Source organism: Musca domestica, unplaced genomic scaffold, assembly GCF_030504385.1.
Source record: "Musca domestica strain aabys unplaced genomic scaffold, Musca_domestica.polishedcontigs.V.1.1 26, whole genome shotgun sequence".
NCBI classification, from domain to species: domain Eukaryota; kingdom Metazoa; phylum Arthropoda; class Insecta; order Diptera; family Muscidae; genus Musca; species Musca domestica.
This window is the reverse complement of record NW_026712283.1, coordinates 9,945,855-10,017,943: the sequence shown is the minus strand read 5'-3', so window position 1 is coordinate 10,017,943 and position 72,089 is coordinate 9,945,855. Positions and strand designations below refer to the sequence as shown.

General features: G+C 35.3%; 2 protein-coding genes across 2 annotated transcripts; both read left to right on the top strand.

Moving 5' to 3' along the window:
• Positions 1–26,307: 26,307 nt before the first annotated feature.
• Positions 26,308–27,511, top strand: LOC101898889 (uncharacterized). Its single transcript, XM_005185717.4, has one exon. It carries the CDS (start codon positions 26,488–26,490, stop codon positions 26,905–26,907), a length of 420 nt encoding a protein of 139 aa, XP_005185774.1. The 5' UTR covers positions 26,308–26,487; the 3' UTR covers positions 26,908–27,511.
• Positions 27,512–33,343: 5,832 nt separating this feature from the next.
• LOC101899424 (synaptotagmin-5) lies at positions 33,344–70,881 on the top strand. The gene is made up of 7 exons (XM_059123948.1): positions 33,344–33,933; positions 64,223–64,881; positions 64,943–65,056; positions 65,121–65,241; positions 69,588–69,778; positions 69,849–70,152; positions 70,216–70,881. Exons 2-7 carry the CDS (start codon positions 64,291–64,293, stop codon positions 70,365–70,367), a joined length of 1,473 nt encoding a protein of 490 aa, XP_058979931.1. The 5' UTR covers positions 33,344–33,933; positions 64,223–64,290; the 3' UTR covers positions 70,368–70,881.
• The last annotated feature ends 1,208 nt before the right edge of the window (positions 70,882–72,089 follow it).

Sequence of the window (72,089 nt, the reverse complement as noted above, 5' to 3'; positions counted from 1 at the left end):
ATAACTTTTTAAAATGTTCATGAGTCAGTTCATGAGGTATATAATATCGAAGGATTTTCAAATATTCCATCAGTACGAATACTCATATTAGGTTCAAAATGTTTCAATACTTAGCCCGATTGTTAGTGAGGTATCAGGAGGGGGGACAGAACTTGGATTACCATCACTTTATATATGGTTTATATATATTTTTTAAGTTTAATATTAATAGAAAGCCAAGTAACAAAGCAGATTAGTTCGGCCGGGTCGGACTTACAACAATCTTTACCATTTTGAAATAACTTGAAAATGTAAAAAAAAATCCGTCGAAAAATATCGCTTTATACGAAGACCTGGTTTTAGTACAATTACGAATTTTAAATGCCGCTAAAATTATCAAAATACCGAATATCGGGTGGTATCGTTGCATGGGGGATATACGATATCGTGGACATATATACAAAACTCTATTCCAGAGGGTATAATACTCAGAAGGAACTTTTTGTGTAGATTTCCAGACAATTTCATTAAAAAGTATGCCTAAAATTTTTAAAATATCGAATATCGGAAGGTACCGTTATATGGTGGATATACGATATAGATAATTCTCTTTCAGGGGTAAAGTACTCACAAAGAACTCCTGTTACATTTCAGGATTGAGATGAATTCATCCAATTGAGATGAAAATTTCGAAATAGTATTTGTTTGGGCCAGGGACGAACTTTATTGAAAATTTAGATATAGCTCCCAATATATCTTTATCCGATTTCAGGTTTTTTTGTACACCAAATGGCCAATATCAGTCCAAATTATCTGAATTTGGTCACATCCGACCGAATTCAGTCTAGAAATGAGTACATCAAATTTGGAGAAAATAGGTTCAGATATAGCTATGGTTCCCATATATATGTTTAATGCGATTTGGTGTTCAAGTCCCTCACATTCGTAATATGCTCTCCACAACAGTGATATATAATACCGGACATAATATACAAACCAGAAATACCTCTGTCAAATTGTATCGTATCAGATTTTATACGATATAGAGTTCATTGTGCATCAATAAGATAATGTCAGTAAAAATGAACTGAATCTAGGCAATTCCGATGGAATTCATACTTGAAAAAAGTACTTCGAATTTGGTGAAAATCGGTTCAGATATAGCTATAGCTCCCAATTATATGTTTCATCCGATTTGGGGTTTTAAGTCCCTCACAAGCGTAATATGCACTCCACAACAATGATCTTTGGTACCACATATCAGAAATAAGTGTTTAAAATTTTGTTAAGATCGCTTCAGATTTGGATATATCTCCCATATAAATGTTTATCCGATTCCAGGTTTTTTTTGTGCACCAAATGGCTAATATCAGACCAAATGAAGTGAATAGCTTTCATATACATGTTTCATCCGATTGGATGTTAAAATCCCTCACATGCGTAATATCCACTCCACAACAGTGAAATTTGAAATCTGCCAAATGGAGATGGGTCCAGATTTTCATATAGCTTCGATAAACATCTTCATTCAATTTTATGGTTATTGCTCACCATATCAGCCCAAATTGTATAAATTTTTTCATATTCCACCGAATTTTTTCCATTCGCTGAAACTCGGTCCGCTATATATATTGCTTCAATAACTATTTTTTAATATATTTTTTATCGAAATCATGAGGTACAAAACCTCCGTCAAAGTTGCTGAAAAATGACTCAGTGTTGGATATAGTTCCCAAATTGTGACTACCCCAAAGCTATGATACGCATTCAAATTAGGTTTATAGTTGGTATGATCTACTTCACATACACTTTTTTGTTAAGGGAGTTCTACTAAATACGCATAGTGGTGTAGGGTATCATATAGTCGGCCCCGCCCGACTTTAGACTTTTCCTTACTGGTTCATATTCGAATTGTGATAACTTAGGGTATTAGAACACATCTTCAACGGCTCAGAGTAAACCCAGGCTTTCAGTTAGTAAACCTATCTGGCAAAAATATTCTACATCTGCAGATTTCGACAAAATTGAAATTTTCATGTCTTGGGCACAAACTCCTCCTCCTTCCACTTGTTCTTGCATCTCTTCTCCTTTCACCTCCTCTCAGATTTCTAATAGTGATGAATGCTGGCATTGCATTCCTACTTCGATATTTGTCTGGCTTCGATATCACTCCATATCCGATAGACGGCCTCAAATGAAATGTGTAACTATGTCAATTGCATAAATGGAATGACAACATAAAGACACGCTTATTGGTGCGGCATAAAAATCTTGTAATAAATGTGCATGCATGTAATCTACACATTTACGCATACAGGGTGAGATTAAAAAACTGCAGCAAAGTTAAACGCCATAATTTTTACAGTTTTTTTTTTTAATTTCATTGAATGAAAGCAAAAAATGTCGAAAATAGCATCAAATTTTAGAATAAGTTTAGATTTGTTCGAATTGGTCACCTTTGGCACGAATTATGGCCTTCAAATGGCCAATGAAATCGTCACACACTGCCCGAATGTTGCCCATTCCCGGCGAAACGCTTGCTTGAGGTGATCGACACTTTGGTATTTTTAAGTGCCAACCTTGCTTTCCAAAATACTCCAGACACAATAGTCCAATGGATTGGTATCCGAAGATTTTGGTGGCCATTGTGCGCTGGAAATGAAGCGAGGAACCTCATTTTGTAAGCATTCTTGGGTGGCGCATGCTGAGTCCTGTTAGAATGTCCAAGGTCTGCGGCCAAAATGTTTGCGTGCCCAAGGCTTTAATACACCCTCCAGAATATTTTCGCGATAATATTCGGCATTCATTCTGATGCCACGGTCGATTAATACAAGCGGAATGCGACCATCGCCTGTTATGGCGGTCCACACCATCACCATGGCCGACGCTTGAGTTCTGGTGGCCAACCGAAGGTGCACATTTTCAACTGACCTCTTCGGCAAGTAAACACGATCATTTTGTTTGTTTACAAACTGCTGGACAACGAATATTTTCTCGTCGGATAAAACCAAATTTGGGAGTTCTTTTAGCTCTTTTAAATCTATTTTCTTTCTGTTGCGGTGTAAGTTCTTGCACTTTTTGGAATTTCAATGGCTTTACCTCGAACTCATTTTACAATATTTGCCGAATGGAAAATTGCGATATGTTCAGCTCGTCCACTGCGACGGGTTTCGATATTTACTTTTCGAACCATTTCTGCTGATGTTGCTGTTTTCTTCCGTCCACTTCCTTGATGTCGGGCTACGCTACCAGTATCACGGTAACGAGCGATGGTGTACGAGACACAAAAGATTTATTCACATTTAAATGCTGGAGTGCTCTGACGATAGCCACATGTGGTTCTCCAGCCGAATATAAAGAAATATCACTATCAGGCTAGAATTCCATCACGAATAACTTTTTTTCTGGAAAATTCTCACCAAAATGCTTTTGTACGCTTGTAAAGAATGTAATGATCTGTCACTGGAATAATTTTAACAGCTGTCGGACGAGTGGCTTAGAAATGACAACAGTCTGAAGATGGTTGCAGTTTTTTCATCTCGCCCTGTATATGCGATATGAAATTCTTGCCAAAGATCTGGGATTTTCTTATGTAAAATGATCGCCAATGTAAGTCACTGTGTCATAAAAAAAAAAAACATTGGAAACCTTCAATAATGTAAATGTAGCATATCAAAGTGGACCTAATGCACACCTCAATGTTCGTTCTGTGATATTAGATTGTGTTAAAAAATTTGTCGAAAATAAAATCTCAATTTTATGGTATTCTTCGCAGTCATTGGCGATCAATAACTACAAATTGTCAAATAAAGTGCAGCGGTATTCAATGAATTCATTGAGGAAGCCAAGTAGGTGACATACCGGTTTCCCCACACATATCTCACACAGAGAGCATGTCACCGAAACCAAAAGTGATACCATTCCGTCTGATCGGCTCGGTTCAGTTCAGCTCCACTTACGTTGTGAAGTGTAAACCGGCAAAATGAAACCGACATAGATGAGATAATTAAGCCGATCGCATTACCAACAAACAAAACAACAGTTAGGGCTAAACCGCATAATTGCAAAAAACAGAAAAACGAAAACAAAATCGCATAAAGGGAAATGTAATAGACAGAACGAAGATGTTATATTTTTTTGTAAACAAAAACAAAGAAATGGGAAAATAACACGAAATTTCATGAGCCTGACGTTGGTTTTGAGGAGCGGGGACGGGGCGAAAATAGGAAAAGAATAAAACGAAATACAAATCTAAAATAATAGGGAAATGTATTGTATGCGAATTAGTAGCACTGGCAATACGTAATTAAATAGTATTATTAAAATTAATGACACTATGATAGCTAGAAGGAAGCTGAATATTGTAAGTATTCTACCTAAATATGTGGATATGTTTGCAAATTACCCGGAAAATCTATATTTTAATAAAAGAGTAAAGTAATTGGCGGACTGACTGGATGACTTAACGATTCATTGACGCCCAGACGAAACGGTTGAATCATGAATCTTGAAATTTTGGTTAAGGATCCCTATTGGTCGGAAGGTTGGGTGTTTTGAAATTTGTACTAGAACGGTACCAAAAGTATTAAAAGGTACAATGTATGGTATGGGGAGGAAGCAGTAGAGCTAAAATTGAAAAGGGGATCACTGATGGTGTGTAGGAAAAATGGACCAAAGGGTTTTTGGAATTTCGCACTATAAGTGTACGAAAAAGTACAAAAATGTACTACAATTGGTACCATTTCGTATTCGTGTGAATGGTTAGAGGTAAGAACTTGAATATTGAAATGGCAATCAGGGTTGAGGTGTAGAGTCGATGTAGAAGTATGTACTCATGTATACAAAAAGTACTAAATGGTACTCAATTTGGTACAATTTGAAACTGAAGTAACGAATGGAGCTGGAATCCTAAAATTCTAAAAAAAACTGGCAAAGAGTAGGATTTGGAGGAGGTAGTTTTCGAATTTTGTATTTATGTGTACGAAAAGTACTAAATTGGGTACAATTTGAAATTGAGCGAACCAACTGCTAAAGGGTATTGTATTAGGTTATGTAGGATCTTTTGGTAATACGTACTTATGTGTAATAAAATGTACTAAGTTTGGTACTAATTGGATGAATACGTAGAACGGGAATCCTGAAATTTGAAATAAGGACTACTGTAAGAATTTGGGGTTTTGGGAATGCAGGAAACTTTGGAAATTCGTATTTATGTGTATTATATTGTTACATTTTCTATTTTTATCTGCGGCCAAAACGTTTGCATGCCCAAGGCTTTAATACCCCCTCCAGAATATTTTCGCGATAATATTCGGCTTTTATTCTGATGCCACGGTCGATTAATACGTGCGGAGGGCCACCATCGGCTGTTATGGCGGCCCATACCATCACCATGGCCGGCGCTTCAGATCTGGTGGCCAACCGAGGGTGCACATTTTCAGCTGACCTCTTTGGCAAGTAAACACGATAATTTTGTTTGTTTACAAACTGCTGGACAACGAATGTTTTCTCATCGGAGACGGAGAAAACAAATTCGGCAGTTCACCACTTTCGGCCAAGCAAAGCACCTCTTTAGCTCTATTGAGTCTATTTTCTTTCTGTTGCGGTGTAAGTTTTTGAACTTTTTGGAATTTCAATGGCTTTACTTCGAGCTCATTTTTCAATATTTGCCGAATGAAATATTGCGATAAGTTCAGCTCACGAACCATTTTTCGGCCACTGCGACGCGGGTTTCGATCAAGTCGCTTCATTACTTTTCGAACCATTTCTGCTGTTGTTGCTGTTTTCTTCCGTCCACTTCCTTGACGTCGGGCTACGCTACCAGCATCACGGTAACGTGCGATGATACGAGACACAAACAAATTATTCACATTTAAATGCTGGAGTGCTCTGACGATAACCACTTGTGTTTTTCCAACCAAATATAAAGAAATCACATTATCACGCTTGAATTCCATCACGAATAACTTTTTTTTTGGAAAATTCTCACCAAAATGCTTTTGTACGCTTGTAAATAATATAATGAGCTGTTACTGGAATAATTTTAAAAACTTTCGGACGTGTGGCTTAGGCTGAAGTTGGTTGCAGTTTTTCTTCTCACCCTGTAATTGTACGAAAAGTACTAAATTTGGTATTAGGTAAAGGGGTGGAGTCAGAATACCTAAATTTGATATGGTGATCACTCTTTTTGTCAGTGGTTGAGAGAGTGTATTATACGGATTTTTGTGACTTAGTTATAATATCGGATGAAACATATGCTTGGCTATATCGGAACCAAAATGAAACGCACTTGATTCTAAGCTAAATTTGGTTGTCATTGCCAAAATCTATCTAATTTGGGCTAAGTTATCGAATCTATATCTCAATGTAAACCAATTTCGATAACATTTGGAAGATGTACTTTTGAACGGTATCTGATATCCGGTATAAAATATAATTTTTGTGGTGTGCATATTACGAAATTGAGGGACTTAAACACCAAATCGGATGAAACATATACATGGGAGCTATATCTGAAGCGATTTTCACCAGATTTGGCGTACTGGCTTCTAGACTGAATCTGGTCGGATGTACCCAAATTCATCCTATAAAATTGAAATCGGCATAGCTGTATATCCAAAATTGGACTGGACCGATTTCTATAGGGTTCCTTGAAAGGAACTTCGTTTGAAAATTATAAATAAACCCCCCTAAAAATACATTAATCAACAGTACCTTTATGTGGGGGCAATTTTCAATACCAAAAATTTTGAGAATCTAAAATATATTTTAATAAAATTTTACAAATTTACTTTATTCCGTTCACCGACGTACAAATATGGCAATGTCGACAATGTCTCAAAACCCTTGAAAACAGCAGCAGTTTTATTTGTTTACAAAAAATCATTTTAATTGTACAAAATATATTGACAATAAATTCGGTTGAGTCATTAAATAAAATTGGCAAAGATCTTCTGATTTATTCGATTAATGAACTACCACAAACGTCGTCAAAATATTCTCTGACGTAGATCGTAAATAACAATGGAAGCGATGACAGCTTTACAAAAACAAACAATTCAAAGATAATCGTAGAAAAGGTGGTGGTGCGACTTGGTCTTGTTGTCGAATTTAATCAGGACACAAATGTATGTACACGTATGTACATACATACATTTTTGACGCTACTCTGTCTGATATGAAAAGCGACGCATTATCACGCAATAACACCACTTTCTTTGGAAGTTCCCAGACCATGAACTTTAATTTGTTCCATACATAAATTAATACTTTAACTAACCTATTTCCTAAGAAATCCAAAAAATGGATTCTCTATTAGATTTTTAAGATCGACACCTCCGATTGGATGTTATTTTTTTTATTATTTTTCCTCGCAAAAATTTATTCAAATCGCAATAACAACAATTTGACCCAAACAAGACGTCAATTAATCAAGGCCAATAATGCATGACGAGATAATAAATATTTGATTTTTGAATTGGCATCACCCTTGAACTAGAAAAAAAGAATAGAAATATAAAACTCAAATTTATTACTCGTACGATGTTTAGCGGGGGTATGGACCATTTCAGAGCTTAAAAAGGAAAATAAAAAATTACAGAGTACATAAGAAAAAAATAAGTAAAATCGCATTTGGGAAAAGCCTGAAATCTGCCGCGCATTTAAGGTAATTATTTCAGATAATCGGACAATACTAATTAAAATTCTTAAACAGCTTTTTCTGGCTTGCACTGAACTGGTTACTTCTTTCACTTTGTATGAAATTTGTGACAATTTTTAGAAAATGTTAAAAAGGGCATGATGCTCCAGATACTCCAAGTTCATACTCCATATAATACAGATAAAAATATTGGCATGGGCAAAATTAATGACCCTTTGTGGGTAAGGTACCATAAGGGGTTTGCATATATACAGGGTGAGATGAAAAAACTGCAACCAACTTCAGACTGTTGTCATTTCTAAGCCACTCGTCCGACAGCTGTTAAAATTATTCCAGTGACAGATCATTACATTCTTTACAAGCGTACAAAAGCATTTTGGTGAGAATTTTCCAGAAAAAAGTTATTCGTGATGGAATTCAAGCGTGATAGTGGGATTTCTTTATAGTTGGCTGGAAAACCACAAGTGGCTATCGTCATAGCACTTCAACATTTGAATGTGAAAAAATTTTTGGTGTCTCGTACCATCGCTCGTTACCGTGATACTGGTAGCGTAGCCCGACGTCAAGGAAGTGGACGAAAGAAAACAGCAATCAGCAGAAAAGTCATCGAAAAGTAAAGAAGCGGCTGGATGCAAGCCCGCGTCGCAGTTCCCGAAAAATGGCTCCTGGGCTGAACATATCGCAATATTCCATTCGTCAAATATTGAAAAATGAACTCGGGCTAAAGCCATTGAAATTCCAAAAAGTGCAAGAACTTACACCGCAACAGAAAGAAAGTGGACTCAAAAGAGCTAAAGAGTTGCTTCGCTTGGCCGAAAGTGGTAAACTGCCGAATTTGTTTTTCTCTGTCTATCCGATGAAAAAACATTCGTTGTCCGGCAGTTTATAAACAAACAAAATAATCGTGTTTACTTGCCAAATAGGTCAGCTGAAAATGTGCCCCTTCGCTTGGCCACCAGAGTTAAGCGCCGCTCATGGTGATGGTGTGGGCAGCCATAACAGCCGATGGTCGCTCTCCGCTCGTATTAATCGACCAGAAAAAATCAGAAAAAATGCCGAATATTATCGCGAAAATATTCTGGAGGGTTTCGTGAGTTTGAGTACGTGGATACCTGCCTCTTTGGCTTAACCCCACGGTGCTCTAAACACTGGGTGAATACTATGCGTCTACCAACGCCCCCACATAAGTGAGTACCAATTGTTCACACGTATTTGAATGTGATCACCCCCTTGGTTAGGGGCGGAGCCTATCTAAACTCCTGCCTTTCTATGGGTCAGGCACCCGGTTGAAAATGCAACTCCAGATTCGAGTTAAACTCTACCCGCGATTTGGGTACAAACCACAGCCACCGCGAAGCTCCCACAAGGGGGCCAACACCAACTGCCAGGCTAGGTCCAAGGACCTAGGGGCACCTGGCACCCGCGGTACCAGAATATAGCCTCCGGTCAGGCTTCGTAACCGAAGTTACTACCAGTTGGATTCCAAACAATCCTGGACTGGTGACCAACGCCATCACAAACCAGCAATGTTAAAAAAACAAAACACATCAACAGTGGACACACAGACAACGACTCAGTCTCCCTCACGGGTGACTTGCGACCAATAGATGGCCATCACCTTCACAAACAGAGACAAAAGACACAACAATAAACAAGACCCTCCTCACGAAGGATCCCACGACATGACACAGTGGAAAAGACACCAACCAACAACGAAGACACTAACAGCAAGCCACAAAAACCAACAACCACCAAGGAAGACCAGCAATTTAGAGACTGGACAGGCGCAGCAATTCTGAAACAAATCAGGGCACAATCACGAGGTGGTTAGCTCTCGGTTACCAGAGCAGCAGTCCTTCTTCTATTGAAGACTTCTTTGGAGAACAAGTCCAAAGCTTGAAAAGTACCCTCGTCATCCAAACACTTACTAAAGTCCCATCGGTCGTCAACAAGAACAATCCCCATTCTATTAATGTCGCGTATGTCATCATACAATGGACACTGCGTCAGCACATGCGCGGAGTTCTCACGACCCCTGCCACATGCACATTCAGCAGTGTCAGACAGGCCCCTAGCGTGCAGAAAAGCATTTAGGGAACCATGTCCAGTTAATATGAATCCAAGACTAAGGCCAAAACCAAAGCTTGGACGATTCATAACGAACGTCACATCTGGGATAAATCCATGTGTGACTCTCCCGTTCTGGCTCTCGTTCCATCTATTTTGCCACCTGGTGATCATACGCTCAAGAAGAAGAGCCTTATTTCTCGCCATATCTCTAGACACCTCCAACTCTGACACCCAGTCCTGCTCCGAGAGAGGTAAACCTCTCTTGATCTTAAATGCAATGCCCCGCCGTGTCACCTCAGATCTAGGGGAGGAACACCTAACAAGACCTGGAGCGCGTCCGTCGATACCGTCCTACAAACAGGCATACAACCAAGCAAAATTCTGGAGGGTGTATTAAAGCTTTGGGCATGCAAACATTTTGGCCGCAGACCTTGGACATTCAAAAAGGACTCAGCACCATCGCACTCAACACGCGCCATCTAAGAATGGTTACAAAATGAGGTTCTTCGCTTCATTTCCAGCGCACAATGGCTACCAAAATCTCCGCATACCAATCCGTTGGACTATTGTGTCTGGAGTATTTTGGAAAGCAAGGTTGGCACTAAAAAATACCACAGCAAGCGCGTCGCCGGGAATGTGCCAAAATACCGCAGAGCAGCATTCGGGCAGCATGTGACGGTTTCATTGGCCGTTTGAAGGCCAAAATTCGTGCCAAAGGTGATCAATTCGAACAAATCTAAACTTATTCTAAAATTTGACGATATTTCCGACATTTTTTGCAGTTTTTTTATATCGCACCCTGCATACCATCTTCACAACAGATCTTGTGTTAGCAAAAATGTTTATGTGTGTGAAATTTGAAGAGAGCTGGATGGATTTGTCAGTTTTCTTTGAGCGTTCTGCTTTTCAAAATTTTGAACCCTATGTTGGAGAGGTGCCAAAAGAAATGCTCCGATCTATACTATATTTAAAACAGATCTAATGTTGATGGAAATATGTATCAAGATGTATCAAGTCTGTATAGAATCGGATGTTAATTTCGCATTTTATGATCTTCATGGATATTCAAAATGTTGACCCTTTGTGGGTGAGGTTCCAGAAGGAGAAGACCGACATATCCCATATTCACAGCAGATCTTTTTGACGCTTTGTGTGAACGCACAAGAAAGAATTGTCCGTTCTCTTCCATCTTCATAGCAGATCTTGTGTTGATGCAAGCAAATATTGAGATGTGTCAAGATACTCAAAACATTGATTCCTTGTGGGTAAGGTTCCAGAAGGAGTAGACCGATATACTCCATCTTCACAAAAGATCTGGTGTTAGTATAAATGATCTGATGTGTGAAATCTAAAGAGAACCGGATGTTTATTTCTGATTTAATAATCGTTTTGGTCATTCAAGATTTTGACCCTTTGTGGGGGACGCACGAGAAAGCATCGTCCGTTCTCTACTATCTTTGTAGGAGATCTTTTGTTGATGCAAACAAATATTGAGATGTGTCAAGTCTTAATGGAATCGGATGTTAATTTCGCGGTTTATGAGCTCCATGGATATTCAAAACATTGACTCTTTGTGGGGGAGATACCAGAAGGAATAGTCCGATATATAGCATCTTAACACCAGACCTTGGGTTAATAAAATTATTGTGATGTGTGAAATTTTAAGACAATCGGACTGTTACATTACATTTTATAAATGTTGTAATTATTAAAGATTTTGAACCTTTGTGGGGGAGGTACTTGATGGAGTGATGACCTAGCACTGACGCAAATATTAGGATTTGCGAAGTTGAAGAAAAATCTGATTATAGTTTCTCTTTCTGTGCGTATATTTTCTGCAATATATTTTTGGAAATTTCGACCTTTTTAGGGGAGGTACCAGAAGGAGTGGACCGATGTATTCCATTTTAACACCAGACCTTGGGTTAATAAAATTATTGGTATGTATGAAATTTGAAGACAATCGCACTGTTGCGTCACATTTTATAAGAGTTGTAATTATTCAAAATTTTGAATCTTTGTGGGGGAGGTACTTGATAGAGTGGAACGATATTGTCCATTTTCGCACCTGACCTAGCACTCATGCAAATTATAGGATATGCAAAGTTGGAGCAGAATCGGATTATCCTTTCACTTTCTGTGCAAAAAAATATTTTTTTGTCCATCTCCGAACTCAATCTAAGTTTGACAAAAATATTACGATGTACCAAGTTTGGACAAAATCGGATACTCCCTTCGCACCAGCCAGCCAGACAGACAGACGGACGGACATAGCTAGATCGACTCAAAATGTTCTGAAACGGATTTGGTCCAAAGGGTCTAAAACTGTTTTTCGACTTGGCACGTTTTGACCGTATCAAATGATATATACCCTCTGTAGCCATATGGTTGAGGGTATAAAAAAAGAAGAAAATAAAAAAATCGCATTTGGCAAAAGCCAGAAATCTGCAGCACCTTTAAGGTAATTGTTTCAGATAATCGGATAATACTAATAAAAATTTGTAAATAGCACTTTTGTGTGAAAAACCTTAAACCTAAAAAAATATTTCGACTTGTCGTGGTCGATAATGTAGCGATATGCCCATATACCATTCCCATACACCTCAATGAGTCGGGTAATTCCCAAACCAAATATTTTTTCGCAAATACTCAATGAAAAACTATTAATAATGATGAAATCCCTTGGCGAACTAACACTATACTTTTTACTGTTATTTTCTTTTTTTGTAAATTTATTTTGTTTTTTTTGTTTCGTATTATTAATTGTTTATTTTTTTTATTGTTTATTATTATTTTTATTTTTTTACTCAGCAAAAAGTAATCATAAGGGCTCCCGTGAAGTGTAGCGTAAATGAAATGACTAGCACATAGAAAACAATTGCAATTAATTGTAATTGTTATTGTTGTTTTTTTTACTAATATAATTATTAAACAAATGATTGTTTTATGATTAGAGCGTTGACAAAAGTGAAAGTGTTTACAAAAAAACATCACACGATTTGCTTCAGTTCATATATTACACAAACAATTTTCAAACGCGAATTTAATAAAATAATCTCTAGGGACAACAAGTATTCTCTTTCCGCCGCCCCCCTCGTTGTTTTGAGTTTTTTTTTTAAAAAAATTCACATTCTAGAAACATATGAGATGAGATTTAATTTCTATGTGAACTATGATAAGAGTTTATTATACCCTACAACACTATGTGTTGGGGGTATTATAAGTTTGATTGGGCCAAAAATTATGTAACACCACGAAATATTAATTTCCCAGATAGGAAAGTATATATGGATCTTCCTATCTCGCCGAGCTTAGTCGATCTAACTATGTATGTCCGTCCGTCCGTCTGTCCGTCTGTCCATGTTAATTTGTAATCACTCTACAGGTCGCAATTATGGCCCCATCTTCACGAAATTTAGAATGGAGGTGGGACTAGGGTCAGAATAGAACCCTATTTCTTTTGGAGATGATCGCCAAATGTTTAGGCGTTGAAATGGACCAAATACTGAAAAAATGTCGGATTTTGCAGTAGCTATACATTTACATATAGCAATTATAGACCAATCGACGCAGAATTTCGTATGTAGCTAGAGTTTAGGGCGGGGAAGAAGCCTACCAATTTGGGTGGTCATCGGATAATATTTAGCGGGTAAAATAGACCATATCTTTTTTGTTGAAAAAATTCAAAATTTTTCATTAAAGCGCTAATATTTTAAACCCCGGCGAAATCTCAAAGCCATGACAAGGTTACTTCTGATCTTTACATTGATGTTAAGATCCAAAAAATCGAATATATAGCAACATATGTGCGATATATATGTCTATCAAAGAAGATATGCTTGAAAGATCTCATGTATGTCGAGAACGGCTGAACTGATTTCGACAGTTCACATTAATTCAGAATGGCCTCTTGGCAGGAAAGAAACAACGTCTAAAAAAATCGCATAAAAATATCTCTCTTAAGATGAAAATATTGATTTTCTAACATTTTCTCATATTTTTTCAATTTTGTCATATTTTTGGCATATTTTCATTTTGAATTAAACATTTGGTAATATTTCTACAGCTAACAAAACTAAGTAGTTAGGATATCAGGATATCATATACAGATCGCATTCATGGCCCGATCCTTACGAAATTCTGCATGGGGATAAGATGAGGGTCAGAATAGAAGCCTACTCTTTTTGGAGATGATCGCCATATATTTAGGGGTTGAAATGGACCAAAAAACTGCAAAATTGTCAGCAGGTCGTAATTATCGCCCGATCCTCACGCACATTTGAATGGGGGTTACCGTACATTGCAAAAGCCAAGCAGTTTTGGATGGTCATCCAAAAATATTCAATGTGCGAAATAGTTTGCCAACTTTTGTAGACAAAATACGAAAATGTCCATTACAGTGACTTTTTGGAGAATTCACAAAAATACAGGAAAGACGCATTTCTGACTATTTCGTTTACGGTGATTTCGTTGAAGAATATAGTCAAATGGCTGTATCTCATATAGATGCGTTTCAGTCAAAAACCAATAATAAATGTTAATATTTTGCCACTTCTGAGAGATTATAAGTCTTTGGGAAATATTGATTCCAGATCAAGGAAGACAATTTAATTACCAATATATTAGAAATGAGCAAATTAGTTTAAGTTGCTATTATTCGAAAATTAGAGAACGAAACCTGATGGTTTTCTTTTATTATTTGTCACAATATCTTGTGGAATTCTTTCGAGTATCTCGCCCATATAAGCTGTATCTTTTATTATAGTGTTGTAGGGTATTCAACGGTCGGCCCCGCTCGACTGTAGCCTTTGCTTACTTGTTTTTAACTAAAATTCACATTCTAGAAATATATGAGGTGAGATTTAATTTCTATGTGAATTATGATAAGAGTTTATTTTTACTTTCAAAATAATTACTTAAAATTCTCAAAATATTTATGGCGAAAAATATGTATTGTCTTGGATTATGTCAGAAATTAAACGATTTGGCTTTTATGCGCGCAATAAAACCTGAGGACTAACTCAGCAATAAATTTGTAGAAAATTTCTTATTGCAGTAAAATGGATGTGGGTATTATAAGTTTGATTGGGCCAAAAACTATGTAACACCACGAAATATTGGTTTCCCACATAGGAAAGTATATATGGATCTTCCTATCTCGCCGAGCTGAGTCGATCTAGCTATGTATGTCCGTCCGTCCGTCCGTCCGTCTGTCCATGTTAATTTGTAATCACTCTACAGGTCGCAATTATGGCCCGATCTTCACGAAATTTAGAATGGAGGTGAGGTTAGGGTCAGAATAGAACCCTAATTCTTTTGGAGATGATCGCATAATATTTAGGAGTTGAAATGGACCAAAAACTGAAAAATTCCTGATTTTGCAGTTGATCTACAGGTTACAAATATAGACCAATCAAATCGGAAGTTAACATGGGGCTAGGGCTTAGGGCTGGGCAGAAGCCTTCCAATTTTGGTGGTCATCGGGTAATATTTAGTGGGTGAAATAGGCCACAACATTTGTGTTAAATGAAAGTCATATTTTTCATTAAACCGCGAATATTTTTAAACCCGGCGAAATCACAAATAGACGAACAGGTCAATTCTGTCCGTTACGTAGATGTCGATAGTTAATATATCGGATATATGTAGGAAAATATATACAAAGGAAGGGGATGTTAGTTAGAATGCTTATATCTCAAGATGCCCTGAATGACATCAAAGTATAAAATCTAAAAAAATTGCAGAAAAACATGCCAATAATGATGTTAATATATATTTTGTAGTATTTTGTGACATTTTTTTATTTTTTCATAATTTTTATCGCATGCTATTTTTTCAATTTGACTTATAATATTGAAGTGTATATTTTGTAATATTTTTTTACTTTACAACACAGGTTGGTGTTATTATATACAGATTGCAATTATTATCCGATCCTCACGAAATTTTTCACAAGGGTAGGGTTGGGCTCAGAAGGGCTAGGCCTATTGTTTCCAAAGATGTCCGCAATATATTAGGGGGTTGAAAAGGACCAACAACTAAAAATTTTCCGAATTTGCAGCCGTTATAAAGGTCACAAATAAAAACCAAAGGACACTAAATCTAGCATAAAGTTAGAGTTAGGACAGCGGGTACAATGAACCACTAATTTTGTGTGAAAAATACCAACATTACTTACAGACGATATCCGAAATACACAAAAGCTGAACTTTCTGGCTTTTTTATGCTGATTTCTTTGGCGAATATAGCCAAATATCGTAGACAAAAAATATTTAGGGGTTCAAATTAACCAAAAATAGAAATGATTTTCCGATCACACAATTGAAGCCAATCGACACGCCTGTGAAGAGGACAGGGAAAAATTCTAGCATTTTGGATGACCATTGGATTATTTTTATCTGTAAAATGGACTACATCAACTAACAGCCCGACGGAGTACATAAAAGTTGGGCAAATGTCCCTAGTCAAAATCCTAATTTCAAAAGCGAAATCTTCCAATATAGATTTGGACATAAGGGGGCTTCTAACACATTGTAGTGTTGTAGGGTATAACAAAGTCGGCCCCGCACGTCTATAGCCTTTTCTTACTTGTTTTTTTTTATTATTATTAGTCCTTGAATCACTGGATATAGCACTGAAATCGCCAGTTTAATAAATATAATATTCCATCAAGAACATAATAAATAATATCTGTAATAGAAACAAGTAAGCAAAGGCAATAGTCGTGCGGGACCGACCATTTGATAACCTACAACACTACAATATATTGGAAAACCTCCTTAGGTCCAAACCCATTTTAGTTGTTTTTTTTTTTTTTTTAAATAATGCTATACAGTCCCGCACAAATGTAACCGTTGGGTATTTGAGTTATATTTACATCTCTCTGTTGGTATTCAAAACAATTTCACATAAATGCTAAACTTCTGCCCTGTCCTTAACTCTGTCCTCATGCAAAATCAAAATTTTAATTTGTTGGTCCATTTGAACCCCTAAATATACATCTTCAAAATAATAGGTCTGTTAATTGCAATACGAATATAATACCCTCAACATATAGTGTTGTTGGGTGTAAAAAACACTACAAAATGTACAAATCAAAATTATAAGTCAAATATGAAAAAATCGCATGCGATAAAAAATATGATGACAAATCCGTTTCCGTCTGGCCGGCTGGTACGCACAATAACTCTCGAAGGGAGGATCCGATTTGATCCAAAGTTGGTACATCGTAATATTATTTTTTAAAACTTGGATCGAGTTCGGAGATGGGCAATATCGATCCACTCCTTTTGGTACCTTCCACACAAAATATCAAAATTTTCAAAGAAAATGATTTATTGCACAGAAAGAGAAAGGATAATCCGATTTTACTCGAACTTTGCGAATCCTAATATTTGCATCAGTGCTAGTCCGTTTCAGGACATTTGGAGTCGATCTAGCGATATCCGTCCGTATGTAAGTCTGTCTGTCTGGCTAGTTGATGCGCACGATAATTTTCGAAGGGAGTACCTGATTTGGTCCCACCTTTGTACATCGTAATATTATTCTCAAACTTAGATCGATTTCGGAGATGGGCAATATCGGTCCACTCCTTCTGGTACCTCCCACACAAAATATCAAAATTTTCAAAGAAAATAATTTATTGCACAGAAAGAGAAAGGATTATCCGATTTTGCTCGAACTTTGCGAATCCTAACATTTGCATCTGTGCTAGGTTAGGTGCGAAAATGGACATTATCGGTCCACTCCATCAGGATCTCCCCCACAAAAGGTCAACATTTTGAATAATTACAACTCTTATAAAATGTAATGTAAGAGCCCGATTATCTTGAAATTTCCCACATCCCAATATTTTTATTAGCCCAAGGTCTGGTGCGAAAGTGGAATATATCGGTCCACTCATTCTGGTATCTCCCCCACAAAAGGTCGAAATTTTCAAAAAAAAAAAAAAAATAAATAAATAAATAAATAAATAAATAATTAAAATATTTTTTCTGCACAGAAAGAGAACCAATGATTCGATTTTGTTTCAACTTTGCAAATCCCAATATCTGCGTCAATTCTAGGTCAGGTGCAGAAATGGTAAATATCGGTTCACTCCATCAAGTGCCCCACCCACAAATTTATTTTTCTCGTCCAATTTTGTGCGAACTTTGCAAATCCTAATATTTTTATCAGTGCTATATTTTTGCTAGGTCAGGTGCGAAAATGGGCAATATCGGTTCAATCCATGAAATTCCTTTTCCACAAAGGTTCAACATTTTGAAAAACTATAATTCTAAATAAAATGTGACATAAGACTTCGATTGTCCTCAAATTTCACACATCACATCGCATGATTTGGTGTGAAGATGGAAAATATCGGTCCACTCTGTGGTACTTCCCCACAAATGGTCAAATTTTTGAATGCTCATAAAAAGTGAATTTAACATTTGCTCCCATTCAAATTTGGCACATCTATATATTTCTATAAACACCAGATATGTTATAAAGATGGTAGAGATCGGATAATTGTTTCTGGTCCCTCCCTCACAAAGGGTCAAAATTTTGAATATCCATGAAGCCCTTAAATCGCGAAAATAACATCTGATTCCATTCATACTTCATATCAATATTTTCATCAAGACAAGATCTGTTATAAGGATGGTAGAGATCGGACCATTTTTTCTTGTACCACTCCCACAAAGGGTGAAAGTTTTGAGTAACCAAAAAGATCATAAAATCTGAAATAAGATTCTAAGATTCTAAAATTCTAAGTCGATTTAGCCATGTCCGTCTGTCTGTCTGTTGTAATCACGCTATCTTTCGAACGAATTGAGATAAAAGGTTAAAAATTTGCACACGTATTTACTTTTCCAGTAGGCAGGTAAGGTTCGTAAATGGGCCATGTAGGTCTACGTTTTCATATAGCCCCCATATAACGGTACCTCCCGATATTCGGAATTTTGATGATTTTAGCGACATTATTAACCGGAATTGCTTCAAATTTGGTATTTGAAGTTCGAAATGGATACTACAGCCTATGGCAGAAAATTATCTGTGCAGGTCCACGTCTTCGTATAGCCCCCATATAACGGTACCTCCGGATATTCGGTTTTTTTATGATTTTAGCGACATTATTCACCGGAATTGTTTCAAATTTGATATTTGAAGTTCGAAATGGATACTACAGCCTAAGACAGCAAATTGTCTATGCAGATCCACGTCTTCATATAGCCCCCATATAACGGTATCTCCCAAAATTCGGTATTTTGATGATTTTAGCGTCATTATTCACCGGTCTACAGTCTGTGACAGAAAATTGTCCATGCAGGTCTAGGTCTTCGTATAGGCCCCATATATCAGTACCTCACTATATTCGGTATTTTGACGAGTTTAGGTACAATACCCACCGAAATTGTTTGAGATGTCGTATTTGATGTTCGTAATGAATGCTACAGCCTGTGACAGAAAATTGTTTATGCTGGTCCAAGTCTTCGCTCAGCTCCGATATAACCGTACCTCCCCATATATGATATTTTGATGATTTTAGCTACATTATTCACCGTTTATTTCAAGTTTCGAATTTGAATATGATAATGGCTTATGACAAACAAGGCCTATGTAGGTCCACGTCGTATAGACCCCAATATAATGGCTATATTCGGTATTTTTAAAATTTTAACAGAATTTTTTAAGGATTTTATTTTTTTGAAAATTTCCAAATTCGTTCCAAATATGGAGGGTATTCAAAATTCGACCCGGCCGATCTTTACTGCTTGTTAATATAGTTGGTTAGGAATAGGATTTGTAATGAGTATTTTCAATGGGTTACTTTTTCCCAATCGTTCGACATCATAACTAGTACTAGTTTTTTTTTTTTTTAATATAAAACGTGTAAGCCTTCTAAATATAATTGTCTGCTGACAAATGACCTTTAATACCCCTCCTACAAATAGCCTTTTTTTAGAACGTCTGTAAAATATTTATAAAACAAAATTTCAACAAATACTCTTCAAAGTTTCAGCATAAGTATGTCTAGGTGAAATTAGTAGAACTTAGTTAGAACTTGTTCTTTCCGGAATGCGATAAGAATTTCGCGTGCGCATAAGTAGTTTCCTCTGCTTGAAATATTTCAGTCAGCTTGGTTTTCGGAATAAAAATCTTTAAATGTCTGACTTATGCCCTGTACGAGCCCCCTTTTGCATTTGTATGATTAAGTATGTGTTGTGGTTGTGCGGTTAACATATGTTGATAATTATTAACATTGATTATAATGGAGGTATTCACACACCAACATATATTTTTCAATAAATTGCTGTAATATTCAGCAGTAAACGACGATTGTATCTATAAATACTTAACCCATTGTTAGCCAGAGAAATTAATAAAAAAATTAATTTCTATATCCAAATCTGAACCGATCTCGATAAAATTTGGCAAAGATATTTCTGAGCTGTATTTGATATTTATCCCTGAATATCGTTGTTAGGGAGTGCATATTACGGCTGTGGGTAATAAATATAACAAATCAAATGAACAGTATATATGGGAGCTATAGCTATATCTGAACCGATCTTCACCAAATTTGACATACTAGCTTCTATACTCTATTCCGTCGTATGTGCCAAATTCCATCCCATTTGGACAAATATTAGATGTTTGGTGCACAAAAAAAATGTAAATCGGACGAAGTTATGTATGGGAGCTATATCTAAATCTGAACCGATCTCGATAAAATTTTGCAAAGATATTTCTGAGCTGTATTTGATATTTATCCCTGAATATCGTTGTTAGGGAGTGCATATTACGGCTGTGGGTAATAAATATAACAAATCAAATGAACAGTATATATGGGAGCTATAGCTATATCTGAACCGATCTTCACCAAATTTGACATACAAGCTTCTAGACTCAATTCGGTCGTAAGTGCCATCCCATTTGGAGAAATATTAAACGTTTGGTGCACAATAAAAGGTAAATCGGACGAAGTTATGTATGGGAGCTACATCCAAATCTGAACCGATCTCGATAAAATTTAGCAAATGTATTTCTGAGCTGCATTTGATATATTTCCCTAAATATTGTTGTTACAGAGTGCATGTTACGGCTGCAGAGGACCAAAATAACAAATCGGATGAACAATATATATGGGAGCTATAGCTATATCTGAACCGATTTCGAGCAAATTTGGCATACTTATTTTCATGCCTAATCTAGTTGTTTGTGCAAAATTCCATACTATTCGGGCTGATATTACAGGTTAGGTGCACAATAAAAGGCAAATCGGACAAAGATAAATATGGGAGCTATATCTAAATTTTGACCGATTATCTCCAATTTCAATAGGGTTCGTCCTTGGACCAAACAAATGATTTGTGCAAAATTTCATCTGAATTGGGCAATAAATGCGAACTGTACTTTGTTAACAAAAATATATGGATAGACGGACGGACGGACATGCATAAATCGACTCAGAATGTGATTCCATGCAGATCTTCAAAAGAAACTATGGGTCTATCTCGTTTCCTCTTGCCTGTTACAAACAAATGCACAAATACATAATACCCTGACCACCTTGTGGTGTAGGGTATAATAAGAATAAATAAGTGTTCCAGAAAATTCAAATTGGAACTAATTCAACATTTTTAAATTTTTGTAGGTTCTGCTATAGTGAATTTTATTGATAAAAATGCTTATTTCAGAACTTTTTTCAAATATTGCATAGCTAAAAGGAATTTAAAATACAAAATTAATTTTAAAATTCTAATTTCAATACGGGTTATTATCGCTTTTCAAACTCAATTACTTCCACAAAACTATCCGTCACCATATAATGTTGCATTCCGGCATAAATTGGGAAGCGCTTTTTTTAATTTGTAAACATATCCAATATATTTCCCAAATTCAATACGCATGTTCCGACCACAACCTAGTCAACCACACCACATTACAGATTTGTCGTTTGATGTTTTTTCCTCACTTTTACTATGGGTGATGGGTAGCCGCCACACGACCACCATATAAAGAGGAAAATCTCTTATCAGAGTTGAATGTGATATACACGAGCATTATACTCTGACGAGCATTATACTCTGATGAGCATTATACTTCGTACTCACACATGTGTATATTTTCACTGCAGAAAAAAGTGAAGATAAGGAACAAAAATATTGTGGTTTGAAATCATGACTGCGAGCGAGCAGAGATAATGCGGAGATACAACGCTCGTGTGAATCGAAAGAGATTTTTTTGTATGGGAATATTAATAATGTGGGTTTGTAATTATTGTTGAGAATTGAGAGTTTAATTGTCAATAGAGAGATAGTGTTTAGGAGAGAACTATAGTGCGAGTGGAAATTTGTGGCCTTTGTTAGAAGATGCTTGGCGACAGTGTAATCCTCTACCCAGATTTGATATTTCATGTTATATTCCTATAAATGTATATTTATTGTATATAGTATAAACGAATCAGCATGAGCTGATACTTTGAATATCGACTAGAATATGAAATTATCCTAAAAATCGAATTTCTCCAAAATTGATGCATACCTTTAAATAATAAGTTGCATGCAATTTCGTCTAAAAATGAAGCTGGGACCATTTAAAAGCACACAGGAAAAAAACTACAAGTTCAGCCGGACCGAACTTTGAATACCATCACCCGTTTGGAACGATTTTGGCAATTACAAAAAAAAAAAAAAAAAAAAAAAATAATAATAAATAAAATAATAAAATAAATAAATAAATAAAATCCGTTAAAAATTCTGTTACAATCTTATAAATACAGAAGGAAGTCCAATGGACTAAATATGCCGAAGCATTTCTATCTTTTAAATTCGGACTGGTATTGCCCATTTGGGGCACAATTAATTTGAAATCGGATAAAGATATATAAGGGAGCTATATCCAAATCTGAACCGATCTCGATAAAATTTGGCAAATATATTTCTGAGCTGTATTTGATATATATCTCCCTGCATATCGTTGTAACGGAGTGCATATTACGGTTGTGAGTAACAAATATAACAAATTGGATGAACAATATATATGGGAGCTATAGCTATATCTGAACCGATCTTCACAATACAAAATTTCATCTGGATAGGGCAATAAATGCGAACTGTACTTTGTTTACAAAAATACATGGAAAGACGGACGGACTCAGAATGTGATTCTATGCAGATCATCAAAAGGAACTATGGGTCTATCTCGTTTCCTTTTGCCCTATTACAAGCAAATGCACGAAGACATAATACCCTGGGTAGGGTATAAAAAGTCGGTGAATAATGTAGCTAAAATCATTAAAATGCCGAATATAGGGAGGTACTGTATGGATAAATTGCAACCAATTTCAGAATGCTGTCATTTCTAAGCCACTCGTCCGACAGCTGTTAAAATTTAGCTGTTACAGCTCATTATATTGTTTACAAGCGTACAAAAGCATTTTGGTGAGAATTTTCCAGAAAAATAGTTATACGTGATTCAAACATTTAAATAGTTATTCGGAATTCAAGCGTAATAGTGTGATTTCTTTATATTTGTCTGGAAAACCACAAGTGGCCATCGTTAGAGCACTCCAGCATTTAAATGTGAAAAAATATTTTGTGTCTTGCACCATCGCTCGTTACCGTGATAATGCTACACCGTAGCGTAGCCCGACGTCAAGGAAGTGGATGGAAGAAAACTGCAACATCATCAGAAATGGTTTGCAAAGTAAAGAAGGGGCCCGAAGCGATCGAAACCCGCGTCGCAGTGGCTGAAAAATTGCTCCTGAGCTAAACATATCGCAATATACCATTCGGCAAATATTGAAAGATGAGTTCGGAGTAAGGCCATTGAAATTCCAAAAAGTGCAAGAACTTACACCGCAACAGAAAGAAAATAGACTCAAAAGAGCTAAAGAGTTGCTTCTCTTGGCCGAAAGTGGTGAACTGCCGAATTTGCTTTCCTCCGATGAGAAATATTCATTGTCCAGCAGTTTGTAAACAAACAAAATGATCGTGTTTACTTGCCAAAGAAGTCAGCTGAAAATGTGCACCTTCGCTTGGCCACCAGAACTCAAGCGCCGGCCATGGTGATGGAGTGTGTCGCCATAACAGCCGGTGGTCGCTCTACCCTCAGAATAAATGCCGAATATTATCGCGAAAATATTTTGAAGGGTGTATTACAGCCTTGGGCACGCAAACATTTTGGCGCAGACCTTGGACATTCTAACAGGACTCAGCACACACCACCCAAGAATGGTTACAAAATAAGGTTTCTCGCTTCATTTCCAGCGCACAATAGCCACCAAAATTTCCGGATATCAATCCGTTGTACTATTGCGTCTGGAGTATTTCGGAAAACAAGGTTGGCACTAAAAATAACAAAGTGTTGATCACCTCAAGCAAGCGCTTCGCCGGGAATGGGCCAAAATTCCAAAATACAGAGCATTTATGAAAACTTCCACCTTTTGTGGGGTAGGTACAAGAAGGAGTGTGAAATTTGAAGACAATCGGACTCTTACATCACATGTTATAAGAGTTGTAATTATTCAAAATTTTGACCATTTTGGGGGCGGTAATTGATGGAGTGGACAGATATTGTCCATTTTCGCACCTGACGTAGCACTGATGCAAATATTAAGATTTGCAAAGTTGAAGCAAAATCGGATTATCGTCTCTCTCTTTCTGTGGGGTTTCGACCTTTTGTGGGGTAGGTACCAGAACGAGTGGACCGATGTATTTCACTTTAATACCAGACCCTAGGTTAATAAAATTATTGTGATGTGTGAAATTTGAAGAAAATCGGACACTTACATCACGCTTTTGTTCTTTCCGAATGAGCGAAATATATATTCGATGTAGTAGGAACATCTGTTTCATTAAATACCAGTCCTTTTTATACGCTCATCCATGTGGCTAGATACGGCCAAAAGGCACTTCATCGAAATAATGGTTTAAACCCTATGCCTCTTTGGACCACAGAAAAAGAAAGGATAGTCCTATCTTGCTCCAACTTATCAAATCCTAAAATTTGCATTAGTTCTAGGTCAGATGCGAAAATGGAGAATGTCGCTCCACTGTGGGCTATATGAAGACGTGGACTTACATTAACAATTGTCCGCAATATGTTGTAGTACTCATTACTAGCCTTAAATACAAAATATGAAATAATTAAATAATGTCGCTAAATTTCTCAAAATAGCGAATATCGAGTGGTATCGTAGTATGGGGGCTATACGATATCGTAGACCGATATAGCCAATCTTTGAACTTGACCTGCCTGCAGACAAAATACTTATATGTGCAAAATTTAAGCTTCCAATCGTAGTTCGATTTGACACTAGCGTGATTAAAACAGACGGGCGGACGGGCCGAAAGAGCTAAATCGTCTTTTACGCGTATCGATATTGATTATACTTTATTAGTCTGAAATTCGATGAGTTACAAACGGAATGACGAACTTAATATACCCTCCATGCCATTTATGGTGGAGGGTATAACAATGATGACCCTTTGTGGAGGAGTGCCGATATTATCCACATCTGATAAAAATTTTAGGATTTAAAAAGCTTACACAAAATTAGGTGATCCTATCTGGTTCTCTAGGAAAAGTGATTTTCTGTGTGAATTTTGACCTTTATGAGGGAGGTACCAGAAAAAATGGGCCGATATTGCCCATCTCGAAACCCGTTCTAAGATTGACAATAATATTACGATGTACCAGGTTTGGACCAAATCTGATACTCCCTTCGAGAGTTACAGTGAGCAGCAGTCAGACAGCCGGACGGATCGAAATCCTAAAACGGAGAAAGTCCAAAACAGAAACGTACTGGCGGTATCAAATAATATATGGAATATGTAGCCATATGGCTGAAGGTTTAAGCATATCGGCGCAATGGCCATATGGTAACCGAGTTTCGCCAAATTGAAATATTCGCTTGAATGTGCAAAAATCCATCAAATTTGTGCTAGAAGTACATATTTGGTGCGCAATAACGGTGAAATCGGATGAGGATATGAAAGCTATAACCAAATCTGAACCGATTTTCACGAAATTTGTTTTCGGGAATTTATGCTATTAGGGCGAATAATACATGTACATCTCACAATAACATTGAAATCGGACGAAGATGTACATGAGAGCTATATCAAAATGTGGACCGATTCTCACCAATTTTATTAGTTTTCGTCCTGGGACCAAACAAATGCTTTGTGCAAATTTTCATTACGATCGGGCAATAAAAGCGACCTACACTTAGAATGTGATTCTTTGGAGAACATCAAAAGGAACTATTGGTTTGCCACAGTGTCGCGTAGGGTATAAAAATAGCCGGGTATAAAAATATACACAACTTAGGAAATCCACACTTCTCTAACATCTCCACAGCCAATTAAATTGAAACATAACACAAGTTGACTTAGAAGAGAGCGCTCTGAGAAAAATTTCCCATCTTCCTCTCTATCGCTCGCTCATCGCATATACAGTTCTCCCACAGACATCGTGACTCAATCGTAATCTGTGCCACAATAAATTTTTCTCATCGGCTTTCAAATACTTTATAAATCCATTCACCTATGCATTAGCTGCATTATCTCGACGGAGCTCGTGGCAATTAAATGTAATAAAATAAACGCTTTGCGATAAATCTCAGGCGCTGTGAAAACGAAAGGGAAATCTAATTGAAAAAATAACTACTGAAAAACAAAACCACCGAAAACAAAAAAAAAAAAAAAAAAAAAAAACCAAAACAAGTGACGTCTTTAAATATTTACAAATAACCGCAAAATAGTTTTCGAAACCAGAAAAATAAAATGACAACATCCATAACTACTCTGCTGCAGGCGCTGCGTATTGTGCCCCTCTCACAGGCGGAAAAGAAAGCGCAACATAAGTCAGGCGCACACAAGAAGGTGTTAACGGATCGTCTTTGCGAAGCCCTTCCAGAAATCTCTTTGGATGCTGTGGCCCATCATGATGACTACTCCGACTGTTGGGTGGTAATCTATGATCGGGTCTACGATGTCACCACATTTCTTCAAGATCATCCCGGCGGTGCTGATGTAATTATGGATTATGCTGGCCGCGATGCAACATTGGCCTTTCATGGCACGGGTCATTCACGTGATGCCATCGAACAAATGCGAGATTATTTGATTGGAGAATTGCCGCAAAACGAGCGAATCTTTCGTACAGCCAATAGTCAGGTTTTGAAATCGGGCATACCGGAATAAGTCACGGGGAGAGGGGAAGAATCGGAGATTGTTCTTCCATGATTTCTGACTGGAAAATATATATACACACACACACCTACATATACGAGTATTCAGTTTTTATTTTCCTATTCTAAGAGCAGAGCAGAGGAAACCACAGAGCTTTAATGTATTTCCTAGTGATTTTGTGACACCCCGCACACCCCGCAATCATTCGTTTTTTTTTTTTGTTTGATTCCCGTGTCATGTATTTATTTATTAATTTTTTAAAATGCACCGTCGCCACTCTTTACATGTTTTTTTTTAATTTATTTTGTTTTATTTGAAAAGAAAAGTGAAACCTTTCAGAGTAGAAACCGTGTATTAGAAAGGAATTCTTATTAGAACCCCCTCACCTGTGCCCCCCCACCCCATTAAGAAAGGATTAACTCCGTTTATTTGACTGATATTGTGTAGCAAACCACCAGTTGCGTTTCACACCCATGTTGTATTTTTAATTGCTATTGTTTATGTAAATATTTTAATATAAAAAATTTCAATTTTAAATAGAATATAAAAAAATTATAATCCAAGGAGAGGTTAATGGGTTATCCCTTTACAAAATAAATCGTAACAAATAAATGTTCGTAATTTTGTTTTATTAATTAGATGTGGATTAATAACTAACTGAGAAATTAATTTTTCGAATACAAAAGTTTATAAAAGTTCGAAAATTTAGTTCTTAATGTTATTTTAAATAAACCGCCAAGAAAAATGGCACCTTGTGACTGACGGGTCGAAATAAAAAACCAACGAGTAAAAATCGTATATTTCGACCAGGCCGAAGATATAATACCCTCAAAAAATTAGGTAAAATACAAGTTATAAGCTGTAAGTTCGACCAGGCCGAACTTAGAATACCCTCCACCATTTGGAACGAATTTGGCAATTCTCCAAAACAATAAAATCCGTTAAAAGTTCTGTTAAAATCTTAAAAATACCGAATGTAGCTGTTACGTTAGGGTCTTCACGACGACATGGACCTGCATAGGTAACATGCCATTACAAAATTCAAATGCCAAATGAAAAAAAAAAAAAAAAAAAAACAAGTTAAAAAGCAGTAAGTTCGCTCGGGCCGAACTTTGAATACCCTCCACCATTTGGAACGAATTTGGAAATTTTCAAAAAATAAAGTCCTTAAAAAATTGTCTTAAAATTTTATATAATTTATATCCAAATCTGAACCGATATTCACCAAATTTGATGTACTTGCTGCTAGACTGTATCTGAAGCATTTTTTTTTTTTTTTTTCAAATAAGAGGTACTTGCTTCTTGACAGAATTCGGTCGGATATACAAAAATTCAGGTCTTCAGGTCTTCATTTGTTGCACACTTAACCAGAAATCGGTTGATCTGGGAGTCATATCGAACTTTGGACCGATTCTCACCAACATCAATAAGGACCAAACAAATATTATTGCGACCTGAATTTTGAAATTTGAAATTTTAAGAAGTTTGGATCCTTATATCACATTTTAAACGAGTTATAATTATTCAAAATTTGGAACCTTAGTGGTGGAGGTACTTGATGGAGTGGACCGATATTTTCGCACCTGACCTAGCACTTACGCAAATATTAGGATTTGCAAAGTTCGAGCAAAATCGGATCATCCTTTCCCTTTCTGTGAAGAAAATATTTTTTTTCGACCTTTTGTGCGGGAGGTACCAGAAGGAGTGGACCGACCTCGGCTTAATAAAAGACAATCGTACTCTTACTTCACATTTTATAAGAGTTGTAATTATTCAACAAGTAAAAAAGCAGTAAGTTCGGCCGGGCCGAACTTTGAATACCCTCCACCATTTGGAACGAATTAGAAAATTTTCAAAAAAATAAAATCCAATAAAAATTCTTTTAAAATTCTTAAAATATCTAATATAGGAAGGTGCCGATATATGGGGGGATATACGATATTGTGGACCTATAAAGACAAATCTATGTCAGCGTGTAAAGTACTCACAAGGAACTTCGTGTGTGGATTTTCAGACAATACGATTGGAAAATGTGGCTAAAATCATCAAAATACCGAATATCGCGGGGTACCGTTATATGGGAGCTATGCGTTATCGTTAACCTATATAGAGAATTCTCTGTCGGTGGGTAAAGTGCTCACAAAGAACCCCTTGTGTACAAAGAACCCCTTGTGACCATTCCGTTGAAACATATGGCTAAAAACATCAAAATACCGAATACCGTGGGGGTACCGTTATATGGGGGCTATACGATATTGTGGACCTATATAGATAATTCTCTGCCGAGGTATAAAGTACCCACAAGGAACTCCTTGTGTGGATTTTCAGACAATTCCGTTGAAAAATGTGGGTAAAATCATCAAAATACCGAATATCGGGGGGTACCGTTATATGGGGGCTATACGATATTGTGGACCTATATAGATAATTCTCTGCCGAGGTATTAAGTACCCACAAGGAACTCCTTGTGTGGATTTTCAGACAATTCCGTTGAAAAATGTGGCTAAAATCATGAAAATACCGAATATCGGAGGGTACCGTTATATGGGGGCTATACGATATTGTGGACCTATATAGATAATTCTCTGCCGAGGTATAAAGTACCCACAAGGAACTCCTTGTGTGGATTTTCAGACAATTCTGTTGAAAAATGTGGGTAAAATCATCAAAATACCGAATATCGGGGGGTACCGTTATATGGGGGCTATACGATATTGTGGACCTATATAGATAATTCTCTGCCGAGGTATAAAGTACCCACAAGGAACTCCTTGTGTGGATTTTCAGACAATTCCGTTCAAAAATGTGGGTAAAATCATCAAAATACCGAACATCGGGGGGTACCGTTATATGGGGGCTATACGATATCGTGGACCGATATAGCCCATCTTCGAACTTGACCTGCCTGCAGACAAAAGAGAGATCTGTGCAAAATTTTAGCTTCCTATCTTAATTCGTTTAGACTGTAGCGTGATTACAACAGACGGACAGACGGACGGACAGGGCTAAATCGTCTTAGAATTTTACGCTGATCAAGAATATATATACTTTGTTGGGTCTAAAATGATTATTTCGATGAGTTACAAACGGAATGACAAAGTTAATATACCCTCCATACCTTTTTGGTGGAGGGTATAAAAATTTGACACTTTGTGGGGGAGGTACTTGATAGAGTGGACCGATATTGTCCATTTTCGCACTTGACCTAGCACTGACGAAAATATTAGGAATCGGATCATTCTTTCTCTTTCTGTGCAGAAAATATATTTTTTGAAAATTTTGAACTTTTGTGGAAGGGGGAGGGGGGGAGATACCAGAAGGAGTGGACCGATATTGCCCATCTCCGAACTCGATCTAAGTTTGACAAAAATATTACGATGTACCAAGTTTGGACCAAATCGGGTACTCCCTTCGAGAGTTATCGTGGGCACCAGCTAGCCAGACAGACGGACGGACTTCGCTAGATCGACTCCAGATGTCCAGAAACGGATTTGGTCCAAAGAGACCTAGGGTCTAAAACCGTTATTTCGACTAGGCACGTTTTGGCCGTATCAAATGATATATACCCTCTGTAGCCATATGGCTGAGGGTATAATAACTGCATAGAAAATCCTCTTTTGCTCCAATTTTGCAAATCCAAATATTACATCAGTACTAGGTCAGGTGCGAAAATGGACAATATCGGTTCACTCCTTCTGGTACCTTTTTTGATTAAATTTTTGATATCCATGAAGCTCCGAAAACGCGGAATTAACATCCAGTTCCACTCAGACTTGGCACATCTCAATATTTCCATCAAGATAAGATCTATTATAAAGATGGTAAAGATCAAGATTTCTAAAAGCAAAACGCTCAAAGAAAGCGAAATAAGCATCCAACATTAGGATTTAAATTTGAATTGCAAACACGTTAAGCAAATAAAAGCTGTTCTAAGATTCATACTAGTGTAGCTCATCTGGCATCATTTATTATTTCGAAAGCTTTGACTTGAGCTTTTTTAGTGGTGTACTAAAATTCTCAATGAATGATTTAGTGGACAGCTGTTGAATATACTCCAATGTGGGGGTGAGCACAAATTACAGGCTTTGAGAGGTGTTTGTGTTTAACTATGGTAAAGACAATAAGAAATCTAAATATAAGATACTTTGTTACGCCATAACAGTGGAACAATGTCACCATACATTATAAAAAATATATATTTTTATTCCTTTCATGGGGTATAACATTGGGTTTTATTATGATTATCATTCTGTTACCTTAAAAAATTAAAAATTATGTTCCGTACGATGTGCCAAAATGCAGGGCATTTGGACTGATATTGGTCATTTGGTTCACAATTAACCCGAAATCGGTTGAAGATATATATCTAAATCTAAATTTCGACCTATTCTCGCCAATACGAAAAGAGTTCGTCCTTGGTCTATAAAAAAAAGTTTTGATTACTAAATTACATCTCAATCGGATAATAAATGCGACCTGCATTTTGTTCACAAAATACATGGACAGACGGAAGGACGAACGGACAGACGGATTGACATGCATAAATCGGCTCAAAAAGAGATTCCATGAAGATCCTCAAAAGTAACTTTGGGCCTATCTCGCTTCCTTCTCCATGTTGCAAACAATTAGGATATGAAGGAAGTTATCGAAATAGGTACTTTTGTGCACAAAAAGTCCTAAATGGTACTGAATTTGGTATTGAGTGAATGTATAGAACCGGAAAGTTCTCTATTGGTATCAGGTGTTGTAAAAAGTACTAAGTAGTACTAAAGTTGGTATTGCGTGAAGCAATAGACCTGAAAACCTGAAATTTGATGTAGAAGTCACTATTGGTATCCGTGGTTAAGATATGGAGGCGGTTCGGAACATGCTATCCATAATTGTTAGAAAAGTACTAAATTTGGTACTGGGTGAAGGTATAGGGCTGGAATCCTCAAATTTGATAGCGAGGTCTCTATTGGTATCTGGTTTTGAGATAGTATGCCAATCCGTACTAGAATTATTCGCAAAGTACTAAATGGTACTAATTGTGTATCACTGTTGGTATCTAGAATGGAGAGATGTTGATTGTTTGGTTGAAGGGACCGAAATACTCCAGACACAATAGTGTTTGCGTACTTAAGGCTTTAATACACCCCCCAGAATATTTACGCGGAAGTATTCGGCATTTATTCTGATGCCACGGTCGATTAATACGAACAAAGAGCAACAATCGGCTGTTATGGCGGCCCACACCATCACTATGGCCGGCGCTTGAGTTCGGGTGGCCAACCGAAGGTGCACATTTTCAGCTGACCTCTTTGGCAAGCAAACATGATCATTTTGTTTGTTTACAAACTGCAGGACAATGAATGTTTTCTCATCGGAGAAAGCCAATTTCGGCAGTTCACCACTTTCGGCCAAGCGAAGCAACTCTTTAGCTCTTTTGAGTCTATTTTCTTTCTGTTGCGATGTAAGTTCTTGCACTTTTTGGAATTTCAATGGCTTTGCTCCGAGCTCATTTTTTAATATTTACCGAATGGAATATTGCAATATGTTCAGCTCACGAGCCATTTTCCGGCCACTGCGATGCGGATTTATATCAAGTCGCTTCTTTAATTTTCGAACTTTTTTCTGCTGATGTTGCTGGTTTCTTCCGTCCACTTCCTTGACGTCGGGCTAGGCTTCCAGTATCACGGTAACGAGCGATGGTACGAGACACAAAAGATTTATTCACATTTAAATGCTGGAGTGCTTTAACGATAGCCACTTGTGGTTTTCCAGCCAAATATAAAGAAATCCCACTAGCACGCTTGAATTCCATCACGAATAACTTTCTTCCTGGAAAATTCTCACCAAAAAGGCTTTTGTACGCTTCTAAACAATATAATGAGCTGTCACTGAAATAATTTTAAGAGCTGTCGGACAAGTGGCTTAAAAATTACAGCAGTCTGAAATTGGTTGCAGTTTTTCTATCTCACTCTGCACTTCTTGAGGTATGAGACCAACATGATTTCCCACATAAAAATCACTTTTGGCCCACTGCCCAAAAAACAACAAACAAGATAACGCTCCCCATAATTTACGGTACATTACACTGTTGCTTTTCTTTTAGTTTTAGTACATTCTGAAAAAAAAAGAGAGCAAAAACAAAGCAACAACAAAGTCCATATGGTGTTTGCCAAATAAACATTAAAAGCTTTTCCAACAGATGTAATTCGGAAAAAGAGAGAGCGAGAGCGAGTTGATATATCATTCATTACAACCACAATATGGTAAAGCTAAGCGAGTATTTGTTTTGGTCTAACACCAACACCACTACCACCACCATGCCATTGCCAAAATCATGTAAGTGTGCCAGTAAGCTCTCAGCATTTCCTTTGAAATATTATACAAAACAGAGAAGAAACAAAAAGGGCAGCAAAGCCAGTAGCCAGAAGAAGAAGACGACGGCGAGGCGAACCTACTGCCATATTATACTCGATGGCAGTTCCGTTTTAGTTCTGACATCTGGCAGTTTAGTTTCTACCTCAGTGGCACACAGAACACACACCGAAATCAGATCGAAGCATTTGCCAAAAGATTTTTGTTTCTTAGCACACACACCAACACCAAATCCGGTTAAATTTATATGTGTATACAGCAACACACAGGCGAACACACATTACAGCGGTCACTAGCAAAAAAATCCAAAAAAAAAAATATTAATTTGTTTTGTCGAGTGTTTATTAACAAATAAAATTTGTCAACATCGCATAACGAACGTTGATGTGACGGACGGGGCTTAATATTAAAAGCTTTTTTTTGTTGATGATTTGCGCTAAATAACAATAAATGGCAATAAATAATTTTGATACGTTTTGGGGGTGAAAAAAAATTCATTGGACGTGCTATCCTCCACACAATAACAATTCATTGGAATTTTTCGATAAAAAAAAATCCGTCGATGAATGCTAACATATTGTAAGGATTACAGGCGGAAAAATACAATAATTGTTGTGTCGCAAATTTTGAACGAGATTTTCAAAAAACAGAACATCAAAAAGCAAAATACCTAAGGTAAGTTCATTTTATGGAAATTTAATAAGAACCCCATTTCAAACATGCCAGGAAATCCTGTGGGAAATAAACTTGAAGAATTTCCTTATTATGTGTACTTATGGCTATTCCCCAACAAGGATCTGCATTACCTTTTAATACATATTTCACGGATGAATACTTTAGACTGTGTACAGAGTGTTTTGTGTACCATATGTACAGATGCTTAGTTGTTGTTGTTGTTGCTGGGGCTTAGACGCCAGCAACTGGTAGTGAGTTATTGCATGACCGAAAACTTAAGTCACATATGTTTTCATCCCGAATCGAGACAAATGATTGTCTGGTGGAAAAAACAGTGTCTTAAAATCAAGAAATTCGAATATTCTCCTTTATAAGAAACTTCTACACCAAAAACAAATGTTTCTATGGATGAAATCCGTATCAGTTCCATGACCGTTCTCTAACGAGTAAGAATGATAACGTATAAAGGGAAGCTAAAATCTTGAAATCATTGGATCTTTGATCTCCGTAGAGTGGTGCTATAAAGCATGATTTTCAAATTTTTTATTTTTAACAAATAAGCAAAGGCCATAGTCGTGCGGGCCCGTCCGCAACACTACAATATGTTGGAATCCCCTTATGTCCAAATTTATTCTGAAAGATTTCGTTTTTAAAATTATATCATAGAGTACTGCCCAGATTTATTATTATTCTCTACGATATTTGGCTATATTCGTCAACGAAATCAGTATAAAACGCAAGAAGTTCGACATTCTGTGTATTTTGGATATCGTCTGTAAGTTATTTTCAGCGTTTCGGTAGAACAGAATTTTGGTATTTTTCACACAAAAGTAGTGGTCCATTCTACCCGCTGTTGTAAACTCTAACTTCATGCGAAATTTCGTGTCCTTTGGTTTCCATTTGTGACCTTTATAACGGCTGCAAAATCAGGAACATTTTTAGTTGTTGGTCCATTTGAACTCCTAAGTATATTGCGAGCATCTTTGAAAACAATAGGCCTAGCCCTTCTTAGCCTAACCCTACCCTTGTGGAAATTTTCGTGAGGATCGGACGATAATTGCAATCTGTATATAATAACCCCAACGTGTGTTGTAATGTGAAAAAATATTACAAAACAAACACTTCAATATTATAAGTCAAATTAAAAAATCGCGTGCTATAAAAAATATGAAAGAATAAAAAAATGTCACAAAATACAACAAAATCTATATTAACATCATTATTGACATCTTTTTTTGTGATTTTTTAAGGTTTTATACTTTTATGCCAAGAGGGCATTCTGAATTCACAAAATTTGTCAAAATAGGTTCAGCCATTCTTGAGATATAAACATTCTAGCTAACATCCCCTTCCTTTGCATATACACAAATTGTATATATTTCACTATATATATCCGATATGTTTACTACCGACATCTACGTAACGGTCAGAATTGGCCTGTTCGTCTATTTGTGCTTTCGCCGGGATTAAAAATATTCGCGGTTTAATGGAAATTTTGGTTTTTATTTGACACAAATATTATGGTTTATTTCTCCCACTACACATTACCCGATGACCATTAAAATTGGATGGCTACTGCCCAGCCCTAGGCTCTAGCCCCATGCTAACTTCTGCTTCGATTGGACTATAATTGCGACCTGTAGAGCAACTGCAAAATCATGAAATTTTGTTGGTCCATTTCGACCTCTTAATATTATTCGTTCATCTCCAAAAGCAATAGGTTTCTATTCTGGCCCCACCTCTATTCTAAATTTCGTGAAGATCGGACCATAATTGCGACCTGTAGAGTAATTATAAATTTACATGACCAGACGGACGGACGAATATGCATACCTAGATCGACTCAGCTCGGCAAGATAGAAAGATCCATATATACCATTCTATGTGGAAAACCAATATTTCTAGGTTTTACATATTTTTTGGCCCAATCAAACTTATAGTGCCCCCAACACATAGTGTTGTAGGGTATAAAAAGCAATAAGTTCGACTGGTGCGAACTTTGAATACTCCCCACCATTTTCAAAAAAATAGGATCCGTTAAAAGTTCTGTTAAAATCTCAAACAAATACGGAATATAGTCGTAATATTAGGGTCTATACGAAGATACGCAATTTTTGTCATATTCCATTACAATATTCAAATAAGAATTTGGAAAAAAATCCGTTAAATAATGTAGCTAAAATCATCAAAATAATATAGGAAGGTACCGTTATATCGGGGCTTTACGAAGATCAGTAAGTACCTATTATTAACTTCAATGTACATAAATATAGCACTTAAATCGTCAAAATACCGAATATAAGGAGATACTGATATATGAGGCTTATTCGAAAACCTGGAGTTGCAATTCATGTCATAGACTGTACTTCCCATTACGAACTCTAAATACGAAATTTGAAACAACTCCCGTGATTAATGTCGCTAAAATCGTTAAAATATCGAATATCGGGGGTACAGTTGTATGTGGGCTATACGATATCGTGGACCTATATAGATATTTTTTTCCAGGGTGTAAAGTGCAGACAATTCCTTGGAAAATGCAGACAAATCATCAAAATATCGAATATAGGGAGGTAATTTTATATGGGGTTATACGATATCGTGGACCTAATTAGACAATACTCTTCTAGGGAGTAAAGTACTCAAAAGGAACTCCCTGTGTTTATTTCCAGATAATTTTATTGAAAAATGTGGCTAAACTAAAATCGGGGGTACCGTTGTATGGGGAACAATTCTGTTTCAGGGTGTAAACCAGACACGAAGAACTCACACAATTCCATTGTAAAATGTGACGACTTATATGCAGGTCGTAATAATACTAGTGGAACACGTCTATGTTGAACAAGTAAACCAGTAAGGAAAAATTAAACGATAGTCGGGGCCGATACCTTACATATTTGAAGGAGACATTTTAATCTTTTATACCAAATAAGATTGCTATAGAGTGTATGACATCACTTCAAGAAGAATTATATTAAAAAATATATATCGGAGCCGAATTCCACAAAATGGAAACGTGCGTCCCGAAATTCACTCCATTTGGACTGATATTAGCCATAATTTGCACAATAAACTTGAAATCGGTTGAAGATATATGAGAGCTATATCTAAATCTAATCCGATTATCACCAACTTCAATAAGGTTCGTCCTTGGGCCAAACAAATATTGTTTGTAAAATTTCATCTCAATCGAATAATAAATGCGACCTGCATTTTGTTCACAAAAATACATTGACGGACGGACGGACTGAGATGCATAAATCGACTTAGAAAGTAATTCTACGAAGATCGTCAAAAGTAACTGTGGGTCTAAGTGATATACAAACAAATGCACAAAGATATAATAATCTTATGTGGTGTAGGTTATATGTGGTGTAGGGTACAAAAAGCATCCGAAACCCGTTACCTAGAGGCTATATGAAGGCTGCGTAAGTAATTTTTCGTCATAGACTGTAGTACCGACCCAAATGCAAACACGAAATTTGAAAGAAATCCGTTGAATAATGTCGCTGAAATCATAAAAATACCGAATGTCGGGAGGTACCGTTATTTGTCGGGTTGACCTGATTAGACAATTTTCCATCATTGGTTGTAATACGAGTACCCATTACGAATTTCAAATACGAAATTAGAAACGATTTTGGTCTGTAAAGTTACTAAAATCATTAAAATTAAATATTGGGAGGCTCCCATAATGGGGGCTATACGAAAATGTGGACCGGCAAGGCCTATTTAAAAACTTAACCTACTTACTGGGAAAATACACACTTCTATTTCAATGCGTTTGAAAGCTTGCGTGATTACAACAGAACATCGCTATATCGACTTCGAATTTTACGCTGATCCAGAATATATATTTTTCGAGGCGTCTTAAATGAGTATTTCGAGGAGTTACAAACGGAATGACAAAGTTAATATACCGTCCATAAAATGGTGGAGGATATAAAAACAGTATTCTATCTTGATCCTAAAAGATATTGTATATATTTAACCTTTGAAAACAAGTTAAATTTGTTGGCAAGACACTGTGCTTTACCCTGTTACTTGTGTTCTTCCTTTCATAAAATATTAATCCAATGACTCTTATGGCTGGCAAGTTTGTAATAAATTGATGTGTCTTTAAGATGTCAAATATTTGTTTCAATTTTCCTGTTTCTGTTGTTTACCAAAGAAAAAGCACATGACGACATCAACAGTAATGGAAGATTACATAGTTTTCTACCTTTTGCAATACGAAAATTAATCTCTGGATTTTCATTAAAGCGGTAAGGCGAACAAGACCACCTTGCCAGTAGTAGGAAAGAGCACTGTCATCTATCGAAACACAACATGTTGCCAAAAGAATAACTTGCACCTCCAACCCCAACTATTTAAACCGAGCTCCAACTCATCATTGATAAAAATGCTAAATAGCTAATCGCTGTAGGGTAAATCGGAAAATACTATTTTATTGGAAAAAAAAAAGTAAGCAAACTTTTTTATAGCTTCGGGTAAAATAAATATTAATCACTTTGGCTGGGCTCCAAGTTGATGGGCTATTTACAATATTACAAGAGTCAAAGAAGAAGAAGAAGACGAAAAAAATATGACGAGCTCTGGGTGCCCTTGGTTGGCTTCCACTTGTTAACCTCCACACTCCCAGAATACAACCAAAGCCTGTCTGCCCGTTCCCTGCTCGCCCGCCCTCCAGCCAGTTATGAGTTTAATCACGAGAAATGGTCGCCACTACAGCCAAGACCTTGGAGCATTTTCATCCATCGAAGCTAAAAATATTAACTGATAAGTATTTGTGTATTTGTGGCGAACATTATGATGTGCGCTTTGTGTCAACTACATATTTATACGAAGCGACAACGCACATATTGACTGTGAAGCAGCCGCCTAACACCAACCGAAAGCAATAAAAATACCAAAGACCTATATGAGAATATCGATAACAGGGTGTGGTATTCTAAAATAAGAAGGAACAGAGGCACTATGTGTTGAAAAAAAAACTGCGTTCTCTACTCAACGCTTTAAAGTGGGGGGCTTAAATGCATGAGGGGATATTTCCAAAAAAAGATGAGGTTTTTGCCAGACAATGTAATTGCCGCAGTGTAAAAATAAATCTGCAAAATTCGAGAGGGTAAAAAGTAATGGGTTTTTAAGCAATATACCGTTGTATATTCAAGCAATAAACTTGACTCTACACAAAATAGTTACGTCTGCAGGATGAAGTGGCCCACTTTGTAATCAGCCCACTGCATTTCATAATCTCTAATTAGTTTTCTGGAATAAACAATTCATTGATACGAAGGAAGAAGCACCGAAGTCATAATTTCGATCATTTAAGTAAAAACTTAAATTGGACTAAAATTGAATTTTTTCCAGAATAAATTTGTTAGTCCATCAGCCTCAGATTTTTAGAGGGTATCCAAAATAAGGTCAGAAAAGACCTTCAAATGTTTTTGTGATTTCGCCGGGATTAAAAATTTTCGCAAAATGTTAGCTTCATATCTTATTGGTTTCGACTCTAGCGTGATTACAGCAGCTGGACAGATGGATGGCGGACAGAAATAACTAACTAACTAATAAGCTAGAATTTTTCAATAATTGTTTCTAAGATTTTTTTTTTTAATATAGGCTTTAAGCTTTCTTCGGTTTTATACCCCAGGTCACATTGGACCAAATATGTTTCGTCGATCCGTTTTTGTCGATCTATCTGTCTGGCTGGCTGATGCGCACGGTAACTCTCGAAGGGAGTATCCGATTTAGCCCAAATTTGGTACATCGTAATATTATTACCAAACTCAGATCGAGTTGGGAGATAAAACGATTCCATTCAGACTTGGCACATCTCAAAATTTTTATCAACACAAGATCTGTTATAAAGATTGTAGAGATCGGACCATTTCCTTTGATACTTCCCCCACATAGAAACAAAACGTTCAAAGAAAGCGAAATATCCATCCAACTCTCTTCGAATTTCAAACATTTTTGATAACACAAGATCTGTTGAGAAGATGATATAAATCTGCGAACCCCTTGTGGTACATCAGCCACAAAGTCCTACAATTTTCAATAATTTTTTCTGTCATAACTTGCGAAACTAGTCAGCTATTCTTCGCAACTTGCCACATCTAAATATTTCTCCACACCAGATACTTGAGATGAATACGGAAATTTAGTAATTTTGTCTATGCCAATATTTTTATCTATTTTACATGAAGTATAAAAATGGAGTGCTCCGGTCGATTACATCTGGTAACTTACGCACATTTTCATATTCATTCATTCATATATAGTGAAGGAAGTAACCAAGTCCAAACTTGGCACGTCGCAATATTTACACCCTATTTTATTAGGACCGAAACGTAATGGACAATAGTGCCCCATTCCTTCGGAAAATACTCCATAGAGGGTCAACCATTTGAATTATAATAACCGAGATTTTTTAACATATTGTTTACGAATAAATGCGGATTTTTCAAGAATAATTTTAAACTACGAAAAATAATTTCAATACAAGTAAGCAATGACTATATTCTGACAAGACCGGCCATGTAATACCCTCAAATTGCTGGTATAATGTCATTTGTTGTTGATATACTGTCACATAGTCCTGCAAAATTTTTATCTTACTGAAACCACGAGGTCATGAAAATCCTCGTAGCATTTGTTCTAGATTTATGCCCTATGCCGTGTCAATGGGTATTCAAAACAATATTTGAAAACATAGATTCCTCATTACGACTTAGTGTATTATCCAGTATTTGGCTATATTTATCAATGAAATCAGCTTTAATATGAAGGTCGGAGGTGCGCATTTCATGTATTTGTGTTTTCGATAAATTTTTCACACAAGTGATCTATTTCACCAACTAAATATTATCCGAATACCAATGTTAGCCTTCATTACAGTCCTTATTGGTCCTTAGTTGGTAACTGTAAGTCTTAGGTTTTTGTCCATTCTGCAAGTATCTTTCAAAACAAAAGGCCTATTTTTATACCCTCCACCATTCTATGGAGGGTATATTAATTTTGTCATTCCATTTGTAACTCCACGAAATATTCATAATAGACCCTACAAAGTATATATATTCTGGATCAGCGAAAAATTCCTAGACGATCTAGCGATGTCCGTCTTTCTGTCTGTCCGTATATCTGTTGTAATCATGCTATCTTTCGAACGAATTGAGATAGAAGTCTAAAGTTTTGCTTACATGCATAGTTAACCAGTAGGCAGGTTAAGTTCGTAAATGGGCCATGTCGGTCCACGTTTTCGTATAGCCCCTATATAACGGTACCTCCCAATATTCGGTATTTTCATGATTTTAGCAACATTAACTATGACAACATTTTTTCTATGCAGGTCCTCCATATAACGGTACATCCCGATATTCGGTATTTTGATGATTTCAGCAATATTATTCACCGGAATCGTAACAATACCTCTCGATATTCTGTATTTTCATGATCTTAGCGACATTATTTACCAGAATTATTTCAAATTTCGTGTTTGAAGTTCATAATGGATACTATTTTTTTTTTTTTGAAAAATTTAATTTTTTTTTCGAAATGGTGGAGGGATTTAAAAGTTCGTCCCGGCCGAACATAGCTGCTTTTTTACATGTTTGATCCTAACCCAACCACTATTCAAAATTTCTTGAAGATTGGACGATAGTTGAATTTAATACGCCTAACAAATAGTGTTTCAAGGTGAAAAAATATTACACAATTTGCAATTCAAAAGTGTGAGTCAAATTAAAAAAAAAAAAAAAAAAAAATAAATAAATAAGTAAATAAAAAACTCATACGACAAAAAATAAAAAGTTATCACTGAATATTCCAGAAAAAATATTAACGTTTTTATTACCATCTTTTTATTCAAATATTTTAGAATTTCTAGAATAAGAACTGTGTTGGCTTGTTTGTTCGGGATACCATAGTATTTTGTTTTTGCAAAATGGTTAGGCTTAATTCCTTCATTGTTGTCTTTATAAAAACAACGTTTGTTTATTAGTGGAGAACGATATATGTTTACCAGGGGATAAGACAAGGGATACCAAGGTTTCGGAAAGAGCCACCAACAACAAGCAACTTTCTGTACGGTATTTATTACATTTTCCATTGAGTAGCTGACAAACCGTTTTCAAATAATTGAGTTTAAAGAAAAGAAAACTTTTTCTAATATGACATTAGTGCAGAAGTTCACAAAAGTTTCTTCTTTTTCGCAGATGCAGCAAAGTGGCTGCATTATGCATTTCAAACTTACTTCTGACATAATGCACTTCATTTTAATAAAAGACAACAACATTGCTCTTTCTTATCAAAGTAAAATAAATTCTTGGAAGGTGTTCAAAATGTATTACTAATTAATGTAGCTGCTCAAACAGGTCATTTTAAAACCCATTTCAGGGGAAAATATTTGCCCAGCTAATTAAAGGGAAAAATGTAAATCTTTAAAGTCCACTTTAACACTCTTAATGACCCTGATGCCAACGAATGAGAACGGAATGCAAACTCATTAAATGGTCCCAATTACTGTCAATGTTGAATTAACATGGACGCGGGATGTAATCGACATGCAATGCAGATTGTTGACATTCTGGGTCAGTGGAAGATACATGCCATGGAGAAAAAATGGCAGAGACAAATGTTGTGATGAAAATGGTAGGGCATGTAAGGATGTTTAAAATGTCCGGGCGCTTAAGTTGAGTTGTCAGTTGAATGTGATTCGACCAAATAATTTATTCACTGCCAATAATGTTTGATAATCAAGTGTGATGTTAAGAATTAACACTGATAAGCCGAGAGTAACTGAATGTACAATTATTTTTATACCCTCAGCCATATGGCTACATAGGGTATATATCATTTGATACGTCCAAAACGTGCCTCATCGGTCTCTTTGGACCAAATCCGTTTCAGGACATTTGGAGTCGATCTAGCGAAGACCGTCCGTCCGCCTGTCTGGCTGGTTGGTGCGCACGATAACTCTCGAAGGGTGTATCCGATTTGATCCACAGTTGGTACATCGTAATATTATTGTCAAACTTAGATCGAGTTCGGAGATGGGCAATATCGGTCCATTCCTTCTGGTATCTCCCCCACAAAGTGTCGACATTTCAACACAAGATCTGTTATAAAGGTGGTATAGATCGAACCATTTCTTCTGGCACCTCCCACATACATAGGTTTCAAGATTTTTAAAAAACAAAACGCTCAAATGAAGCGAAATAAGCATCCAACTCTCTTCAAATTTCACACACACAAATATTTTTGCAAACACAAGATCTGATCTATTTTCGAATCCCTTCTGTGTTGGGGGCGTTATAAGTTTGATTGGGCTAAAATGATGTGTCACCTCGAAATAATAATTTCCGGCATAGGAAATTATATATGTCTACGCTACAGGTCGCAATTGTGGCCCGATCCTCACGAAATGGAAAATGGGAGTGGGTTTAGGGTCAAAATAGAACCCTATTGTTTTTGGAGATGATCGCACAATATTTAGGGGTTGAAATTGACCAAAAACAGATTTCTTTTCTAATTTTGCAGTTTCTCTACAGGCCGCAAATATGAACCAAACGACGGGGAAATTTGCATGGACTCAGAATTCAATGCTGGACAGATGCTAACCAATTTGGATGGTAATCGGACAACATTTAACGGGTAAAATAAACCATAATTTTTATGTCAAAAAATACGAAAATTTCCACTTAACCGCTAATATTTTTGATCACGGCCAAATCACAAATATATTAAAAGGTCACTTCTGTCCATTACGGTTATGCCAATAGCCAAAATTTGGGATATATAGCAAAATAGGTGAAATATATATGTAAAAGAAATACATCTTAGTTATTCTCCTTATCAGTATATAAGGGGTTCACTGATGTGAACTGATGTTGCAGTCGCTCTGCATGAGGAGAGAGTTAGTTAAAGGGAAGAAGTAGAGCATTTTGAATGACCATTGGATTATATTTCCCTGTATAAGGCATCACGAATTTTTTGATTTTTTTTCGAATACAACAACACGGCAGAGTGCGTAAATGAGGGTAACAACTGGACAGGGCTCTATGACATTATTTCAAAATCGAAATCTTCCAAAATGAATTTTGACATAAGGCGACTTCTACCATATTGTAGTGTTGCAGGGTATAACATGGTCGGCCCCGCACGACTATAGCCTTCGCTTACTTGTTACTTCTAATTAATCCATTTAAAATTCGATTTATTCAATTGATAATTCGAATTATATTATTCGTAATTCGGCACAGCAAATTCGAAACGAGTGAAAACAATAAAACAAATGAAATATTCAAAATAAAAACACAACAATTGAAACGGATTGTAACTAATTAACAAGTTGAATAGTATCAGTCGGTTTAGGAGGAAGTAACCGGAGGAAAGGTCCATTTCAACCGTTCTTGACCAGATCTCGTGTTAGTAAAAGATTGAGATGTATGAAATTTGAAGACAGTGGGACTCTTAGTTCACATTTTTTAAGAGAGACGGTTATTCAAATTTTTAAATTTTGACACTTTGTGGGGGAGGTACCTGAAGGAGTCGACCGATATATCTCATCTCCAAACTAGGTTTTGAGTTGATAAAAATATTGATATGTACCAAATTTGTAGACAATCGGATTCCTTTTTCACTTTTTATAAGAGATATAATTATTCAAAATTTGACCCTTTGTTTGGGAGGTACATAATATAGCGGACCGATATTGGCCATTTTCACACCTGGTCTAGCAGTGATAATAATTTTGGGACTTCCAAAGTTTGGATGATCTTTTCCTGTGCTCTAAGTGTTTTTCATAACCCATTACCATATTCAAATTCGAAACTTGAAATAAAAGGTGAATAATGTAGCTAAAATCATCAAAATATCGTATATAGGGAGGTACCGTTATATCGGAGCTGTGCGAAGACCTGGACCAGCATAGACAATTTTCTGTCACAGGTTAAAGCATCCATCGTCAAATACGACATCTCAAACAATTTCGGTGTATATTGTACTTAAACTCGTCAAAATACCGAATATAGGGAGGTACTGATATATGGGGCCTATACGAAGACCTGGACCTGCATGGACAATTTTCTGTCATAGACTGTAGTTCCCATTACGAACTCTAAATACGTAATTTGAAACAATTCCGGAGAATAATATCGCAAAAATCATCAAAATACCGAATTTTGGGAGGTACCGTATGTGGGGGCTATACGAAGACGAAGACTTATATGACCCATTTTAAATACCTGCAGCCATAATACACATTTGAGTAAAATTTTATCAACCTACTTCATTTTGTTCGGAAGCAAGAGCGATTTCCACAGACTGACAGACGGACTGACATCGCTAAATCGATATAGAATTTTATGCTGATGAAGAATATATATACTTTGTGGGGTCTAAAATGTATATTTCGAGGTGTTCCAAACGTAATGACAAACCTTATATACCCTACATACTATGGTGGAGGGTATAAAAATGTTCTTAAAGAATCAACGCTTAGTCATAGAAAAACGTTCCTAAAAAATCTCGATATATTCCTTAAAAATATTTCTAGAAAATCCAAGGCTTGGGTTCTAAAAAAAATAAAAATCTTAGAAAATCCTGTGATGAATTTTGAAAGGTCTCAAGAAATATTCTAGGTCTCTGAAAAATCTTCATAAAAAATAAAAGTCATTGAATAAATCAGCTTAAAATAACTCCATGTTTAGTCCATGAAAAATCTTCGTAAGAAATCCATGCTTGGTCCATGAAAAAAATATATATTATTAAAAATCCACTATTATTCTCTTATATCTTTGTCATTTACCATATGTTCGTATAGGTGCTAAATCTCATTCCAGGCTGTCAAAATTGTTAATTGCACACAGAGTTCTCATTTTCACTCAAGTGTGAAGACAAGATATGATGCCTTTTTGACAAAAAAAAAAAACACCTACAGATGATTTTCAAGCGGTTGTTCTTTTTGAAATGCGATGCCATAACTCGTTTACAAGGGAGACACTTGTAATGTCATACATCCGACGTGTAAGTGTAAAAGTATACAAAAGCCCTTGAACTTTAAAGCATTCTCAAAATGTTTTAGTCCTCCCCCTCCCCGAACTCCTAGATATCTAAATAAACATCATAGAAAAGTATCCTTTGTAATTTCTTCAAATTGCCTTTGCTGTGTAAATAACAAATGTGTATTTAATACAAGTTTTATATCCTCACCTCCGTAGACTTGGCAAGAAAAACAACAGAAACAACAATATCTACTTCGCGACAAACAATTTAATTTTTTTTGCACTTTATTTGCTTATCAAACACGCTTTGAAGTTCGCATATTCTTTGGGGGGTTTTACACGTGTATTAAATGGGAGCGGGGCGAATATTAACGAATAGATAGATGTATGTGCTTGTCTTTGTATTGACACACCCTATGTTTTACACACATAATTGTTGTCTAAGGTATAACAAAGTCATTACATTGTTTATTTTGCCACAAATGAGTTGGCCATAATACCACTTACCGCTTGTGTGTTTTGCTGTAAGCCATTATTTGTTCTGCCATTTGGAATTTTCGCGAACAGGAAGAATTTAAGTTACATTTTTGTGGGAAGTTATTTAACGAATTTTAGGACATTTTTCATGAAATGAAATATTCACTGAAATTCTATGGTCATAACTAAAAAAGTTCAGGGAAACAAATGTGTTCCTAAGCTCACCAGCTTTTCCAAAAAAAAAATCCCTCTAAAAATTTTCTTCAAAAAATTCTTATTAAAACTTGGAGCATAACTCGAAAATTTATTTAAAAATCAACTACAAGAGCAAAAAAGGTATCTTAGAAATATTCTTTGAAATTCCTTCAAATACATTGATACAAAATTCAAATAACCCCCAAAGCTCCCAGAAATATATTTTTATAGATTCTCTATTGTAGCTCGTTTGTCCTTGAAAAATATTCGTAAAAAGTCCTTGGCAAATATTCTTAAAATATCCTTGACAAAAAATCTTACCACGTCCTTCAAATATATTCTTAAAAAATGCTTATTAAATATTCTTACAAAGTCTTCTGCGCATGATCATAAAAAGTCCTTAAAAAAGTCCTTTTTGGCAAATATTCTTAAAAGCCCTTAATAAAATTTTTTAAAATTTCCTTTAAAAGTCCTTGTCAATTATCCTCTTAAAATTCTTGAAAACCATTCTTAAAATATCCTTGAAAAATATTTTTAAATATCCTTAAAAAATATTCTTACAAAGCCCTTGAACAAATTCTTAAAAAAGCCCTTGAAAAATATTTTTAAAGTGTCCCTGAAAAATATCCTTAAAAAGTTTTTGAAAATTATTCTTAAAATGTCCTTGGCAAATATTCTTATATTGTCTTCGGCACATGTTCTAAAAAATATCAAATATCATTATAAATCCTTGTGAATTATTCTCTAATAATTCTTGACAATAATTCTTGACTTAAAATGCCTTTGACAAATATGCTTATAAAGTCTTTGGCAAATATCCTTACAAAATCTTTGACAAATATTTTTAAAAGCTCTTGAAAAATATGCTGTTTGAAAATATTTTTGACAAAAATTTTCAAAACGTCCTTGACAAAGATTCTTAAAATGTCCTTGACGAATATTTTTTCAAAGACCTCGAAAAAAAATGTTTTCCACAAATTTTCGATTGGTCCTTAGAAAAGTCTTCCTCAAAAAACCACGCCAGGTCCTTGAAGGAAACATTTTTCAATTTTTTTTCCTGGTCCTTGAAAAAAATCATCACGTCCTTTACAAAGATTCTTAAAATGTCCTTGACGAATATTTTTTCAAAGACCTCGAAAAAAATTTTTTTCCACAAATTTTCGATTGGTCTTTAGAAAAGTCTTTCTCAAAAAACCACGCCAGGTCCTTGAAGGAAACATCTTTCAAATTTTTTTCCTGGTCCTTGAAAAAAATCATCCCGAAAAATCCACGGGTCGGGTCGTGAAAAAAATCTTACTAAAAATGTTCCATAAAAATCTACGCCTGGTCGTTGAAAAAAATATTAGAGCAAAATTCCCGCCTGGTCCTTAAAAAATCCTCATAAAAATGGACACCAGGTCTTTTAAAAAAATCTTCCTTAAAAATCCACAACTAATCCTTGAAAAAAATATTTCTAAAAAATGGACGCTTGGTCCTTGAAAACAATTCTGGCAATAAAATCCAGGCTTGCTCCTTGAAAAAAATCTTTCTAAAAAATCCGAGACTGGTCCTTGAAAAAAAGCTTCCTAAAAAATCGTCGCTTGGCCCTCGATGCTTAGTCCTTGAAAAAAAATTGCAATGAAATCCTTGAAAAAATATTTCAATAAAATCTAAGTCTAGTCCTTAAAAAAAATCTTGTTAAAAAACCCACACCTTGTCCAAAAAAAATAAATAAAAGCCTAGTCCTTGAAAAAAATTCTTCAAAAATGTACGCTTGGTATTTGAAAAATATTTTAAAACATTCATTCTCGGTTCTTGAATTCATTATTGGATTAAGTTTTTTACGACGGCAGGATCCTTAAAATTGTTTATTAAAAGACCAGGCCTTTTCGCTTGGTCTTTGAAAAATATTCTTCAAAATCTCTGATTATAGCCGGTTAAGTTTCTAATAAAAACTTCTTAGAAAATCCACTATTTGCCCCAAGAAAAAAAAATATTCGAAAGAATCATGCTTCATTCTAAACAATAATCCATAAAAAAGGATTTCTAGAATCCAAGGCTTTATCTAGGATAAATTCTAAGAATCATAAAACTCTAGCTTAAAAATCCCACGAATAATATTCTCAAAGCATTACGATAATTGTTAAAAAATAGTTAGCGGACACTTTAGCTCAGAAATTATGTTTTCTAAAGATTTGATTATCTAAGAAAACCGTTGAAAACTTGTTTAAAAAATCTTCAATTTTCTTTCAAAAAATATTATTTTTAAATCACAGGATAATGGCTCAGAAAGTCCCTTATACAATTTTTCAAATAATCCAATTTTATAAGCCCCTCTAAAAATATTTTTCCAAATCAGCAATTAAATCTTAAAAATATTTTTCTAAGAAAACATTTTTCAAAAATCAACCATCAATCATCGAAAAAATGTTGTTCAAAAAATCAAGTTAAAACTCTATAAGTTGCTCAGAATTTTTTTTAAACCACAATAATAGTTCAAAATTACCCTCGAAAATAATTTCAAAATTCTAGTTTATAGATCAGAAAGCTCCAAAAAATATGTATTTCTTTCAAATCTTCGAACTTTTTATACCCTCCACCATTTGAAAGAAACTTAAAATTTTTCAAAAAAAAAAACAAAAAAAAAAACTTCCGTCGGAAAATACCGCTCAAATGAAAACCGTTATATGGGGGCTATACGAAGACGTGGTCCTGCATAAGTAATTTGTGTCATAGGCTGTAGTAACTGTTCCGAACTTTATATATGACATTTGAAACAATTCCGGTAAATAACGTCTCAATAATCATCAAAATACCGAATATCGGGAGGAACAGAATAGGGGATATATGATATCGTGGACCTATATATACAATTCTATTTTAGCGGATAAAGTACTCACAAGAAACTTCTTGTGTGGAATTTCAGACAATTCTATTGAAAAATGTGGCTAAAATCATTAAAATACCGAATGTGGGGGCTATGCGATATCGTGGACCGATATAGCCCATCATCGAACTTGACAAAAGACAGATCTGTGCAAAATTTTAGCTTTCTATCTTAATTCGTTTTGACTGTAGCGTGATTACAACAGACGGACGACCGGACAGACAGAGCTAAATAGTCTTATAATTTATAAACTTTGTCGGGTCTAAAATTATTATTTCGATGAGTTACAAACGGAATGATGAACTTAATATACCCTCCATACAAGGTATGGTGGAGGGTATACAAATTTGAGTAATCTCGAAACATATTTTGTAATAATCCTTCAAGTCCTTTAAGAATATTTTTGAAAGCCATGATCAGAAAGAGAAGAAGTTAGAAAAATTTTATTGTTTACAGCTTAGAACGCTCTTAAACTTGACTTGATATTCTTAAAAAATCCCAGAAAGTCCTCCGAATGCCGATTGCAGCCCCTCTAAAACGCTATTAAAATTTACAATTAACGTCTTTTTGTTTGAAAAGCCCCTTAAAAAATACTTATAAAAGTCTCCCAAACATATTCTCCATAGCCAACATTATATTGAGCTCTCTCTCTAATTTTAACTCCACCCACACATCATTTCCCATTTTTTGTTACTGTTAATAGCCCGTAAAATGCTATGTGAACATTTATTGCGGTGCTCACTTTTATCGACTACATTTATTGCCGTAATTAAATTGTCAACATTTATTGAATTATTTTCATTGAATTTCTATGTTTATTAGTTTTTGTATTTCTCTTCACATTCATATGTGTACAAAAACATATTTGTCTCTTTGTGTGCAACAATTTGCTTTACATATATATCAAAGAGGTCCAAGTCAAACAAACATTGTTGAATTTGAGAAAAAAAAGAATCGGAAGTTTCAAGGCCAATTTTGATGTGCAACTACTTTTTTGTGTTGCATTAAAAGCTTTGTACATCCGATGTAAGAGTTTGTTATTTTCGCGTTCATAAAACTGCACAAATATGTGTGCGTTGTAATGTTGCTGCTGTGGTTACATTTTGCCAATAGGCAATGTGAGAGACCACATGGCCTTCAAAAGACCGGCAAATGGAAATGCAAGTGCTTATGCATGGCATCAACACACGTACACACAAATGAGTGGTGTAGCACATTTCAGGTCTAATACAGGACATTACAAAATGCGGTTTTGTTACATCAACGACCGGTCACACAACTAACAAATTGCATGTTGAACACTCATGAACATATATACAATGTGCTCGAGTGTACCGTGTGAAATCACAGAGAAGTATTCGTGGCAATATTTACTATGATTTCTAATGGAATAATAAATAAATATCCCCAATAATTATTTAAAAAATATTTCAATAGTATGAAACATTAAAGAACGATGCAAATAAATACAAAAAATGAATAAATAAATAAATTTTGCCATCACAATACACACGACAAAAAATAAAAAAATCTTGCAACCACAGTAGTTCCATATAAATATTATTAAAAATCCATAATTTTCCCTAACAATATAAAAAAATGGAACAAAACTGAAAAAGTGAACAGATGAGGATTGGTGGCTCATTCCGAAATATAGGTTTTCCATGCCTTACCACTGGTAAACATTACCATCTTTCCCCACTAATACACAAACGTTGTTTTTATAAAAAACAACAATAATGGAACTAAGCCTAACTATTTTGAAGCAACAAAAAATACAATACATTTTTAAACAAGTAAGTAAAGGCTATAGCAGCGCGGGGGCGACCATGTGATACCCTAGAACACTACAATACGGTAAAAGCCCCCTTATGTCCAAATCCATTTTAGAAGATTTCACTTGTGACCAGGGACATTTGCCGAATATTTACGAACTCCGTCGTGCTGTTAGGTACAGCTAAATATAACCCAAGAGTTATCCAAAATGTTAGATTTCTTCTCTGTCTTTAACTCCCTTCTCATGCATAATTCCGTGTCGATTGGTTTCAGTTGTGTAATCAGGTTTTTTTTTGTTTTGGTTCATTTGAACCCCTAAATATTTTGCGATCATCTCTAAAAGTAAGAGGCCCCTCTGTATCTCCAAATTTAGACTCATATTGTCGTGCTTGTCTAAGATATTTGGCTATATTCCTCAGCGAAATCAGCATAAACCAGTAGCAAAGGCTATGGTCGTGCGGGCCCGACCATGTGATACCCTACAACACAACAATACTGTGCAAAACCCCCATATGTCCAAATCCATTTTGGAAGATTTCGCATTTGAAATTATGTCAAAGAGCACTGCCCAGATATTACCCTTAGCATTTTGACCAGGGACATTTGCCCAATATTTACGCCCTCCGTCCTGCTGTAAGTTGTTGTCATCTAATGGTCATCCAAAAAGCTAGACTTCTTCATGTCCTTAAATCTCTCCTCATGGTTCATTTGAACCTCTAAATATTTTGCGATCTTTTCCAAATGTAATAGGTCCTATGTATCTCCTAATTTAGACTCATCTATATGATCTACCATAGTTGGCTATATTCGTCAACGAAATGAGCATAAAAAAGCAAGAAGTTCGCCTTTTGTGTATTTCGGATATCGCCTGTAAGTAATGTTGGTATTTTCACACCAAAGTAGTGGTCCAATCTACCCCCTGTCCTAAACTTTAACTTCATGCGAGATTTCGTGTACTTTTTCTATTTGTGACCTTTATAATGGCTGTAAAATCAGGAACATTTTTAGTTGCTGATCCATTGCAACCCCTAAATATATTGCGGACATCTTTGAAAGAAATAGGACTAGCTCTTCTGGCCTTACTCTACCCTCGTGAAAATTTTCCTGCGGATCGGACGATAATTGCAAATTGTATATAAAAACCCCAAGCTGTGTTGTAAGGTGAAAAAATATGACATAATATAACTTCAATATTATAAGTCAAATTGAAAAAATCGCATGCGATAAAACTTATTATCTTTTTATGCGATTTTTTTAGATTTTGTTCTTTTATGCCAAGACGGCATTCTGGCTTCTATTAGGGTTCCAACCTCACCTCCATTCTAAATTTCGTGAAAATAGGGCCATAATTGCGGCCTGTAGAGTGATTACAAATTTACATGGACAGACGGACGGACGGACATACATAGCTAGATCTTCTCAGCTCGGCTAAATAGGAAGATCCATATATACTTTCCTATGTGGGAAACCAATATTTCGAGGTGTTACATAATTTTTGGTTGTAGGTATGCTGTAGGGTATAAAAAACCACGTTTATAGCCTTGATAGTCCTTGAAAAAATATTCTTTTAAAATCCACGTTTATAGCCCTGATAGTCCTTGAAAAAATATTCTTTTAAAATCTACGTTTATAGCCCTGATAGTCCTTGAAAAAATATTTTTTTTAAAAACCACGTTTATAGCCCTGATAGTCCTTAAAAAAATATTCTTTTAAAATCCACATTTATAGCCCTGATAGTCCTTCAATAAAATATTCTTTAAAAAATCAACGCTTATAGCCCTGATAGTCCTTGAAAAAATGTTTTTAAATATCCACTTTTAGAGCTCTGATAGTCTTTAAAAAAAATATTCTTTAAAAATCCACGTTTATAGCCATGATAGTCCTTGAAAATATATTTTTTTAATATCCACGTTTAGAGCTCTGATAGTTCTTAAAAAAATATTTTTTAAATATCCACGTTTAAATATTTAAAAAAACATTCTTTTAAAATCCACGTTTAGAGCTCTGATAGTCCATGAAAAAATATTTTTTAAATATCCACGTTTAGAGAAATAATAGTCCTTGAAAAAATATTTTTTTTTAAATTCACGTTTGTATCTCTGATAGTCCTTGAAAAATATTCCTTAAAATCCAAGTTTATACCTCTAATAGTCCTTAAACAAATATTCGTAAAAAACCACTTTGCAATATTCTTATTAAGTTCATAATTAAAGCTCCCATCTTCCTTGAATAAATATTCTTTAAAAATTCAAGATTGAGAAACAAAAGTGAAAAAAATCCTCGATGTTCCTCGGAACACTGTGCGAAATATTATTAGCCGGCCATGTACATTTAATTGTGGCACATACAAAAATAATTGTTTGTGTGAACGTGATTAAGATTTGTTTATATACATTTGCGAATATATATTCGTACAAAGATATGTATGTTTGTATTGCTGTACCATATGTACCCACACATATGTATTCACATATTCACTCTCTGTGTTCGTCAAATTGTTATGTTACTTTTAATTGCTGTGTTCAGCTAATGTCAAATGGCAAAATAAGCACAATTTGTTTACCGTTTCTTTTTGTTTTTGCAGAGTATCATTTACTGTGAGCTAGTCCTACGAACAGCTTCAAATGTGTGAGCGTGTGTTTGTGTTTATGAGGATATGATTAAGCTTTGTAGTGTTTTTAAACCTGAACACGTTTACAGCGTCGGGATAAACAAACTATAAATTTTTATTAGTTTTTTTTTTTTTTTTCAAATAACAATTAATTGGATAGCGTTGCAAAAGATAATCAAGAGAAAATGAAACTTGTTAGCCAATGAGAAAACAAAGAAGATGAAATCAGCTGCAATGCGTATAAAGTTTGTCAGCGTTTAATAAAAGTTATGTGAAATAAATAAACGAACTTGTTGCTTAATTGGGGAGAGAGACAGAGAAAACTTAAGGTAAATTGAAAAGAACAAAACTAACTCAAATTGAATCTAAAGAATCTTCGCAAAGCCATATAAAGTACCGAGGATTCTTAGATAATTTTATTTCAAGGATGTTCCAAGTCATAAAGGGGATTAAAAAAAAAACATTTTTTTAAGAAATAGCAGAGCTATAAGCGTGAATTTTAAAGAATATTCCACCAAGTGGATTTTTAAGGTATATTTTTTTAAGGACTAGCAGATCTATAAACGTATTTTTAAAGAATATTTTTTCAAGGACTATTCAAGTCATAAACCTAAGTTTTTAAGGGAGATTTTTTTAAGAACTAACCAAGCCTTAATTGTGGATTTCTAAAAATTATTATTTTTAAGGACTATCCAAGCTCTAAATCTGGATTTTTAAGGAATAATTTTCTAAGGACTATCAGAGCTACAAACGTGGATTTTGAAAGAATATTTTTTTCAAGGACTATCCAAACCATGAAACTGAATTTTTAAGGAATATTTTTCTAAGGACTATCAGAGCTACAAATGTGGATTTTGAAAGAATATTTTTTCAAGGAATTTCGAAGCCATAAACGTGAATTTTTACAAAATATTTTTTTCAAAGATTATCAAAGCTACAAATGTAGATTTTGAAAATATATTTTGTAAGGACTATCTAAGCCTTAAACCAAATTTTTAATGAATGTTTTTCCAAGGACTATCACAGCTACAAATGTGGATTTTGAAAAAAGGACTATCCAAGCCTTAAACCTAGATTTTTAGGGAATATTTTTCCAAGGACTTTCAGAGCCACAGACATGGTTTTTGAAATATTTTTTTAAGGACTATCCAAGCCTTGAAACTGTATTTTTAAGGAAAATTTTTCCAACGACTATCAGAGCTACAGATGTGGATTTTGAAAAAATATCCAAGTCTTTAACCTAGATTTTAAAGGAATTTTTTTCCAAAGACTATCAGAAGGAATATACAAGCCACAAACGTGGATTAAAAAAAAAAACAAGGACTATTCAAGCCTTAAACCTAGGTTTTTCATGAATATTTTTCCAAAGACTATCAGAGCTACAAACATGAATTTTGATAGAAATTTATTCGAGAAATGTTGGAGCAATGAACGTTGATTTGCAAGGAATATTTTTCCAAGGACTATCAGAGCTACAAACGTGGATTTTGATGTTCGAGGACTATCAGAGCAATAAACATGGATTTTTATAAAATAATTTTTTCGAAAGACCTTCAGAAATATAAACTTGGAATTATTTGATTATTTTAAGGGACAAAAAACTTGTGTTGATTTGGTCAATATTTTTTAGCCTTTCTTTTTTTCACTGCCACTTTATTATTTTCCAATTCCCCCTCCTCTATATATATTGTCCATCCATCATCTCAACATCATTATTAACCACTCAATAATCATGTCGGCCAATTATGTGTCACGTACCTGTTTTTGTAATACATCAATATCCCTTTTCGTGATGTGCATGTTTTTTAGTCATCATTATTTTCAGATCAAAGGTCATTTGACTGTATTAGCATTTCCCCTCATAAATTCTTCTTCAAATTTCGCACTCTAAGCGATGATAACAAAAGAATAATGTTGGAAAAATCACAACGTAATTGATAGCTGTAGTGTTTGTTTTTGTTCTTCTGATAAAAAAGCATTTTCGTTGTGAAAACAATATGGCCCACCTGGTATATAAATATACACTCAAGACCTATAGGGTTGTGATTTTCAGTGACATTTATCAATAGCCCGGTATTCATCATAGTGGCACGTGGTAGCCAGCCACTGTAAGGGGGAGATAAATCTTTATGATGGTATAATGTGAATGTTAATTGCCAAGGGGGAGTAAAGTTAATTACCTTCATTGATTATTTATTTATGCGAACTTTTGTGTTATGTTTGTTTGCAAATGAATGGAATCAATGCGAAATAATGGGTTGGGGGGAAATGTAAAATGTGAGAAACAGTGATTTATTTGAAAGTGTGAATTTATTATGCAATACGTGTAAGAAACAAAAATGAAAACAAATAAAAATTATTTAAATAAGAGTTTTTTACAGATATTGGGGATTTTTAAGAATATTTCTAAGGACTATGGAACATAAAAAAACGTAATTTAAATTAAAATTAAGGAACATCTGGATTTTTTAAGGATTTTGATCATCTGCATTTTTTAAGGATCTTGAAATTTTTTTATATCAAGGACAGAGTGCTAATATCAAGGATTTTTAAGGGTCAGTGGTTAAGACTGTCTTGGATAAAATTTTAGAATTTTCAAGAATTTATTTTGCAGAAAACAGAAAGCTAGGTGCTGGTTTTGAAAATTAATATTTTTAAAATATTTACCATGCTATAATAGACTGATAGCTTTGGTTTAAAGTTTTCTGTTGATAGAGGGCCCAGTACACGTGGACCTTTTGGACTATCAGAATCACAACCGAGGACTTTTTAAGAATATACTTTACATACATATGGTCGCTACCGACTAATGGCCATTCAATTTTTTTAAAAAAGTACTTTTTTTTTTCAAAGATATTATTACAAGTGGATCTGTACACAACATTTTTTTAGGATTAACAAAGCTATAATTGTGGATTTTTATATCCTACAATACAAAGTGTTGGGGGCATTATAAGTTTAATTGGACCAAAAATTATGTAACACCTAGAAATATTGGTGTATCATATAAGAAAGTATATATGGATATTCCTATCTCGCCGAACTGAGCCCATTTTGCTATGTATGTCCGTCCGTCCGTGTGTACATATTAATTTGTAATTACTCTACAGGTCGTAATTATGACACGATTTTGCATTGAGATGGGGCTATGGCCAGAATAGAAGCCTGTTGCTTTGGAATAATATCGCATAATATTTTAGGTTGAAATTGCAATCGACGCAGAAGTTAGAATGGGGCTAGAGCTAAGGGGTGGGCAGAAGCCTTCCAACTTGGATGGTCTTAAATAGAAATCAAATTTTCCATTAAACCGAGAATATTTTTAGTCCTGACAAAATCACAAAGAGTCAAAAAGGTCACGTTGAACGATAGTCCTTCAAAAATATTTTTTTAAAAAATCCTCGTTGACCGATAGTCCTTGAAAAGTATTTTTTAAAAAATCCACATTGAACGATAGTCCTTGAAAAATATTTTTTAAGAAATCCACGTTCGCCGATAGTCCTTGAAAAATATTTTTTAAAAAATCCACGTTGACTGATAGTCCTTGGGAAATATTTTTTAAAAAAATCCACGTTCGCCGCTAGTCCTTGAAAAATGTTTGTTAAAAAATCCACGTTTGCCGCTAGTCCTTGAAAAATATTTTTTAAAAAATCCACGTTTGCCGCTAGTCCTTGAAAAATATTTTTCAGAAAATCCACGTAGACCGATAGTCCTTGAAAAATATTTTTTAAAAAATCCACGTTGACTGATAGTCTTTGAAAAATAATTTTTAAAAATCCACGTTGACTGATCGTCCTTGAAAAATATTTTTAAAAAATCCACGTTGACTGATAGTCTTTGGAAAATCCCCGACTTTTATTCAAATCCACAATTCTTGACGAAATATGAAACAAAATCAATATTGAATAATAGTGTTTGAAAAAACATCTTTAAAAAAATTCACATTGGTTGCAGTAATAGTCCTTCAAACGTTTTTTTGATTTTACGTAGATTTATAGATTTTGAAAAAATATTTGTAAAAAATCGGCATAGCTAGTCTAAGAAATATTTAATTTTCTAAAAATTTAAAATTTCAAATGGTTGTAAATCAAATTTTATAAACCTCCCAAGCTTTGTATAATTTCCACATCATTTGTCTTATTCTGACACCAAAGAAAAAAAACGAATTCCATTCAACCCTACCACTTAGTGTCAATATGTTAATTTTATTATTTATTTTATTTTATTTATTTTATGTGAACGAACACACATCGATACATCTTAACTTTCTTGTTTCTAACCGAAAACCTAGAGGATAAAATAACAAAACACACTTGTAGATTGGAGGTTAGGCCGGCGACAATCTAAACAAATGGCGCCAGTCTGCCATCGACATCGAAGCAAAAAAAAAAAATACCAGTGATTTAAATTTCTTGCTTCGATGGGGGGGTGGATAACGTCTTAACATCGGTTCGCTTAAAACTTGACAATAATTTATAAACAAATAAAAGGTTGATTTTCTATGGAAGTCATTAGAAATTCCAAGGACATTTTGTGAGAGAAACAGAGAATTATGCAAAGGATCAAAAGAAGATGTTTCTTAAGAAAATTGTAGAAAAAAAGGATATGATTGGAATGTGAAATTTTATAAATTGTAATTCCGGTGATTAAGGTGAAATTGGAAAATTGGACAGTTTTTCAAAATTCAAAATTGATTTAACATATGGCTGTGAGGGCTCAATAACAATTGGAGAGGTATTCTAAAAAGAGAGACATTGGATCTGAGATTTGTTTTCTCAAACTTTGTAACAGTAACCATATTTTTTCCAACAGACTGATCTTAATCTCTGATATTACGATCATTCTGTTGGCAAAAATATGGTTATAGTTACAGAGTTTGAGAAAAGACAATCTCAGATAATTCCCAGAGTAATAACAGAGTGAGATAAAAAAAGTCAAACGAAATAATTTTAAATTTTTTTTTAATCTATTGAGTGAAAGCAAAAAATGCCGGAAATAGTATCAAATTTTAGAATAAGTTAAGATTTGTTCGAATTGGTCACCTTTAGCACGAATTATGGCTTTCAAACGGCCAATGAAACCGTCACACGCTTCCCGAATGTTGCTCTACGATATTTTGGCCCATTTCGTTTGCTTGAGGTGATCGACACTTTGGTATTTTTTAGTGCCAAACTTGCCTTCCAAAATACTCCAGACACAATAGTCTAACGGATTGGTATCCGGAGATTTTGGTGGCCATTGTGCGCTGGAAATGAAGCGAGGAACCTCATTTCGTAATCATTCTTGGGTGGCGCGTGCTGAGTGCCAGTCCTGTTACAATGTCAAAGGTCTTCGCCCAAAATGTTTGCGTGCCCAAGGATTTAATACACCCTCCAGAATATTTTCGCGATAATATTCGGCGTATTATTCTGATGTCACGCTCGATTAATATGAGCGGCACGAATTATTGGCCTTCAAGCGGCCAATGAAATCGTCACACGCTTCCCGAATGTTGCTCTGCGGTATTTTGGCCCATTTTCGGCGAAGCGTTTGCTTGAGGTGATCGACTCTTTGGTATTTTTTAGTGGCAACCTTGCTTTCCCAAATACTTCAGACACAATAGTCCAACGAATTGGTATCCTGTTGGAGTCCTGTTGGAATGTCCAATGTCTGCGGCCAAAATGTTTGCGTGCCCAAGGCTTTAATACACCCTCCAGAATATTTTCGCTATAATATTCGGCATTTATTCGATTAATATGAGCAGAGAGCGTACATCGGCTGTTATGGCGTCCCACACCATCACCACGGCCGGCGCTTGAGTTCTGGTGGCCAACCGAAGGTGCACTTTTTCAGCTGACCTCTTTGGCAAGTAAACACGATCATTTTGTTTGTTTACAAACTACTGGACCACGAATGTTTTCTTAGCGGAGGAAACCAAATTCGACAGTTCACCACTTTCGCCCAAGCGAAGCAACTCTTTAGCTCTTTTGAGTCTATTTTCTTTCTGTTGCGGTGCGTGTTCTTGCACTTTTTGGAATTTTAATGGCTTTATCCCGAGCTCAATTTTCAATATTTGCCGAATGGATTATTGCGATATGCTCAGCTCATTAGCCATTTTTTTAACACTGCATGGCGGGATTCGATGAAGTCGCTTCTTTACCTTTCGAACCATTTCTGCCGATGTTGCTATTTTCTTCCGTTCACTTCCTTGACGTCGGGCTACGCTACCAGTACCACGGATCGCGGTAACGAGCGATGGTACGAGACACCAACGATTTATTCACATTTAAATGCTGGAGTGCTCTAACGATAGCCACTTGTGGTTTCCAGCCAAATATAAGGAAATCACACTATCACGCTTGAATTCCATCGAATAACTTTTTTTCTGAAAAATTCTCACCAAAATGCTTTTGTACGCTTGTAAAAAATATAATGTGCTGTCACTGGAATAATTTTAACAGCTGTCGGACGAGTGGCTACAGGTTGGTTACAGTTTTTTTTAAATCTCACCCTGTAGTCTCATTTAACATCTTCTTGGCCAATGTCTGGATAAAATGAACAATTTATGATTTCTTTCAAATTTAAATTCTCAGACTAAACTATTATGAAATTCAACCATAATTTGTAACAAGAAGCTCTTACGACAAAGTCTATAGCCAATTTTTGTAAGGATACAATTCATGCCATAAAGGCTACCTTGACCCCCCAAAAAAATAATAAAACCGAAGAATTTTTGATTTCCTTTTAATCGCATCATAATTCTGTCAATGGCAGTAATTTCGTTTCGATTCACAATTGAAATTGACTTTCCAAAACGAAAACTGTTTCCCATCATTGCCATTGAAAACAAAGGAAAACAAAAAAAGAGAACGAGAATCAAATCGGAAAAATCGTTACAATTAAAACCAGCAACGAGATTGAAAATAGTCCTGCAAGGATTTGAGCAATATACATCTGGATGATGGATTCAAAATTAAATTGTGATATTAACAGAATTGCTACACTTGAATAGAAACAGTTGATGGCAGATGAATGAAAGTACAAACGGATGGTTGGATGGATGGATGGCTGGTTGAGTTATCTATGCTTCAATGCCTTTTTTGTGGCCTTATTCGTTTTTTTTTCTGTGGTATTGATGCTGTCGTTGTAATCACTCACCAGGCCTTCAATATGCCACAGTTATTTGATGAAATTCCCTTTTTGCACAATTGAGTTGTGTGCCAAACATCATGGTCCGGATTAAAGTGGTTTGCTTTCAACAGGCATGTAAACACACAAAAACTCAAATATCCTTAACAAAGGATATTAAAACATTTTTTGTTGAATAAGATAGAAAGGATTAATCAGGATTTTGCTATATTAGAGAAAAAAAATGTTTGAAAGTCGATTTTAGAAGTGTCGCATAGTTTGCTAAGCCACTTTTTAATTAGTTGTATAAATTTCTAAAAGGATATGGGGCAACAAGGAATTGATTTTAAGGTTGCTGTATTTTAGAAATTCTAAATATGCATTTGAAATTTCTGCTGAACAATTCTCAAGGAGAGCACTTAAGAGTCCTTCAAAAAACATTTAAAAAAGATCCACGTTTATTGCTTTCAGAATCCTTGAGAAGATATACAGGCAGAGAGGAAAAAACAGCAACCAAATTCAGAATGCTGTCATTTTTAAGCCACTCGTCCGACAGCTGTTAACATTTTTCCAGTGAGAGCTCATTATATTGTTTACAAGCGTACAAAAGCATTTTGGTGAGAATTTTCAAGAAAAGAAGCTATTCGTGATGGAATTCAAGAGTGATAGTGTGATTTCTTTATATTTGGCTGGAAAACCACAAGTGGCTATCGTTAGAGCACTCCAGCATTTAAATGTGAATAAATTTTTTGTGTCTCGTACCATCGCTCGTTACAAGTTGCGTGTTACTGGTAGCGTCAAGGAAGTGGACGGAAGAAAACAGCAGCATCAACAGAAATGCTTCGAAAAGTATAGAAGCGACTTGATCTAAACCCATATTTCAGTTTCCGAAAAGTGGCTCGTTAACTGAACGTATCGGAAAATTCCATTGGGCAAATATTCAAAAATGAGCTCAGGGTAAAGCCATTGAAATTCCAAAAAGTGCAAGAACTTACACCGCAACAGAAAGAAAATAAACTGAAAAGAGCTAAAGAGTTGCTTCGCTAGGGGGAAAGTGGTGAACTGCCGAATTTGGTTGTCTCCGATGGGAAAACATTCGTTATACAACAGGTTGTGAACAAAACAAAGAAATGATCGTGTTTACTTGCCGAAGAGGTCAGGTGAAAATGTGCACCTTCGGTTTTCCACCAGAACACAAGCGCCGGCCATGGTGATGGTGTGGGCCGCCATAACAGCCGATGGTCGCTCTCCGCTCGTATAAATCCACCGTGGAATCAGAATAAATGCCGAATAATATCGCAAAAATATTCTGGAGGGTGTATTAAAGCCATGTATTAAAGTCCTTGAAAACATATTTTTAAAAATCCACGTTTATTGCCTTCATAGTCCTTGAAAACATATTTAAAAAAAAAAATCCATGTTTATTGCCTTCAGAGTCCTTGAAAAATTATTTAAAAAAAAATCCACGTTTATTTCCTTTGGAGTCCTTGAAAAATTATTTTTAAAAAAAATCCCCGATTATTGCCTTCAGAGTCCTTGAAAAAGTATTTTTTAAAAAAATCCGCGTTTATTGCCTTCAGAGTCCTTGAAAAAGTATTTTTTAAAAAAATCCACGTTTATTGCTTTCAGAGTCCTTGAAAAATATTTTTTAAAAAAAATCCGCGTTTATTGCCTTCAGAGTCCTTGAAAAATATTTAAAAAAAATCCGCGTTTATTGCCTTCAGTGTCCTTGAAAAAGTATTTAAAAAAAAAACACGCTTAATGCCTTCAGAGTCTTTGAAAAATTATTTAAAAAAAAATCCACATTTATTGCCTTTAGACCCCTTGACAAAAAATATTTAAAAAAATCCGCGTTTATTGCCTTAAGAGTCCTTAAAAAAGTATTTTAAAAAATCCACGTTGATGGCCTTCAGAGTTCTTGAGAAGACACATTTAAACAATTCAAGTTGATTGCCTTCAGACTTCTTGAAAAATATTTTTCAAAATTTCAAGCTAAGAGCAATCAGGGCTCTTGAAAAAAATTTTTTTTTAAATCGATGCTGATGGCCTTCAGTGTCCTTAAAAATTATTTTTAAAAATCTACGTTGATGGCCTTCAGAGTCCTTAAAAAATCCTCGTTGATTAATAAGTCTTTAAAAATGTTTTTAAAATATTGATTAAAAGTCCATCAAAAAATATTTTCTAAAAATCCTCTATTATTGATAGTCATTGAAAAAATATTTTTAAAAAATCCACGTTAATTGATAGTCCTTGAAAATATTTTTAAAAAATCCACGTTGATTGATAGTCCTTAAAAATATTTTTAAAAAATCCACGGAGATAGTTTGTCCTTAAAAATATTTTTAAAAAGTCCATGGAGATAGATTGTCCTTAAAAAATATTTTTAAAAACTCCATGTTTATTGATAGTACTTAAAAAATATTTTTTTAAAAAAATCCACGTTTGCCTATAGTCCTTAAAAAATATTTTTTTAAAAAAATCCACGTTTGCCTATAGTCCTTAAAAAAATATTTTAAAAAAATCCACGTTCATTGATAGTCCTTAAAAATATTTAAAAAAATCCACGTTCATTGATAGTCCTTGAAAAAATATTTTAAGAAAATCCACGTTTATTGATAGTCCTTGAAAAAATATTTTTAAAAAATCCACGTTGAGTGATAGTCCTTAAAAAGTATTGTTAAAAAATTCACGTTGATTGATAGTTCCTAAAAAATATTTTTAAAAAATTCATGTTGATTTATAGTCGTATAAAAAATATTTTTAAAAAATCCACTTCGATTGATGTCATTAAAAAAATATATTTTTTTAAAAATCCGCGATGATTGATAGTCATTAAAAAATATTTTTAAAAAGTTAACGTTGATTGATAGTCCTTGAAAAAATATTTTTAAAAAATTTATAGGCCTTGATTGATAGGCCTTGAAAATCCACGTTAATTGATAGTTCTTGGAAAAAATTTTAGAAATCCACGTTTAATTAATGGTCCTTAAAAAAAATTATAAAATCCACGCCGATTGATAGGCCTTAAAAAATATATTTTAAAAATCCACGTCGATAGTCCTTAAAAATATATCCCTTAAATCCACTTTGGATCCACATATTTTTATCTGGTATATTTTAATCAAAGACACAAACATTTCTCAGCTCAGGCACAAAATCTAGTAAATTTTGGTAGTTGGTACAGTATAGTAGTCGAGTTCCTTACCATGAAATCTGTTATAATCCACAATTCATTTTCTCCTCTTCTTTTCCTAGGTTTCCATCTACGCACACAATTCAATTTAGCGCAGTAAAAGAAGAACAAGCAAAATTTCCCCAACGCCATGGATATTGTTATACGCGAAGAGGACATCTCCTTGGCTCAGGTGGGCGTTTATGCATCGTTGTCCTTTCTGGTGGTTTCGGTCATCGGCTTTGGCCTCTATGCCACCTGTTCGCGGCGATATCGTTTAAATTGGTATGAAAAAACTCTCCTGGAATCAGCCGATGCCAAGGAGAGTGATGAGCAATGTCGTGACTCCTTGGTGGCGGCAGCTTCTGGATATAATGTCGACAATATTAGTGAGTGTTCTCGATCACTTGCCGGTGGCATTGGTGGTGGTGGCGGCGGAGGAAAAGGCAACATAACACCCTCGTCCATAAATACCGATGATACATCATTTTGGATACCCCCACCTTCGAAGACAATACAACAACAGGTTTCAACATCGGCCGATGAATCACCACCCTCAACACCCACCTCACCAACGGGTAGCATGAAATCGAATACGTTTTCCATAACTTCGTGTACATCTATACCCATAGCACGCAATGACAAGCATGTAGTACTGGCCATGGGTCCCAGTAGACCAAAAGTTTCGTCCATGAATGCCAAATTGGATCACACCAAAATTGATATGTCGTTGTATAGAACGGTTAGTGGTATTTTGGAGGATTTTCAGATTTTTTTAATTAAATTTTATTTTTTTCTTTAAGAAATCCCTGCAAAAAGATGGGTCGAAATCTGCCAACGATGAACAGAAGGGCAGTATTCATGTCAGCATTATTTATGACCCACATGCAGGCATTTTGTCGGTCCGTCTTATAGAGGTAAGTGAGAAAAAAAAAATAACTTTTTTTTTTAAATGTATTAATTACAAAAATAAATTTTCAGGCCCAAGATCTACAATCACGTCATCACAGTGGCACAGCTGATCCATATGCCAAAATCCGCTTGTTGCCGGAGAAAAAGAATTTCTGGCAGACCAGGATACACAAGAAGACTCTATGCCCAGGTAAGAGCAAACAAGTGAGAAGATATCAGTCGGTTTTGCTGGCAGATGTATACCCTCAGCCAAGGTTCGATTATTTAAATATATTTTGGCTTCTTTTTTGATTATTCACATTGTCGATCCTCTATGGAGTAGGTTACAAAGGAATGGGTCAATATTGACCATTTCGTGTTGGACCCGAATTCATATGATATAAATATTATAACGTGCCCGGTTTGGACCATATCGATTACTTCCTTCTCTTTATATGAAATATATGAAAAATTTTAGAGAATATTGAAATGTACTTGAGGAGATATAGTCGACCGAAATATTCCAATATATAAAAATTTTGGTACAAGAAAATCGAACATTATATGGAGGGCTCACTGCTATACCGAACCAAGTCATGAAAAATAAAAAATGCCGAAACTAGTGCCAATGTCCCCGCATGTGGCAAATCTATTTACTCTGCAAAGCACAATGTCAAAAAGTGTTTCGTTCCAAAGATAACGGTAAAAAACCTAAGTCAACGACTGTCCTTTTCGTTTTTATTCAAAGCAAAAATGAACCAAGTCAATGTGTTTCACTTTGAATCAGTACTATTAGTGAGCAAGTGCATATTGCCGTTCATTTTTCAGCAATATTAAAAAAACCAGTAAAGAAAGTCTTAAAGTCGGGCGGAGCCGACTTTGTGATACCCTACACCACTTTGCTAATTTAGTAGAGCTCGGCATAACAATTAAAACTTATTATGGGAGAATTCAATCATACACGCTATCATTATAATTAAAATTTAAGGTTCAAAGGACTAAATATTCCGAAGCATTTGCATGTTTTAAATTCGGACTTGTATTGCCCATTTGCACAATTAATTTGAAATCGGATAAAAGTATATATGGGAGCTATATCCATATATAATAATATATTTCTGAGCTGTATTTGATATATTTCCCCAAATATTGTTGTTACAGAGTGCACATTACGGCTGCGGAGGACAAAAATAACAAACCGGATTAAAAATATATATGGGAGCTATAGCAATATCTGAACCGATCTTCACCACATTTGACACACCAGCTTTTAGACTTAATTCGGTCGAAAGTGCCAAATTTCATCTAATTTGGGCAAATATTTGACGTTTGGTGCAAAATAAAAGATAAATCGGACGAAGTTATATATGGGACCTATATCCAAATCTGAACCGATGTCGATAAAATTTAGCAAATGTATTTCTGAGCTGTATTTGATATATTTCCCCAAACATTGTTGTTACAGAATGCATATTACGTCTGCGGAGAACAAAAATAACAAATCGGACGAACAATATATATGGGAGCTATAGCTATATCTGAACCGATTTCGATCAAATTTGGCATACTTATTTTCAGGTCCAATCTAATCGTACGTGCAAAATTCCATACTATTCGGGCTGATATTACACGTTTGGTGCACAATAAAAAGCAAATCGGACGAAGAAATATATGGCAGCAATATCTGAATGTTGACCGATTTCAATAGGATTCGTCCTTGGGCCAAACAAATGATTTGTGCAAAATTTCATCTGGATAGGGCAATAAATGCGAACTGTACTTTGTTTACAAAAATACATGGACAGACGGACGGACGGACATGCATAAATCGACTCAGAATGTGATTCTATGCAGATCATCAAAAGGAACTATGGGTCTATCTCGTTTCCTTTTACCTGTTAGAAGCAAATGCACAAAGACATAATACCCTTGTGGTGTAGGGTATAAAAACTAGTTAAAAGGTATGTATACCCTCAGCCATAGTACGTGGAGGGTATAGTATGGAGGGCATATTGAGTTTGTCATTCCGTTTGTAACACCATGAAATATATATTTTAGACTCTACAAAGTATATATATTCTTGATCAGCATAAAATTCAATGTCGGTTTTGCGATGTCCATCAATCGGTGGAAATCACTTTAGCTTCCGAGCCAATTGAGGTAGGTTGATAAAATTTTACTCAGATGTGTGTTTGGTCTACAGGGCGTTTGGTATTGAAAATGATCGGTATTTTGGTGACTTTCGTATTTCGTATTCAGAAATTTGATGTTTTTGCGATATTATTTACCGGATGTTTCCAGTTTCCCATTTAAATGTTGTAATGGACTATGACAAAACTTGCCTGTGCAGGTCCACGTTTTCGTATAGACCCCATATTACGGTAACTCCCCATATTCGCTATTTTTATAATTTTTAAAAGTACAATCGTTTTGAAAAGGTGAATAATTCCGGCAAAGTGGAAGCACAATGTGCGTAAGCTTCGCTGCAACAGTGGAAAAGCATACACAAATTATGATTGTGGATGCAAAATAAAATGTAACAGCCAGGTGAATGAATCTGACAGAGAAGTCATTTTGGAAACTTGCAGATTATGCAAAACAAAATGTATTTTTATTATAAAGTATTCAGCACGAAATTCTATTTACATTTTAAGTCTCCGAATAAGGATACCTGTCGAATTTGTGATGGACTTGACATGAGAATAAAATTCGATGGAGAAGAAAATACAAATTTAATTTGGCAACAGGAACTTCATTTAAAAGCAGCACAGCTAGCTCGAGACTCACTGAATACAGAAGTACCATCTGATGAACACTATATCTGTACTTTCGACCTTAAAAAAGCATTGCCTTTTCCAAAGCTATCAACATCAGTTGCTTATTACAAGCGGAACATCAACTATATTTAGTCATATAGCGAACACTTTATTATATATTGTTGACTTGGTTCGCTTTAGCTATGAAACATTCAAATTTTATTCAGAATAATAATGAACCAAAGTAGATTTTTTTGTTTTTAAATATTTTTTAAGTAATATATTTATATATTTTTGTTTTTAAATTTATATCATTAGTTAATTTTGAATATAGACTTTTACATTTTCTTTTAGTAGACTGAAATATTCCTTCTAGAAATTAATGGCAGTGCATTTACTTTACCTCTAAATATCTTCGAATTATGTTTTTATGACATAGTTCGGTATAGCTGTGAACCCTTCATATATTCCTCTCAGGTTTCTGCCTGTGAGAAATATTTATGTATAGCAAATTGTAAAGAATCGCTGTCTTGTTCCGCAAAGTTATGACAGATAAAAGACTTGAAAATTGTGACCCTTTGTGGGTGAGGTACCAGAAGGGGTTCACAGCTATATATCGTCTTCACAACAGATCTTGTGTTAGCAAAAATGTTTGTATGCCTGAAGTTTGAAGAGCGTTGAATTCTTATTAGGCTAACTTTGAACCTTGAATCCTACGGGGAGAGGTATCAGAAGAAATATTCCGATCTCTACCATCTTCAAAACAAATCTTGTGTTGATGGAAATATTGAGATGTACCAAGTCTGAATGGAATCGGATGTTAATTTCGCGTTCTATGACCTTCATAGATATTCCAAATTTTGACCCTTTGTGGGGGAAAGAGAGAGGACGGAGAGGACCGATACATCCCATCTTCACAACAGATCTTGTGTTAATAGAAAAAAATGTAATGTGTAAAATATAAAGAGAACCTGATGCATACTTCGGATTTTTTAAAAGTTTATGTTATTCAAAACTTTAACCCTTTGTGGGGGAGGTACCAGAAGGAAGGCTCCGATCTCTACCGGCTTTGTTACAGATCTTGTGTTGATAGAAATATTCAGATGTGCCACGTCTAAATGGAATCGGATGTTTATTTCGCGTTTTATGAGCTCATGGTTGTTCAAAAATTCGACTTTTTGTGGGGGAGGTACCAGAAGGACTGGGCCAATATATGCCATCTTAACACCAGACCTTGGATTAACACAATTATTGGGATGTGTGAAATTTGAAAACAATCGGACTCTTACATCAGATTTTATAAGAGTTGTAATAATTCAAAATTTTGAACCTTTGTGGGGGAGGTCCTTGATGGAGTGGACCGATATTGTTCATTTTCACACCAGACCTAGCACTGACGCAAATATTAGGATTTGCAAAGTTGTAGTAAAATCGAATTATCGTTTCTCTTTCTGTGCAGAGCATATATTTTTTGAAAATTACTACATTTTATGGGGAGGCCCATCTCCGAACTCGTTTGACAAAAATAATCTAAGTTTGAAAAAAATATTCCGATGTGCCAAGTTTGGACCAAATCGGATGCTCCCTTCGAGAGTTATCGTACGCACCAGCCAGCCAGACATCGCTAGATCGACTCCAAATGTTCTGATCTAAATCCGTTATTTCGATGAGGCAGATTTTGGCCGTATCAAATAGTCTGTAGCCAGATGGCTATGGGCATAAAAAGGATCTTCTCTTATCTTAATAAAGCGGTTGCGTTTCAAATAAAAAATATATTTTTCTAACATTAATCTACTTCCAGTTTTCGATGAGGATTTCGTATTCGAAGAGAGTCCTCAACTGATTGCCAAACGTACCATTGAAATACTTATCTACGATTTTGATGCCTACTCCCGGCACGTTTGCATTGGTGGAGCCCAAATACCATTGGCAAATTTGGATTTGACCAAGAAGGAGAAATTCTGGACACCATTGGGAGCTTGTGCCGAGCAGGTGAGGAAATTCTCTGCTTATGTTAGATCTTTAAATAAAAATAAGAATAAATTATATGTTTCTTTTTCAGGACATGAAAGTGGATTTGGGTGATGTAATGATTAGCTTGGCCTATTTACCCTCGGCTGAACGTCTGACAGTGGTGATAATAAAAGCACGAAATTTACGCATTGTTGATGATTCGCGTAACTCATCGGATCCATATATTAAAGTTGTTCTCATGATTCCGGGTAAAAAGAATAAGAAACGTAAAACTGGCGTTCTACGAAATACAACAAATCCCGTCTATAATGAGGCACTGACCTTTGATGTGGGCAAGGAGGCTTTGAAAAATGCCACAATTGAGCTGACTGTGGTCCACGATGGTTTGTTGGGTAAGAGCTTAATTTGAAAAGGACCAAGAAAAAATATTTGAATATTTTTTAAATTTATTTTAGGTTCCAATGAAATTTTGGGTCGTGCCATATTGGGCAGTGGCCCCGATGTACGTCCAGATGAAAAACTCTTCTTTGATGAAATGTTCCGTTCGAAAAATGCCACAGCCCAATGGGTGCCACTGCAGGATGTTAGCTCAACACGTTCCAATTAAATGTTAAAACCAATTGGAGAGTTGTAGCCACTAGCCGAAGCGATGACAAGAACCCCAACGATGAGGTGAGGTGTCTTTGATAGAGTCAAGCAAACCCCCCCAACCACATACAGTTTGATGGCCACTGGCTGTTAAATGTTGTTGAAAATGTTACAGCAACTGTTAACTATTAACATTGCACTGTTAACATTATTTGAATTTTAAAGAATGATTTTGGAAAACGAAAAACCAACAAAACAAGTTCAAAAGAAAAACAAGCGAGGTATTTGCAGGGATATTTTAGTGAAAAATAAAAACTATTTGAATGAAATTAGAGAAAAAAAATGATAACATTTTGAATTTAACGAAAAAAAAACTATTTCTATATATTGGTGGTCATTGACCCCCCATCTAAATATATTTAAAACCAAAAAAGAGAAACAATTAATAAATGTGCTTTAAATTTATATAAATGGAAATAAGCTACAAAATTATTGTTTGAATTTTCCAAAGAAAAATACAACCCGAAAATAAACAACAAATAAATATTATTGATGTTTCATATTTATACATTACATATGTGTAAACTGGTAGAAATCGAATAACCCCGAATTCAGAATCTATTTTATGGTTTATCTAAATGTCCATATGTACCTCACGTTTACATGCCTAGAAGTAAAACGTCAACATTGTGTGTAGAATCAAAAAAAAAGCACTTCCTGGACACAATGGAACAAGGAAGGTGAGAAAAAATCAAATGAAACAATTTCAGTATTTCGTCGATGTCATAACATTTATATTTGTTTTTTTTTATGGAATATTTAACTATTAGGAACAATTATTATATATTTTCGAAACGGAAAAAAAAATAAAAATAATAATAAAACAAATATTTGCCAGTCCTTAAGTATTTACATTTCATACATTACGGAAACGCAGACACATTTATCCTAAAAAACACATTTACCATATATATTAAACAAAAACTAATAATAAAAAACAACAATAATATTATTATATATTCTTAAATGTAAACATTTGTTTAAATAAAAATTATATTAAAAAATATATATTTTATGGAGTTTTGTAATGGGATGGCGGCTTTAGCAATATAGGAAATAAAAAAATTAAATATATTTAGGTATTAAAATCATTGGTGACTATACAGGGTGAAGTGCTCACAAAGAACTCCTTGTGTAGAATTTCAGACACTTTCCTTCCCAAAATGTAGCTAAAATCATCAAAATACCGAATATCGGGGGGTACCGTTATATGGGAGCTATACGATATTGTGGACCGATATAGCCCATCTTCGAACTTGACCTGCCTGCAGATAAAAGAGAGATCTGTGCAAAATTTCAGCTTCCTATTTTAATTCGTTTTGACTGTAGCGTGATTACAACAGACGGACTGACGGAGGGACAGAGCCAAATCGTCATAGAATTTTACGCTGATCAAGAATATATATACTTTGTTGGGTCTAATATTATTATTTCGATGAGTTACAAGCGAATGACGAACTTAATATACCTCCATACTATGTACGGTGGAGGGTATAAGAACTGCAACCAACTTCAGACTGCTGTCATTTCTAAGCCACTCATCCGACAGCTGTTAAAATTATTCCAATGGAAAACCACAAGGGGCTATCGTTAGAGCACTCCAGCATTTAAATGTGAATAAATCTGTTGTGTCTCGTACCATCGCTCGTTATCGTGATACTGGTAGCATAGCCCGACGTCA

What these genes read in the sequence shown, in the direction of transcription:
- LOC101898889 (XM_005185717.4), top strand. Translation starts at nt 26,488, where the DNA reads ATGACAACATCCATAACTACTCTGCTGCAGGCGCTGCGTATTGTGCCC.
- LOC101899424 (XM_059123948.1), top strand. Translation starts at nt 64,291, where the DNA reads ATGGATATTGTTATACGCGAAGAGGACATCTCCTTGGCTCAGGTGGGC. An exon ending in CAAGAAGACTCTATGCCCAG is followed by an intron (nt 65,242 to 69,587) that starts GTAAGAGCAAAC and finishes ATCTACTTCCAG; the next exon opens with TTTTCGATGAGGATTTCGTA. An exon ending in TGGGAGCTTGTGCCGAGCAG is followed by an intron (nt 69,779 to 69,848) that starts GTGAGGAAATTC and finishes TTTCTTTTTCAG; the next exon opens with GACATGAAAGTGGATTTGGG.